Raw genomic sequence first — 64,515 nt, forward strand, 5'->3', positions numbered from 1 at the left:
GCCGGACGCCTGCCACTGTGCTCGCGGGCCGGACCCCTGCCACCGTCGCGGCCGTCGCGCGCTCTCTGCTGCTGCTCCACGTCGGTCCTAGTGCTCGCGTCCACCATTAGCGACGCCGACACCCCCTGCCTGCGCGCCTCCGCCCCTGCCTGCGCGCCCCTGTCACACGCCGATCAACAGCGACGTCAGCACCTCCGCCACACATCAGCAGCCGTCGCCTGTCCGCCTGCTCCGTCGCTCGCGTCAACCACCAGCGAGTCACTCCGCCTCTGCCTGCGCGCCGTCGACCAGCCGGTGCGACGCCGACCTGGCCCGTCGCTCGCGTCAACCACCAGCGAGTCGCTCCGCCTCTGCCTGTGCGCCGTTGACCAGTGGGCGCTGTTTCATTTTTTGTTTTTGTTGATTTTTCTGTGTTGCTTTGTACTGTAGCAGTGCAGTGGACTGTTCCTCTTTGTGATTTTTTGGCTGTTTGCTCCACGTGCCATCATGTCTCAAACACCTCCCTCTAGTCCAGGAGGCTCGAACGGAAATAAGAACAAAGATGTGGTTAACTCCAAACTGCCGTTGCCTGCTCTTCCTCCGTTAAGCTCCCAGGATGTGTCATCACTTGTCTCACCCGAGAAACTTGATGGCTCGAATTATATTGATTGGGCTCTCATTGTGCAAAATAAAATTAGAGGTCGAAAACGGTGGGGTTTTATCACAGGAACACGTGCAGCTCCAGAAGATGTGAATTCGGATGAGTTTGAAACATGGGAGGATGAGAATTGCATGGTCAAGTCTTGGCTTCTTGATGCTATGACCAAAGAAGTCCGTTCTCTCTTTATTCGATTACCGACGGCGAAGGACATCTGGGACGCGGCCAAACAGACTTATACAGTGAGCCAAGATGCTTCCAAAGCCTATCAACTCCATTGTGAGGTAATCTCTGTACGTCAAAATGGTGGATCTATTATTTCCTATTTTGGCAAGCTACAAAAACTTTGGCAGGATATTGATGCAATTGAACCTTGCATTATGGATTATGCGAGTGATGTTGAAAAATATACCACTATGATTAACTCTCAGAGATTATACATGTTTCTCGCTGGTTTGGATTCTCATCTAGATGGAGTTCGGGGTCGTATTCTTGCCATGTCTCCTCTGCCTAAATTACAGGCGGCCTATGCGATTGTGTGCTCCGAGGCTAATCGGCAAGAAGCTATGATGGGGGGTACTGATGGAGCGGTCGCTATGGCGGCCCGAAAATTCTCCAATAAAGATGCTAAGAAACCTGACCGGAAGTGTACTCACTGTGGGGGTACAACTCATATGGTCGAAAAATGCTTTAAGCTTCATGGCTATCCAGAGTGGCATCCGAAGGGAATGAAAGCTTCTTCTTCTTCTTCTAATCCGAAGGTTGATAACTCAAGCTCCAGGGTGAACTCTGTTAGTTCCTCCAGCTTCGTTGCCAAGTCAGGTATCTCTAACTCTGTTTTGAGTACTTCTGCTTGTACTAGTAATGGTGCATGGATAATTGATACAGGTGCTACGGATCATATGACTTCTGATCGTTATGTTTTTAGTCATTTTTCATCTGTCTGTCCTAAACCAGTTATTGTTAATGCTAATGGTGTGTCATCTCCTGTTCTAGGGGGCGGCACGGTCTCCTTCTCCTCTGTTTTATCTTTGCATAATGTGCTGTTTGTTCCTTCCCTAAATTGTAACCTTATTTCTGTTAGTCAACTCACCAAAACTCATAATTGTGTGGCCACATTCTTTCCTACTCATTGTGTTTTCCAGGACATTCATACTAAGGAGAAGATTGGCAGTGGTAGAAAGAGTGGTGGTTTGTACTATCTGGATAGTGGGGTTTCCGCTTCAGACAGTAGTGGCATTGTGCGTTTAGTTCGTGATGGGTCCTCAGAAAATAAGAAGAAGATCTGGTTGTGGCATCGCCGACTTGGTCATCCTTCCTTTAGTTATCTTAGACGTTTATTTCCCTCGTTATTTCTTGGTTTAAACATTTCCGATTTTAATTGTGAAGTTTGTGTGTTGGCCAAAAGCCATCGTTCCGTGTTTCCTTCTTGTGATAAACGTATGGATGTTCCTTTTGCTTTGGTACACTCGGATGTTTGGGGTCCTGCCCCATGTGGTACACATAAAGGAATGAAATGGTTTGTGACTTTTATTGATGATTGTACTCGAATGACTTGGGTTTATCTTCTGAAACATAAAAGTGATGTGTGTGCTGTTTTTCGCCTTTTCCATAAAATGGTTCTCACCCAGTTTGCCTGTCCTATTAAAGTTTTGCGTTCTGATAATGGCGGTGAGTTCGTTAATACTGAGTTGACTCAGTATTTTGCTTCTACGGGGATTCTTCATCAGACTTCCTGTGCTCATTCTCCACAACAGAATGGGGTTGCTGAACGCAAAAATCGGCATTTATTGGAAGTCACTCGGTCCCTTCTTCTGGGTGGTCACATGCCATCTTTACTCTGGGGTGATGCTTTGAGTTCGGCTGTCTATCTGATTAATCGGACCCCGTCTAGTGTTCTTGACTTTCGGCGACCGTTGGATGTTCTCTCGGATTTTGTCTCTTTACCAGGTATCCTTCATTTGGAACCCAGGATTTTTGGGTGTGTTGCTTTTGTCCATTTATATTCTCATCAGCGCTCTAAGCTCGCATCTCGGGCCTTGGAGTGTGTATTTGTTGGTTATGGTCCATCCCAGAAGGGGTATCGGTGCTATCATCCCTCTACTCAGCGCTTCTATGTCTCTATGGATGTCACTTTTCATGAACATCAACCTTTTTATTCTCCACGTCCACTGGATTCTACCCTTCAGGGGGAGGTTTCTAGTGAAGTGCAGAATCGAGATGATGTGTTGTTTTTTGATAAGTTTGGTTATGGGAGTAGTAGTGAGGAAGAGTCAGAACAGACTGCTGATCACCCAGTGTCTGAGGAGGATACTGAGGACGTAGAAATTACTGAAGATGATACTGAGGATATGGTAGGACAAGAACCTACAAATTCTGAGCCTGAAGAGTCACCACTCCATGATAGTACCGCCATCTCTCCTACTCCATTGAATCAATCTTCTTCATCCATTGAGGTAACAAACAATACTCTTGATTCACATTCTGGTTCAGATCTTGTTTCTAATGCTTCTAAATTTACACTCCCTCCTCGGTCTAACCGAGGACAACCACCAGCTAAATATGAGCTAGATCCAAATGCCAAAGTTAGGTACTCAATTAATAATCATGTGTCATCTGTTAGGCTGTCAAAGTCATATGAATCGTATGTTCTGCAATTATCTTCTGTTTCTATTCCTAGTAGATTGCAGGATGCTCTTGCAGATTCTAGATGGACCAAAGCTATGGCTGAAGAAATGGCGGCATTACAGAAGAATTCAACCTGGGAGTTGGTTTCTCTACCTAAGGGGAAGAAGACAGTTGGATGCAGATGGGTGTTTGCAGTCAAACACAAAGCTGATGGATCAGTTGAAAGGTATAAGGCAAGGTTGGTAGCAAAGGGGTATACACAGTCCTATGGCATAGACTACTTGGAGACGTTTGCTCCAGTGGCCAAGTTAAACACAGTACGGGTTCTGTTGTCTTTGGCTGCTAACAAAGACTGGCCACTTCTTCAGTTTGATGTAAAGAATGCTTTTCTCCATGGTGATTTGACTGAAGAAGTATACATGGATCCTCCTCCAGGTATACCAGAGTTTGATAATACAAGATTGGTGTGTAGACTGAAAAAGTCTTTATATGGTCTTAAACAATCTCCGAGAGCCTGGTTTGGGAGATTCACCCGTGCGATGAAGAACTATGGTTATCGGCAGAGTAATTTTGATCATACTTTGTTCCTAAAGAAAAGGGGGAAGAAGATTACTGCTCTTATTATTTACGTTGATGATATGGTTCTGACTGGAGATGATTATGAGGAAATCTCTAATTTGCAGAGGTACTTGTCTCAAGAGTTTGAAATGAAACAGCTGGGGGACTTGAAGTTCTTTCTTGGAATAGAAGTGGCTCGGTCTAAACATGGCATATTCCTATCTCAAAGGAAATATGTTTTAGACTTGTTGTCTGAAACTGGTATGCTTGGGTGTAAGCCAGCTGTCACTCCTATGGAGCAAAATCATAGACTTTTTGAGTGTTTGGGGGCTTTGCCTGCAGATAAGGGGCGATATCAGAGACTTGTTGGAAGATTGATATATTTGTCTCACACTAGACCTGACATTGCTTATGCGGTTAGTGTAGTAAGCCAGTTTATGCATGCCCCGTGCAAACCTCATATGGATGCTGTGGAGCGAATTTTACAGTATCTAAAATCTGCACCTGGTAAAGGGTTGTTGTTTGCTAATCATGGTCATGTAAATGTTGAAGGTTTTTCTGATGCAGACTGGGGAGGTTCAGCAGATGATAGAAGGTCTACCTCAGGCTATTTTACCTTTGTAGGAGGAAATTTGGTGACTTGGAGAAGTAAGAAGCAATCAGTTGTATCTAGGTCGAGTGCAGAGGCTGAATACAGAGGTATGGCACTTGGAGTAGTCGAACTTTTGTGGCTGAGACATTTATTGACTGATTTAGGATGTCCACCTACCAAACCTATGGACTTGTTTTGTGATAACAAATCTGCTATTGATATAGCACATAATCCTGTTCAGCATGATAGAACAAAACACATTGAGATTGATCGACACTTCATCAAAGAGAAACTTGAAGCGAAGATTATTAACTTTCCATTTGTGAAGTCCGAAGATCAGCTTGCAGATGTGTTGACCAAGGCTGTGGCAAATCGGGTGTTTTTGGACTCACTAGACAAGTTGGGCATGTGCGATATATATGCACCAACTTGAGGGGGAGTGTTGGTGTGAGTCAACACGTGTGATTAGTGTGTAATTATTAGAATTAATTAGGTGGTTTATTAATTCCTGTATTTTAGTTATAGGCCCATGTATATAAACCACTTTTAGTGGTCTTATTCAATTAATCAGAAAATATTGAAACCCTAAACCTAAGCCTCCTCTGAACAAAATCTGCAGAGGGATGTCTGTGTCAAAAAGTGTCTATTGGGTTTAATGTATATGGTTTTTGATCAAAAAATGTCTGTTGAGTTTAGTACGTGACTTTTGATCAAAAGGTGTTTAATGACCATTAATTAATATTGGCTGCAATTGACAATTCTTAATAAAAAGTGGTAACCCAAAAATCTAAAAAGATATTACACCACTTGGAAAAGGTACATCATCTCTATATAAAGAGAAGATTTCCTGCAGACTCATTACATCAGAAAGTTCTATTTCCTCTCTTGTATTTTGTGCTTTCATCTCCTTTGAGATTTCTAACAAACTATAGTTTAATTCTAGAAATATTATCTAGTAATTGTTATACTGCAGAAACAATTACTAAAAACCTTGAGTTTCTTGAAAACCTTTATTTGAGTGTTGGGTTGGTCTTCGGTTGCACAAAACGTATACCAACATTAGCATATTGCTAGGCTTCATTGTATCCTAGAGACTTATCCCCTTTGCACATTTGTTGTGGGAGCAAATAAAGTCTTAAGAAAAGCGTAAATTATTACGTGCTTGTGAAGCATTTTTTCCTCTCTATCCATTACATACATACACATTATTCCAACATAGTGGAAGTCCACCGACACATAGCAACAAGTCTACCTAATGATGAAAGGCATAATAATTAAAGTAGAATAGATTTCATAATTAAAGCAATACATATAATAAGTAAAGTACAACACCCTGTATTACATAATTAAAGCAAGTCACCCTGTATTTAATATATGTGTTGTGTATTTTTTTTCTTGCTCTCCACGAAGTTTAACATAGAGAAGTTAAAGAAGCTTGCTTCACAAATCGATAGAGAAGAGGCAGAGGTGTTGGAATTACAAAAGCTGAAAACAGTAAAAACCAAAGGAAGCAGAATTGATTAATTGCCACACTTTTCTGATGTATTGATATTTTCTTACAAAAGCATTACAGCTAGTCTAGTGGAAGTCCACCGACACATAGCGACGAGTCTACCTAATGATGAAAGGCATAATAACTCTTAGTCAAGAAATTTGTCAGACCTGCCGTAGAGGATGGATTTAGAAAAAGTGGGGTTGCAATAATATATAGAGGTTAGCAATAATATATGGTTCCTTACCTGTCAGAGTAGAAATGATATAATATAGGCATTTGATTATTAAAATATTTTTATTTTAAATAAATTATTTTATATATTAATTAATAATATGAGAGTATGATGAAAAAAAAAATAAGGAATTGAATTCTTCCAAAATAAAGAATCAAAATACTATCCCTTATCTAAGAATCCAATTTCTCCAAAATAAGGAATTGAATTCTTGATATCATGTGGGCTCCACTTGTGTTTTTATTCCCATATAGTTAATAAACATATGAGTCATCCATAATCAGAATCCAACTCCTTATTTTAAAGGAATTAGATTCTGATTACGGATTAGTGAACATGTCATTAGTATAGGCTTATGCAATGAAAATATGGGTGTGCCTTGCAAAGAAACTGAAAAAACAAGCACTTCTCATGGTCAAACAAGTTCTTAATGATACTGCAATTCTACTTTCATCATGGGTTGGGGAAGGAGACTGTTGCAATTGGACTGGAGTTGCGATAACTTCATCGGTCATGTTTGCTAGCTCAACATTTGCAATTGGATATACAGCTAGGAAAAAGTTTGCAAATAAATAGAGGTAATAACAAATACAAATTTAAGAGGAAAGAAAAGAAAGGAAGAAAATTACAATTGTGAATTATGTATCTAACCCGTTTTACAGAAATATTCAATTAAATTGGATCTAAAAGATTTTGACACACATGGATAAATTAGATATTTCATTCTTGTGTGATGCGGAGAATTTGACTTAAAATATAAGTGAAAAGATTATGAGCCTCAAAATTTGTGCCTCAAACTCCATGCCATTTGAAATTAAATATACCTTAATCATATGTGGCACAACTATTAATTTCTACACATCATTATATATTTGACACCTTATTAACATTTTTTTTGTGAAAAACCATCTTACAAATTCTATTAGATTTAAGCCTCTGCACCATCATTTTTTACTTTCTTTGTTTTCACGTTCTCATCATAATTTTTTTAGTTGAAATTGCTATGTCGATCTCACTATAAGATTCATGAGATCAAGCCATACACAGTATTCCCAAAATCCAACTTGTTCTTGATGCCTACCCACATAGCCAAACACAAATCAAATAGCTATATGTTGATATTGCCTTCCAGAACAAGTCTAGCATTCAAGTTGCAGCATATAATAATGATCAATTCTAATTAAATACAAATTATGAAAATAAACTAGTTCTGAAGGATATTGGACTAAAGACAGACTTAATATATGATATTTTAGAGTTCTACATTTGGGGCTGAATTTGTTTCCTTATAAAAAATAAGTAATAGATTTTTTAATTTGGGATTGTAATCCTTTTTTTTTATAAATTTATTAGAAAGGTTGAAAAACCTGTTCCTATTAATAAATAAAATCTAAATTAAGAAAGAAAAAGGGTGAAAAAGAGAGCAAGAGGGTCTGAGTTTTTCTTGTTTGAGTATCCAGAGGAAAGAGAATACAAGCTTTGATCATGGCGTCAGGAGATTTGGTAAGCAATTCCAACGGAGTATGTTTGTTTGTTTTGTTGATGTTTTTCTAAGTAGTTAGCTCTGAATGATGGGTTCGGCTATTGAACAACAATGATTTTGAGTATTAATTTACTTTGATAAAGCTGATGTGGCAAGTGGATTATGACATGTATTTAATAAAATTAATATTTAATGTCACACCTTTTATTAAGGCACCTTAACACTTTTCAAAATATAATTGGTTTTAAATTACATGGCTTTGAGGCACATTTGAGGCTCAAAATCACAAATTTTGAGGCACCCTAACATATATTACCCAAAAAAAAAAGTATGAATAAACAACCACCTTTGAAATTATCAGTCAAACGCCTTCTTCTTCTTTTGATTTATCCAATTTTATGAAATATTATTTAAAATCTTTTTATTTTGTAATTTAATTCAAGTTTTTTATAATGTTAAGAAAGGTTAAATTAGTCTTTTTCAAAATTTATGTAAAAAATTATTTGCCACATGTATTTAACAGTATTTAATATTTTAAATGACATGAAATAGAAAGAACAAGAAACTGGAGGACTAAATTTAGTAAATTAACATAGAGAAGTTAGAGAAGCTTGCTTCACAAATCGATAGAGAAGAGGCAGAGGTGTTGGAATTGAATCCTTATACCTGCAAGCTATCTAGAATTTCCAGCAATACACAAGGAAGCAGAATTGATTAATTGACACACTTTTCTGATGTATTGATATTTTCTTAGAAAAGCATTACAGCTAGTCTAGTGGAAGTCCACCGACACATAGCAACGAGTCTACCTAATGATGAAAGGCATAATAATTAAAGTAGAATAACTTTCATATAAATCATGTATTTAATGTGTCGTGTTTTTTTCTCTTCCTCTCCAGGAAGCTTTAACCTTGTCAAGGACTTTTTCAGACATTGATGGAGGTGGACTTAGAAAAAGTGGTACTCTTATTTTTTTTGGTTCTATTCTCTTGACGGACCTATAACTCTTAGTCAAGAAATTTGTCAGACGTGCCGTAGAGGATGGATTTAGAAAAAGTGGGGCTGCAATAATATATAGGGCCCTCCCTAGTATATATCTATATATAGGTTAGCACTGCTCTTGATGGTTCATTGCTCTTACGCATAACCTACTTTATACAATTTAAACTTTATGGGGAGAACCATGAGAGCTGTTTTACTTGTCCGGTTTCTAACTATTGCAACCATTACTTTTAGTATTGGTTTATGCAATGGAAGTCTGGGTGTGCCTTGCAAAGAAAGTGAAAAACAAGCACTTCTCATGTTCAAGCAAGATCTTAATGATACTAAAAATCGACTTTCATCATGGGTTGGTGAAGAAGACTGTTGCAATTGGACTGGAGTTGTCTGCGATAACTTCACCGGTCACATTCGCGAGCTCCACCTTAATACTTCTTATTCAAATTACTCTCCCTTGGTTGGTAAGATAAATCCTTCTCTTCTCAATTTAAAGCATCTCAGTTACTTGGACCTAAGCTACAATAATTTTGAAGGAACACAAATTCCTAGATTCTTTGGTTCTCTGAAAAGTTTAAGATATCTTAACCTCTCAGAAGCAGGGTTTGGTGGAAAAATTCCTCATCAACTAGGAAATCTCTCAAGTCTACGCGATCTGCGTCTTGATTACAATTATTTGGAGGTTGAAAACCTCCAATGGATTTCTGGTCTTTCTCACTTGGAACACCTGGACATGAGTTATGTAAATCTTAGCAAAGCATCTGATCATTGGTTGCAAGCAACAAACATGCTCCCCTCTTTGCTAGAGTTGCATATGCCCAAATGTGGACTTGATCACATTCCCCCTCTTCCTATCATTAATTTTACTTCACTTGTCGTCATCGATCTTTCTTCCAACAACTTTGCTTCTTTGATGCCCAGTTGGTTTTTTGGTCTTAGAAATCTAGTTTCTCTTGATCTCACTCGTAGTGGTTTCCATGGTCCAATTCCTATCACTGATTTTCCAATTGTAAATCTTTGTGAGTTGATGCATCTTGATCTGTCTGAAAACAATTTCAGCGGAAACTTCTCAGAAATCTTTGAAAGTTTGTCAATTTGTAGTTCAGGTCCTCAACTAGAGTCATTGTTATTAGGGTATAATAATCTTTCAGGTCCCATTCCAGCGTCCCTAGGAAATCTGTCATGCTTAGAAATATTTTACTTTTCTAACAATCAGTTTAGTGGAACTCTTCCAGAAACTATTGGTCAACTGGAAATGTTGTCGTATTTGGATATTTCTCATAATTCATTAGAAGGTGTAGTGTCTGAAGTTCATTTTAATAATCTTACAAGATTGGAGTACTTGATTGCAAATGGAAACTCATTGACCCTGAAAACTAGTGGAGATTGGCTTCCTCCTTTTCCACTTAGCCGGTTACATTTAGATAATTGGAATTTGGGGCATGAATTTCCTACCTGGCTTCGGAGACAAACAAAATTAAAGGTATTAAGTTTATCCAGTACAGGAATTTCAGATACCATTCCGACTTGGCTATGGAACTTACCTCTCTATCATCTGAATCTCTCACACAATCAATTGTATGGGGAGATTCAAAATAAAATAGATGCTCAATTTGGTTCAACGGTTGATCTAAGCTCTAACCAGTTCAACGGTTCCTTACCACTTGTTTCCTCTTTAGTAGAAGTCCTAGACCTTTCCAAATCATCATTTTCTGGATCAGTGTTCCACTTCTTTTGTGATCAGATGGATGGACCAAAACAACTACGACTCCTCCATCTTGAACACAATCTTCTCTCTGGAAAAATTCCTGATTGTTGGATGAATTGGCCAATTTTGGGAGCCGTAAATTTAGAAAACAATAGCTTCACTGGGAATATTCCAAGCTCCATGGGATATTTGCAATTCCTTAAATCATTGCACTTGCGCAATAATCACCTATCTGGACTATTACCACTATCCCTGCAGAACTGTACCCAATTGTCTGTTCTTGAGCTTGGTGGAAATGAACTTGTCGGAAACTTACCAACATGGATAGGGAAAAGCCTTTCAATTTTGATGGTTCTTGACTTTCGTTCAAATAAGCTTCAAGGTGACATTCCTTACGAACTCTGTGATCTCGGTTCTCTCCAAATCTTGGACCTTGCATATAACAATCTGTCAGGAATAATTCCAAAGTGTTTCCACAATTTCAGTGCCATGGCCACCTTGTCAAAAAAAGCCAACTATCCCATTCATTTTAATACGAGCACTGATTTTGGGGACCCTTACATGGAGAATGCGATCTTAGTGACAAAAGGCAGACAAGTGGAGTATGAAAAAATGTTGTATTTGGTTACAAGCATTGATCTTTCAAACAACAGCATAATTGGGGAGATCCCTGAGGAACTGACCAGCCTCATTGGCTTGCAAACTTTGAATTTATCAAATAATCTTTTGGCTGGAAGAATCCCTTCAAACATCAGTAACATGAGAAGTTTAGAATCTCTTGATTTGTCGATGAACCAACTTTCTGGTGAAATTCCTCAAAGCTTGGCAAGTTTGACATTTCTCAGTCATTTGAACTTGTCCTACAATAATTTGAAGGGTCACATTCCAGAAAGCACTCAGATTCAAAGCTTTGATCAGTTTAGTTTTATTGGCAATAACCTTTGCGGACCTCCGCTGAACCAGAATTGCAGTGCAAATAGGGTGATACCACCAGCAATTGGGGAACACAGAGGATATCATTTACTTGAAGACAAGTGGTTCTACCTCAGCTTGGGACTTGGATTCGCGTTCGGGTTTTGGAGTATACTTGGTTCGCTGCTAGTAAACATGCCATGGAGTGTTGGTCTTTCACGAATCCTTAATAACATAGTACGTAAACTTTATGGTGTAATTGTTGAATATATTTAGCTAGTTTTTGTGCTTCTACATATAGAGTGAGCTTGTTCTGTTTGGGCTTGTTAAAAGGAAATGTGCATTGTATTTTATTGTACCCAAGGTTACCCTTTTGTTATCATGTTTTTATTGTGTTAAAAGAAATAATATTTTAAAAATAAAGCTTTTTCACACTTTTTTCCGTCCCTTATGAAATTACAAGATTTGCCCCCTGAAATAACTTCAAGTCTCACTTTACTGATTTATGAAATTTTAAAATTTACTAATTTATAAATAACTCTTCATAGTGACAGGGAAGATCGAGGCATGCATTAATATAACTCTTCATAGTTGTATTTCTAGATTCAAAGTGAGACTTCTGTAAAATGATAAAAGCATCTCTTTATGTTATTATTGCTATGCTTGAGCAGATCACAAAATCCTTTAAGCTGAATTCGCATGAACGGAAGAAATTTTTCATGGCCTGAGAAGAAATGATAAAATTTCTACATTGATAACATGCTAATAATATGATTGGGAAAATTTGGTTTTATTCCACCATACTCCCAAGTATGTTTTCACAAATGGAAATCGAAGAAAAAAGAGAAACCAGCATTTTCCATTTGGCAAGAATCCAGACAACAAGCGAATACAATATTATTCTCTAACCATCCAACTCAAGACTAGATACTATAAAAAATTGTACAAAGCACAAATTTGTGTCCAAACTGATACCTAAGCTTGACATCCCTACTCTGAGGAGCAAATCTAACAACTTTCACTAAGGGTTGTGCGCCACCCATCCAAGGGTGTTAAGCAAATTGGGTAAAACTCTCAGGTCTATTTCAACGGAGCGAAAGCTAGCTTTTCAAAATCTGTCCTGGCGCTCTGAATGCCTTTATTGATATCATCCACAAGCAACTGCAACCTAGAAATCTCAAGATCTTTAGCCTCCATTTCTGACTTGATTGATGCATGCTTCTCCTGTAACTCAATTATTTTCTTAGCAATACAATCAGCCTCTTCTACAAATTTTGTTTTCTCATGAGTATGCTTCGCTATCTTACATTCAGCATCTTTTGACTCGCCCTGAAACCGTCCTTTCCTATCTTTAATAGACAACAATTCATTCACACGCCCACGTAGAACGGTAACATTGAATCCATACTTTTCCAAGTCTAGAAGACTCTCCAAAATGCTATCAAAAACATTTCTTGGGTCATCAAAATGCAGCGTGGATACCTTCTCCACCAAACTAGAGAATGTTACCATATTGCCAATAGCAAATCCCTCCCGATATTCCTCTTTACATTTACCCAAAGGACGAAAATGTGGCTTTTGTGGCATTATTCTGAAAACTTCTAAAGATTCAATTGTTTTCCAAACTGGTGAGCACTTCACAAAAGGCATACTTTGATTCACATCACGCACACAGTCACTGGCTGCATCAATTGCAGGAGATTCCCTAGCAAGCTCAACTTGGTCTTTTGTATCGCTATTTTGGTCAACGGTCCTATCAGGGTATGGCCCTATTAAAAAAAAACAGATATAGTCAAATTCTATCTAGGACAGAAAAATAAATAATATATAAAGTAGCTTACTTGATTCACCCACGCTTGCCGGACACTGCACCCCTCCAAACCACATGGATAGAGGTCGGTCATCATCATCTATATTGTCAGACGCTCCAACAAGGGTTGCAGCTTCACTTGTCATGCACCTTGTTCCATTGACTTCAGCTGTATGTCTTCTAGGAGCATCTTGTGAATCTACAAAAATTCCAGATATGGTTTCAGTTCCAGAAAACACAAGGTGGATAGAATAACAAGAAATACTCTCTTTGGCTCTAATTCTTTCTCTGAAGTTGATAGACAGCACAGAGAAAATGTTTCGCTTCACAACCTTGTTGAACAATCTAATTGTCTGCTAATGGTGACAATAGATAATTTTTTTTTTTTTTTTTTTTTTTTTTTTTTTTTTTTTTACGTTTGGTATTTCCAGTAATTTTTCCAAAAGTATAGTTTGCTTCATGTCCTTCCTGTCTTCCATGGATGTTTTTGATGTTGCTTCCGTAACACTTCTACAACATGCTCAGTTTATCCTTGTTGAGAGCAGCCTAATTGTGCTGCTTATATTATAACTTCTTCTAATCATTCACAGTGTTAAGAGGTTCCTTTGCTGATATGCTGAAAATGAATTTAAGTTGCACACTCTCAAACCTGTAGGATCAATCCCTTTGACCACACGCACAGCAACTTCATGAAGTGTCTGATCATTTATGACATTTTCCTCAGCAACATTTCCTGATCCATTCTGCTCCTTAACTACAATTCACAAAGCATGGTAATCTAATCTGAAAACTCATTGGTCAAAATAACAATTTGTGTTTTTTGGATAAGTTGGCTGATGTACAAATTTGCCGAAAATTTCAATTTGGTCCTCTCGTTCAATTTGAATAATGTCAACCAACCTTATATATTTCACCACTTGTACAGTAGTAAAAGGAGGATATGCTGGGTTCAACTCATAATAGAGTAGGCAGTTCAAAATCACACCTTGTAGAGTCCGTGCAGTTGGTATTTCTATAACGTTTAAAAAAACTAAAGCCAAAAACCCTTACATATTTCAACACACCAATGTTCCCTCCATCCACCACCATAACTTGACTGGATGGAAAAAAGCATGCACATCCCAATATGATCTCAAGTTCACATGGGATCACTTTTGCACCTAAATCATCCTTCCTCTAATTGATAAATACAGGATTAAACATATATTGTTCAAATTGTAACTATAGGAACCAAATTGAAAATTTTAAAAAGTATAGAGTTGGCATTGTTCAAATTAAAACTAAAGGGACCAAATTAAAACACATTGAAAAGTGTACTGTTGGGATTGTTCAAATTGAAACTTGACCAAACTAGAGGGGCTAAAATGTCCTTTGGCCGAATTCATAATAAATACTAATGATTTTAGTTTTAATGCATTATTACCTCCCTCTGAAGCTTGTCGGCTTATGGCCACTAACTTTCGAGGCCTGCCCCTCTTTCTTTTATGACTGCTTCCTCCAGCTTCTTGCTGCTTAAAGTCCTGCTCAAATAAAGACAAACATCCATAGCAATGCCATTGAGCTAAGAAACAAACAGAAGACAAAAGATAAAATTGTTACTGTCGATGTCTCACTCCATGATTATACCATGTCTGGAAAAAGAACCAGGCTACGGAGCAGGTTAGCCAAAATTGAATCACTGCCAAGTTCAGCTGACAAAACCTGGGTGTTAATAGCTTATTTTAGCTAATATCCAATGTTGTCATTGTTGATAGCTTAAATCCCTAATGCTTCATGTTCCTTCTCTTTCCACAATATTTGAATATAAGGGCCAAATACATAGATTAGATAAATTATGAAATAGAATTTTCACTTCTTCTGTAAAATAGTTTTTTTACTTTTAGTTTGTGATTTGACTCATCAATCAAGTTGTGTCGAGCTAAGGATGACCCACTCCCAACAGTCAACACCAATCTACTTTGCTTACAAGAAGTGACATAGCCAATCACTCCTCAAACCATCCAATTGAATTTACCAAAATAAGTTCCATTTTTTTTTTCTTAGAGAACAGAAAAGTTCTAGTTCTCTATGGCAGAATCCACCAAGCAGGTTGAATTTTAATTGCTCCAATACCATCCTATGAGTTTTATGGGGTCATTTTTTAGTATATTCCTACCATGCTCTTTTCTTGTGCTGGATCATTTGTATTCTTCTTCTGATCTCTCATTAGCTTCAGTAAATCTTCATTAGGAAGCTGACAAGGATTTTCAGCCGGTGAACCGTCCTTTCCCTTAGCTATTGACCCTAAGGTGAGAAGCACTTCAGCTTCGTTACTTATACCCTCCCTTTGAACAATTTTTCCAGCAGAATCAACACTTGCATAGCCTTCCTTACCTGCACATCATCAAAAACCAATTTTCTTTTGTATAAGAAACCTAACCAATGCAGGTCTATTATATATATTTTCATTTGGCAAGAGACAGTGCACATATATACCTGCTTCTTGGGTCAGTCGGATTCCAACTTGAGACTTTGTACGTCTTCCTTTACTTTTGATAGGATGTATCCATTGACTATCTACCTCACCATCTCTCTGTTGCTTAGTTTTCTACAATGATGAAAATGCTGATCAGGAACAATGGGTCACACAAAAACAAAACCAAAGTAGTGACTTGATCCTCATTGCCCATCAAGAAAGGGGAAATAGAACAACACACCATCGCAGAAGACGAAATACCATGTCTGGATGTCTCACTCCATGATTACAGGATTAAACAAACAGAAGACGAAAGATAAAATTGTTACTGTGGATGTCTCACTCCATGATTATACCATGTCTGGAAAAAGAACCAGGCTACGGAGCAGGTTAGCCAAAATTGAATCACTGCCAAGTTCAGCTGACAAAACCTGGGTGTTAATAAATTATTTTAGATAATATCCAGTGTTGTCATTGTTGATAGCTTAAATCCCTAATGCTTCATGTCCCTCCTCTTTCCACAATATTTGAATATAAGGGCCTAATACATAGATTAGATAAATTATTAAATAGAATTTTCACTTTTTCTGTAAAATAGTTTTTTTACTTTTAGTTTGTGATTTGACTCATCAATCAAGTTGTGTCAAGCTAAGGATGACCCAGTCCCAACAGTCAACACCAATCTACTTTGCTTACAAGAAGTGACATAGCCATTCACTCCTCAAACCATCCAATTGAATTTACCAAAATAAGTTCCATTTTTTTTTTCTTAGAGAACAGAAAAGTTATAGTTCTCTATCTCAGAATCCACCAAGTTGGTTGAATTTTAATTGCTCCAATACCATCCTATGAGTTTTATGGGGTCATTTTTGAGTATATTCCTACCATGCTCTTTTCTTGTGCTAGATCATTTGTATTCTTCTTCTGATCTCTCATTAGCTTCAGTAAATCTTCATTAGGAAGCTGACAAGGAATTTCAGCCGGTGAACCGTCCTTTCCCTTAGCTATTGACCCTGAGGTGAGAAGCACTTCAGCTTCGTTACTTATACCCTCCCTTTGAACAATTTTTCCAGCAGAATCAACACCAATTTTCTTTTGTATAAGAAACCTAACCAATGCAGGTCTATTGATGAGCATATATATTTTCATTTGGCAAGAGACAGTGCACATATATACCTGCTTCTTGGGTCAGTCGGATTCCAACTTGAGACTTTGTACGTCTTCCTTTACTTTTGATAGGATGTATCCATTGACTATCTGCCTCACCATCTCTCTGTTGCTTAGTTTTCTACAATGATGAAAATGCTGATCAGGAACAATGGGTCACACAAAACAAAACCAAAGAAGTAGTGACTTGATCCTCATTGCCCATCAAGAAAGGGGAAATAGAACAACACACCATGGCAGGCAGTTTACTATGGATCAATTTTTTCTCACTAAATACTTAAGAAGTTGACCCATATGAAACAGTATCAATCCCACCCAAAACCAAATAACCCCAGTTTCATAGTAGTATATAGGTCCACAAGTGTAGAAACTCAATAGCTACTTGCTGTTGTAACCAATCATTTTGGTCCTCTGACAAAAAAAAATTTAGGTGTACAAGATGTGTGTGTATGCTCGCATGTGTGTGACCGATTCATGAACCAACAAACACCACTATGTCATGAATGGCACATCACATCAAGGTCAGGGATCTCTCATGTCAATAACTCTTGAACAGAGATTGTAAATTTAGTAAAGACAAACAAATAAAGGTTAAGAGAAGACATTCAACTCACAATTTCCTTTTCCCCAAGCAAGCTCTGTGTTTTAAAAAGCTGATGGGTAACAACAGGTTTTCTTGAGCGTCTTGTTCCTTTAGCTCCTCTGGTCATTGTGGCTAATTCATGAAGCATTTCTTTATCACCTGGCTTGTTTTTTTTGATTGACGTGCTTCAAGAGATAATACAATCTCTGAAGCTTTGTCATCCTTTAACTTTTTCAACGGACGTAACTTTGTAGCACTACCATTGGGGGCTGGCAGATTGATCACCCTGATGCTTTGGGGATGACTTACTGCTCCATAAGATTCCTCCTTAAATTGTTTGATTCAGGATTTTCCCCTGCAGCACCTGAATTTTCTAGTTGAGTAGCCGCCTCAGGATGGTTGAAATTGTTTTCGGGAAGCAGCACACTCTCTAACCCTTGCGGAGAATCCGAAGCCATCAATACTTCCTGGAACAAACCCGCATTAGCTACCCATAAATAAATATAATCCCTAGGAGACACTAACTAAACTTGAACTCATGCAAGCAGCTAAGGTTTTTGCTTTGACATACTTCATGACCACCAAACACAAAATAACTTATTAACGTTCATTACATCTGTACTCCATAGTAGGCACCATTCCATATATAAAAAGTTGAAACCCTCTCGATTCCCTTTGTGTGGATTGATTTCTCCACACATAGTACAAAACAAACCTCACTATAGATTGAGATTCCGCGACCCCCTCCCCCCTTCTCTCTTCCACCCACAAAAGATTAAATAGAAAAGAGATTATACCTTGGATCCACCAACCCATTTGCCATCTTTCCATTCCACAAGGGGTCTTATTTCTGAGAAACTAAGTTCCTTACCCTTAATCTCATGCTTGAAAATGATAGTATACATCCTCTCAGCTAGAACATTGGAAATGACACCAGCCCGCCAACAAAAATCATAGAAAGCATCAACTTTGTTGTGCAATTCATAACTTCTATCCGTATAATGAGAAGGGGGAGGGCGGATATGTCGGAAATCTACAGTATCTTTCTGAACCCTAGCATCTGAGTTCTCATACTTCACCAGAAATGTATTATCCTTATTTTCTTTTACAACAATTGCAGGGAACCAAGCATCAAATAAATTTTCTTTGTCAAAATTAACTTCTACGTCTGATCCTGAGCTGAAAATAGATCCTGCCCTTTGCTTTCAATAGAAAAGCCAAATCAGTTGTATCACAAAAGGTTAACCACATAGCATACATTTTCAACTCTAACTTCATAGGCAAAATTCAAAAACACAAAAAGCCTATGCAATCCACACGCAACAGCATTTATTTGTTAAGAAAAGAAACCTAAAAAATAAACTGAATAGAATACGCAAGAGGCTAGAATAATTCTTAGGTTCTTTAAGGATTGCACACATAAGTTCTGTAGTAATTATATCAATGCAATAGTTTACATTCCGTAATGAAACAGTTGACATCTCATATAGCAATCGAATGTCAATTGGAAATCAAATGCCAATTGGAAATCAAACTCCAGTTCAGATTACTTACTGTGCGGAAGTGTCTTGAATTAGTGTAACCACCTCGATGTTACGGCCTCGACATGCAGTAATCAACCCAGCTGCTGTGGAACGCAAATCACAACTTCTGTGCACGTTCTTGTGTCTCCAAGGTAAGGGATTTGCTATGAAAGTCAGATCCCAAGATTTCCACGATCCCAAAGCTCCCAGACTCTTTTGGTGAATTGTCTAAGGTTGAGTTACTGAAGAGTATATGCACGAGTGTTTATGTATAAGTCTACCATCAGACTTTCTCTTTTTCTTGTGGTTTCCTAGAGAGAGTTATCATAAGTGTGGTGAGATTGGGTCTCTGTTTGAATTCAAATTCAAAGACCACAATCCTCATCTACCATCCTTATCTCTTAACTGAGATATGGGTTTTATCCAATAGTATCCACCCCAAGTGGGCGGATAATTATTGAAATTACATGACAATAATTTCAGATAATTGTAACAAGTTCAAACATACAACACTTGGAAGAACATGTGGTAATAAAACATCCAATGCAGCCATTCAGTTTCATAAAATATCAGATCCCACGTACAAAGAAATGCCATATGCCGTTCATAAAATCACTTAAACCCACATGTAACACACATGTACATAGATCAACACAACCCATCAATATCATATTACATTTCAATAACAAAATGCCGTGTCTAATTTATGAAATTAAGCCCAAGAATAATTCCCATCGGAGCTAACATCTGTAATTCATAGAAAATGTACATCCCTTACATGCATTAGTACAATCTCAAAAATCATAAAAACATAATGATACCGGAATCACCAAAACCCCACATCACCGTATCACCATCAACATGAATTAGCCCATTAAATTTATGAAAAAAAAAAAAAAAAAACCCAGATAAGGACCAAGCTAGAATACCTGCTTTTTGGGCCGAACCCACTGGCCATCAACCCAATTTTGATGACAAAACCTGGGTGTTAATAGCTTATTTTAGATAATATCCAATGTTGTCATTGTTGATAGCTTAAATCCCTAATGCTTCATGTTCCTTCTCTTTCCACAATATTTGAATATAAGGGCCTAATACATAGATTAGATAAATTATGAAATAGAATTTTCACTTCTTCTGTAAAATAGTTTTTTTACTTTTAGTTTGTGATTTGACTCATCAATCAAGTTGTGTCGAGCTAAGGATGACCCACTCCCAACAGTCAACACCAATCTACTTTGCTTACAAGAATTGACATAGCCAATCACTCCTCAAACCATCCAATTGAATTTACCAAAATAAGTTCCATTTTGTTTTGGCCTTAGAGAACAGAAAAGTTCTAGTTCTCTATGGCACAATCCACCAAGCAGGTTGAATTTTAATTGCTCCAATACTGTTGAGCTCATTTTAATATATAATTTTTATCCTGAAAACCTTACATTTTTGTCTATATCTTTTAGCATTTTTAGTACTTTACTTCTTATTTTTATTATTTAGTTATTTATTAGGTTCTATTAGTTTTTTTTTTTTTCCAGATTTTATTAGATTTTATTTATTTTCTTATTTTTATTTGTCCTTACTAATTAAATTATTTTTGTAGGATTCAATTGAGCTCAGCCCAAAGAACATAAAAGAAAGAAGGAGAACAAGCCGGCCCAAATTGGAAGAAAAAGAATGAAGATTAAAGCCCAAGGTCCGGCCCATTCCTTCAGGAAGCCAAACAGTCACAACGCCTCACCCAAAAGCTTTCCGCCTTACTCTTCACTTTGATTAATATTGGTTCCAGCCAATACAGCGTCGCCACGTGGCCAGCCCATTTCTTTCTTTCCTTCCGCCCAGCACACAGCCTCCCTTCATTTTGATTAATCAAACCCATCACCCAATTAGATGGCGACACGTGGGCAGGTTTCCCCTTCTCTCCCTTCCGCATACCATTTCTTTCATTCCTCACCCATGCAAGCCGAGCCACTATCCAGCCGCAAGCCACCTCCTTCTCTCTCTCTCACATTTTCCCACGCAGCCGCAAGTCCAAGCTCCGAGCCAGCCTCCAAGCCACTAAACCCTCTTTCACGCCCAGCAGAATTGCTTGATTAATCAAGCATTCAGCCATCCAATTGTTGACACGTGGCACCTCTTGCAGCTGTAAACAGCCTTTCTCCAGCTCTTTCCTTCCGCCTCTTTCCTTTCACAAATATCCCTTCTCAGCCAATCAGCATGTGACATGTGGCAGAAATCCCAGATATTTCCAGCCTTGCACCTAGGGATGGCAACGGGGCGGGTTCGGGGCGGGTTTGCCAATACCATACCCGCCCCGCCGGGTAATCGGGTCTCCATCGGGGGTATTCGGGGCCCCTATTATTTTCAAAAAAATAATTTTTTTTATTAATAACATATCAAATTAATATAAATATATAATATAATAGATGAAATACATTAAAATTCATCATATTATATTACAATAATACTAAATCATAAAGAGAACACTATTAAATTTTAAAGATATGCAATAAAAATTAAGAAAATAAATTAAAATATAATTATGTAATATAATATTTTTATTAAACGGGTATACGGGGCGGGGCGGGGCTGGGGATGGTATTACCATACCCGCTTAATCGGGGCGGGTCCCCACGGGGATTTTCGGGGGCGGGGAATTTTGCCATCCCTAGTTGCACCAACCTTTGGGCTGATTTTTCCTCATCACTAGCCCTAGTATTTGCCTATTTAAAGGAACATTCAGCCCCCTCTTTACATCTTTTACTCTATAATTTAATTTTTTGCCTTTTCTAGTATTCTCTTAGGATTTCTCTCTCAAGCCATTTGGCTATGATGTTTGAGAGAGAATAGAAATGTAATTTTCTTACATTTTAATTAATGAAATTTTAATATTATTTCACTCTTCTCTCTTCTCTAATCCTTTATTTACTTTATGCCTTTTATTTTATGTTGTTCTTTATTTTATGGTTAACTTTAATATTATGTCTCTCTTTTCTCTTCTTCTAATCTTTTATTTACTTTATGTCTTTTATTTTATGTAGTTATTTACTTTATTGTTAGTAGTGTTATTTATTTTATTGTTCTTTATATTACATGCTCATTTATTTCTTTTTTTATTTTTATTTAAGATATAAACTCATGGGTGGTCACTAAACCTCTTTACCAAGGTAAGGGGAAGCACCACCATGAACATTATTAAGTGAGGTCTTTATGTTAAATTTTCCCTTATTTAAGATTCTACAAGCTTTAGATTTTGATATTAAAATGAGAAAGAGATCTTCTTTCACCTATAATGTCATATATTATGGGTAGTTAGATCTTCTTTTCACATTTTAGCTTTATGGTTAATTTCTTTAAGCACAAACTTTTTTGAACTCTAGTTGTTCCTTAGTTTTGGTTTACTTGAGTTGCTTAAAGTTTGTATTTTCTAAGCAATATAAAGATCTACCATATAAATCTTCAACTTTTGTGCTTAATTCAAGTGACTCTTGGGTGCCCTTCTTTTTGGGGAAATTACTAAAAATCTCATTTAATATGTTCATAAGTGGTGTGGAACCCTAACCTTGGTTCTTATACCATTGTTTAGCTTCTAAAATCAAAAAGTTGTTATTTTCTTTTCTAGATTTAATATTTAAATTCTTGCACCTTTATTTACCTTATTCTCTTTTCATCTACTTTAGTTGCTTTTTAATTTAGTTGCATTTTATTTTAAGTGCCTCACAAACCAACAAAATTTCCAAACTAGGTTAGTTTTAAATTAACTTAAGTTTAAACTTAGTGTATCGTTTTTCATTACTCCTTGAGGTTCGACCTCGTTAATATACTACTAGACTAGTATATTTGCGAGTAAATAAAATTTTACAACAAATACCATCCTATGACTTTTATGGGGTCATTTTTGAGTATATTCCTACCATGCTCTTTTCTTGTGCTGGATCATTTGTATTCTTCTTCTGATCTCTCATTAGCTTCAGTAAATCTTCATTAGGAAGCTAACAAGGAATTTCAGCCGGTGAACCGTCCTTTCCCTTAGCTATTGACCCTAAGGTGAGAAGCACTTCAGCTTCGTTACTTATACCCTCCCTTTGAACAATTTTTCCAGCAGAATCAACACTTGCATAGCCTTCCTTACCTGCACATCATCAAAAACCAAATTTCTTTTCTATAAGAAACCTAACCAATGCAGGTCTATTGATGAGCATATATATTTTCATTTGGCAAGAGATAGTGCACATATATACCTGCTTCTTGGGTCAGTCGAATTCCAACTTGAGACTTTGTACGTCTTCCTTTACTTTTTGATAGGATGTATCCATTGACTATCTACCACACTATCTCTCTGTTTCTTAGTTTTCTACACATATAATGATGAAAATGCTGATTAGGAACAATCGATCACAGAAAAACAAAATCAAAGAAATAGTGACTAGATCCTCATTGCCCATCAAGAAAGGGGAAATAGAACAACACACCATGGCATGCAGTTTATTATATTTATGAGTCCGTGAATTATAAGGTACTAACAAAGCAAAATATTAACCAAAAACACTCAATCTATTTCTATTAACTTGCGGACACTTTCCTCCAACCCAAAACATAACATGTGGACACCTTCCAAAAGACTAGCATCAATGCATCACAACCAAAATAACTACACAAACAGCCCAAAACCGATCTCCTTCTTTTCTTGGCCAAATCAATATCTTTCTTCAACTTTACCAAACTGACAATTGTTCATCTTCACTCTCAAGCATCCTTTTGCTACTGCTACAGCAACAACCAAAAAAAGGGGTTCAACCTCTACAGTTTCATCTATAGTAACTGCAACTGCAAGTTTGCAACTCTAATAAACTGCAGTTTCACTTGCAACTAGTAACTGCAACTGCAAGTCTGCAACTATTAAACTGCAGTTTCACTTGTCGTTCGTAACTGCAACTGCAAATCTGCAACTCCAATAAACTACAGTTTCAGTTCATTTGTAGTTCCAAAAATTGCAGTTTCACATTTTCACATGCAGTTTTGAAACTAAACTTAAAAAAAAAAATCAAGAACCTGCTACTGATAAGAAATTAAGAACGAGCTATGATCATGCCCAATCCTCCATCCAACTGCAAATCCCTTGCCCATAAGCTCTTGGAGGTGGAGAGCCAAGGCAACCAGGTTCGGGCTCTCAAAATCGCCTGCGCGGTCAACTCGGAAATTGACACCGCCATTGAGGCCTTGAATGCGCAGAAGCTCCAGAATGCTTCGATCAAGCTCGGGAAGCACGTCGACGTGGACAGACCAGAGGAGAAGCCGAAGTGGTCAGAGAAGATCCAGAAGGCTTTGATCGGAGCAGATCCATTGCTTCCTGGTCGACGCTGAGAATTTCAAGGCCGTTGACGGCAGCACTGCTCGTGGTGGTGGTGTTCGTCCTAGAGGTGCTTGCTCTATAAAGAAGAATAAGAAGATGATGAAGAGGAAAGAGAAAAGAGACATAGCGGGGGGAGAGAGAGAAGAGGAAAGTGATGAGAGAAGAAAGAGAGAGACAAAAAAGAAATAAAATGGCAATTGACCAGATTTCAAAATAAGCCAGCTAGCTGCAACTTACCTTGTTGTTAAATAAAATTAATTTGTGCACACTTAACACCCACTAGGCAAGCAACCCACTCAGCTGGAGTCAACGGAATGACATGCAGTCCAACTAACCTGACTGTTAATAAAACTAACCTGATTGTTATATATTAATAATTATGGTATTAGAAGTTAAAAATCATAACAAAGATGTAGTATAGAGTAATTCTTTCTTATATATATAGCACCCCACTACTATGATTTGCGAACTTTCCCCAATGTGAGGCCAAGCAGGTTCTTGAGAGGCTTTACAAGAAGTGGGAGAACACGATGAGAACAAAAACAGAAAATGAAGTTCTCACCTCTGGATCTTCGGAAACTGTGGATTCTACTTGAGTAGCAAAGGTGCAATGAGAACTGGTCTATATTCTTTATCATATTAAGTTAAGCATTTTTACATCTCTCAGCAGCTCAGTTGTCCCAGTAGTTGGGGAAAAGGCTTGTTTGTACCATCTTCTTGAGTATTAGTTTTCCATAGTCTAATTTTGTATCGTATCCACTATTTTTATTTGATCTTGGATGTGCTCTCGCTGGTATTCAAAGATTTATTAGTAGTTTTAACATTTGATAAAAAGAGCTATCCAGGTTTATACTTTACTTTGTATCATTGAAAGTGTCTTGCTACCGGCCATTAGTATTATTGGCCAAAAAAAAAATGTAATTGTTTGTTTATTTTTGGTAAATGAATTAGTAAATTAAAAAAAAAAAAAAAAAAAAGCTCAATTACAAAAATCTCCCATGAACTATGGGGACTATTTCAAACGGGCACAAAATATTTCAAGCACGTTCACCAATTAACAAAAGGCTTATTCGCCTCCTGAAACTAACTTTTTTTCTCACTTTGCTCCCTTAAAGTTAATTCTTCTCACTTTGGTTCTCGAACTTTACAAATGACTCATTTAGTCAACTCCATCCATTAGTCCGTTAAAAAAGTTGACGTTGCGCCTATGTGGATGGCCATTTTGGTAATTTACTAGACTAAAGAGGTGAGTGGGATTGACAACTCGCCAAATGGGCACACGTCAGAAAGAAGAAAAAAAACAAAGTAATAAAAAATTAAAAACAAAACTAAAAGAATAAAAAAAAATAAAAGGGGGGAAGGAGCAAACCCCCCACCCCGAGCCTCCATCCCCACCCTAACCCAACCCCACTTCACTGCCCCCATCTCTTTTTCTCGATCTCTCTCTCTCTCTCTCTCTCTCTCTCTCTCTCTCTCTCTCACTTTCTGCTGGAAGCCATTGAAGCCACCGTGAGCTTTTATGCAGGAAATTTGAAGCCAGGTAGAGAGAGACAGAAAGAGAGAGGGGTAGCCGGCGCGTGAAGGGAATGAGTTTGGCTGGCGGAGAAGGTGGAGGAACATATGGTGGAGGCGCGGATGAGGGTTTAGATGGGGAGAGCTTGGTGGGTGATTGAGGTTATGGTTTTAGGGAATTTGCAGAGAATGAGAGAGAGAGAGAGGGGGAGAGAGGGGAGAGAGAGAGAGAGAGAGAGAGAGAGAGAGAGAGAGAGAGAGAGAGAGAGAGAGAGAGAGATGGGAGGAGGGGTCGCCGGAGATATTGTCGTTGGGGTTGGCTAGTGGGGAGAGTGGTGGCTACATTGGTTGTGGGTGGCCGGGGAAGGGATTTTGGGTTTTTTTTTTTTTTTTTTTAATGTGTTTGTTTAGTTTTTTGTTTAATTGAATTTTTTTGTGATTTTTTTTTTGTTTAGTTTACAAATAATTTTTTATTACTTTTTTTGTCCATATGAGATCTTACATAACTAAAAAAGGATCCCACATGTGCCACATCAGCTCTTTAACAACAAAATGGATGGAGTTGGACGGAAATAGTCTAATAAAAGTCATTTGTAAAGTTCGGGGGCAAATTGGGAAAATTTAACTTTAAGGGGGCAAAATGAGAAAAAACGTTAGTTTCAGGAGGCAAATTCATGAATAATCTATAACAAAAACCATCAGAAAACGCATTTCATCAAGGGTTCCATGGGTTGTTAAGTGCCAACGTGTTGACGTAGTTTTTTAGATGATGTGGTGAATTTTTCCCGCCCAAAACTTGACACCTGGATCTCCATGTGTCAAATTTTGGGTGGGCTATTTACGTGTTTAGGGTTCCATGTGTCAAATTTTGGGTGGGAAAAATCTGCCACATCATCTAAAAAATCAAATCAACTTGTTCATGTTGGTATTTAATAGCACCAATGACGGAACCATTGACAGAATGCATTTTTTCATGGTTTTTGATAATTGGTGGACTTATTTGAAATATTTTGTAGTTTGTGGACCTGTTTGAAATAGTCCCCATAGTTCATGAGAGTTTTTTGTAATTGAGCCATTAAAAAAAGGCCAGAAACCCAAAAGAACATAACAGTGTACATAATACAAGGCCACAAGCCCTAACAATATGTTTTCACGTAGCTACAAGAAGGCCCCGCTTGGTATTGCTTTTTCAGACTTAAAATCACTTGTTTTGACAATTTTTGACCCAAGGCCTGTTTGGTTAAGAAATGAAAATCAGCTTTTTTTCAAAATTCCAGCCCATTGGTAGATATTTTAAAAAGATGCCCAAGGGATGCAGACCAAGAAAAAGTAAAAAGATCGAGACAGCAGACCAATTAATCAGGCCAAAAATGTTTACGCAACTAATTATGAATAAACAACCATGGCAAAAGAAAAAAGTATGAATAAACAACCACCTATTAGCCTTTTGAAATTGCCTGTCAAACGCCAACTTCTTTCTTTTGATTTACCAAATTTTAGGAAACATTATTTAAAAGTTTTTTATTTTGAAATTTAATTCAAGTTTTTTATAATTTTAAGAGAAGTTAAATGAGTTTTTTTAAAAGCTTATGTAAAAAATTATTTGTGACATGTATTTAACAGTATTTAATATTTTAAATGACATGTCATTACCATTAGGGGCACCCTAACACTCCCATTTTTTAAATTACAAATGGTTAAAGGCAGATGCAGTAAAATAGCTAGCTTGCCCAAAACTTTACTGACAACAACAGGGGAGGGAAGATAATTAAGCTTTCAAATTTCGAAGCATGGGATTCCTCCCTACTTTCTACCTATACGATTTTGAGAAAGGGAAAGAAGAAGAAACTGAAGGACTAAATTAACATAGAGAGGTACAGTGTCTGCTGACTATAAATCAAAGCATGGCTCGGGTACAGAATTGTCTGTGATGAAATTCACCGATGAGCGGTGGAAAAATGTGACATGGGATCTGAATATGTTTTCCGAAGATGGCAAGTTGGAGTGGGATGGTATCATTCTAGCAGGTTCTCCAATTGGTCTCTGTGATTTATAACAAATTAAAAGTTGTGTTTCTATACAATTTTCATGTGTTTTATGTGGGATTCGAGTATAGGAGTAATATATTGTTCTATGCTTGCGTCCAATTCAAATTTTTTCATACATTCATGAAACTATTGTTTATTTTATATGTATTGGCATTGCAGAAGCAAAGAGGAGGAAGTTTCTTGGACTTCATCCAGAAGCAGCTACCAATTAAGGAGGACCCAGTACTTTTTAGAAAAAGTGATACTCCTATTTTTGTTACTATTCTAGTCAAGAAATTTTTCAGACCTGCCGTAGAGGATGGATTTAGAAAAAGTGGGGCTGCAATAATATATAGGCCCTCCCTAGTATATATATTATATAGGCTAGCATTGCTCTTGATATATGGTTCATTGCTCAGACACATCACCTACTTTATACAATTTAAATTATTGCAACCATTACTTTTATGACATGTTTACTAATGTGAAGATATAATGGAAAAAAAAAATAAGAAATTAAATTCGTCCAAGATAAGGAATGAGAATATTATCCCCCACCCAAGAATTCAATTTCTCCAAAATAAGGAACTGAATTTCTGACATCATGTGGGCCTCATTAATGAAAACCTCTATGATTTACTGAGGGGTTGAAGGTATGTTGAGGCTCAAATGAATAGGTGACACCCAATAAGTAGTGACAATAACATTTGTAGATAATTTGGAACCTTTTTTTGTAAGTTGCCGAAGAGGGTGGGTTTAAAAAAAGTGAGGCTGCAATAAGCAATGGCTCTTGGCAAGACTATCCAAATGCAACAAGTAGCACTTCCAAGCAAACTGCAAAGAAAACTTAAATTTTCCTTGCAAATAGAAAATTGTACTACTTGACTATCTGTATCATTGACCCCAAATTTTCCACTCAAATTTTCTTTCTGGCCCCAGTCCCACAGCCACTTGATTGAACATGTTGTGTTGTGATATGATAAGTCACCCTGTATTTAATGTGTTGTGTTTTCTCTAGCTCTCCACCAAACTTTAACCCTGTCAAGGACTTCTCCAGACATTGATATATGGAGGTGGACTTAGAAAAAGTGATACTCTTATTTTTGTTACTATTCTAGTCAAGAAATTTTTCAGACTTGCCGTAGAGGATGGATTTAGAAAAAGTGGGCCTGCAATAATATATACGGCCCTCCCTAGTATATATAGGGTAGCACTGCTCTTGATATAGGGTAGCACTGCTCATACGCATCACCTACTTTATACAATTTAAACTATTGCAGCAATTACTTTTATGGCATGTTGACTAATCCGTAATTGGGTTTGGAGGAATTGAATTGAGAAGGAATATATTGCATTGAGGAGGAATTGGATTTCCATTGAAACTATTTACTAACCTATCTAGAATCAGAGCATGAATGATATCATGTGGGCATTTGATTACTAAAATGTTCTTATTCTAAATAAATTATTTTATATGCTAATTAATAATGTGAGGGTATAATGAGAAAAAAAAAAATAAGAAATTGAATTCCTCCAAGATAAGGAGTCAGAATACTATCACTCACCCAAGAATCCAATTCCTCCAAAACAAGAAATTGAATTCCTGATATCTTGTGGGCCCCACTTGTGTTTTTATTCCCCTATGATTAGTAAACACATGAGTCGTCTTTAATCAGAATCCAACTCCTCGAATCTAACTCCTTATTTTGGAGGAATTTGATTGCGATTACAGATTAGTAAACATGTCATTAGTATTGACTTATGCAATGGAAATATGGGTGTGCCTTGTAAAGAAACTGAAAAACAAGCACTTCGATCTCATGTTCAAACAAGTTCTTAATGATACTGCAATTCTACTTTCATCATGGGTTGGGGAAGGAGATTGTTGGAATTGGACTGGAGTTGTCTGGATAATTTCACCGGTCACATTTGCTAGCTCGACATTTGCAATTGGACATACAGCCAGGAAAAAAGTTTGCAAATAAATAGAGGTAATAACAAATACAAATTTAAGAGGAAAGGAAAGAAAGGAAGAAGATTACAATTGTCAGTTATGTATCTAACCTGCTTTACAGAAATATTCAATTAAATTGGATCTAAAAGATTTTGACACACATGGATAAATTGGATATTCAATTCTTGTGTGATGTGGAGAATTTGACTTAAAATATAAGAGAAAAGATTATGAGTCTCAATTTATGCCTCAAACTCCATGTCATTTTAAATTAAATATACCTTAATCATATGTGGCACAACTATTTCTATACATCATTATATATTTGACACATCATATTAACATCTTTTTTGTGAAAGACCATTTTACAAATTGCAACGGCACCTGCTCCATCTCTCGCCATTCTAATTCGATCATGTTCAAAGTTCATGATTTCTAAAATCAAATTTTTATCACAATTTTTGGATTAAAGTTCTCATCGCAAGTTTTAGATTTAAGCCTCTGCACCATCATTTTTTACTTTCTTTGTTTTCACGTTCTCATCATAATTTTTTTTAGTTGAAATTGCTATGTCGATCTCACTATAAGATTCATGAGATCAAGCCATACACAATATTGCCAAAATCCAACTTGTTCTTGATGCCTACCCACATAGCCAAACACAAATCAAATAGCTAATAATGATCAATTCTAATAAATACAAATTATGAAAATAAACTAGTTCTGAAGGATAAGGGACTAAAGACAGAGTTAATATATGAAATTTTAGAGTTCTACATTTGGGGCTGAATTTGTTTTCTTATAAAAAATAAGTAATAGGTTTGGGTTGTAATCTTTTTTTATAAATTTATTAGAAAGGTTGAAAAACCCGTTCCCATTAAATTTATTAGAATTGATTAATTGCCACACTTTTCTGATGTATTGATATTTTCTTACAAACGCATTACAGCTAGTCTACCGACACATAGCAACGAGTCTACCTAATGATGAAAGGCATAATAATTAAAGTAGAATAACTTTCATATAAATCCTGTATTTAATGTGTCGTGTTTTTTCCTCTTGCTTTCCACGAAGCTTTTACTTTGTCAAGGACTTTTTCGGACATTGATGGAGGCAGACTTAGAAAAACTGATACTCTTATTTTTGTTGGTTCTATTCTCTTGACTCTTAGTCAAGAAATTTGTCGGACCTGCCGTAGAGGATGGATTTAGAAAAAGTGGGGCTGCAATAATATATAGGGCCCTCCCTAGTATATATCTATATATAGGTTAGCACTGCTCTTGTTGGTTCATTGCTCTTACGCATAACCTACTTTATACAATTTAAACTTTATGGGGAGAACCATGAGAGCTGTTTTAGTTGTTAGGTTTCTGACTATTGCAACCATTACTTTTAGTATTGGCTTATGCAATGGAAATCTGGGTGTGCCTTGCAACGAAAGTGAAAAACAAGCACTTCTCATGCTCAAGCAAGATCTTGATGATACTAATAATCGACTTTCATCATGGGTTGGTGAAGAAGACTGTTGCAATTGGACTGGAGTTGTCTGCGATAACTTCACCGGTCACATTCGCGAGTTCCACCTTAATAGTTCTTTTTCAAATTACTCTCCCTTGGGTGGTAAGATAAATCCTTCTCTTCTCAATTTAAAGCACCTCAGCTACTTGGACCTAAGCAATAATTATTTTGAAGGAATAAAAATTCCTAGATTCTTTGGTTCTCTGAAAAGTTTAAGATATCTTAACCTCTCAGAAGCAGGGTTTGGTGGAACAATTCCTCATCAACTAGGAAATCTCTCAAGTCTACGCGATCTGCGTCTTGATGACAATGATTTGGAGGTTGAAAACCTCCAATGGATTTCTGGTCTTTCTCACTTGGAACACTTGGACATGAGTGGTGTAAATCTTAGCAAAGCATTTGATCATTGGTTGCAAGTAACAAACATGCTCCCCTCTTTGGTAGAGTTGCATATGTACGAGTGTGGACTTCATCACATTCCCCCTCTTCCTATCATTAATTTTACTTCACTTGTCGTCATCGATCTTTCTTTCAACAACTTTGCTTCTTTGATGCCCAGTTGGTTTTTTGGTCTTAGAAATCTAGTTTCTCTTGATCTCGTTGAATGTGGTTTCCATGGTCCAATTCCTATAACTGATTTTCCAGTTGTAAATCTTTGTGAGTTGATGCATCTTAATCTGTCAGTGAACAATTTCAGCGGAAACGTATCAGAAATCTTTGAAAGTTTGTCTACTTGTAATTCAGTTCCTCAAATAAAGTCATTGTCATTAGATTTTAATAATCTTTCAGGTCATCTAACAGAGCAGGTAGGATATTTGAAAAATTTAACCTTCCTTGATCTTTCTGGTAATTCAATATCAGGTCCCATTCCAGCGTCCCTAGGAAATCTGTCATGCTTAGAAGAATTATTCATTTCTAACAATCAGTTTAATGGAGCTCTTCCAGAAACTATTGGTCAACTAGAAATGTTGTCGTTTTTAGGTATTCCTGGTAATTCATTAGAAGGTTTAGTGTCTGAAGTTCTTTTTACTAATCTTACGAGATTGAAGTCCTTGATTGCAAATGGAAACTCATTGAAAACTAGTGGAGATTGGCTTCCTCCTTTTCCACTTAGCCACTTACTTTTAGATAATTGGCATTTGGGGCATGAATTTCCTACCTGGCTTCGGAGACAAACAAAATTAGAGATATTAAGTTTATCCAGTACAGGAATTTCAGATACTATTCCGACTTGGCTGTGGAACTTATCTTCCCATTTACGTCATCTGAATCTCTCACACAATCAATTGTATGGGGAGATTCAAAATAAAATAGTTGCTCAAACGATTGATCTAAGCTCTAACCAATTCAACGGTTCCTTACCTCTTGTTTCCTCTTCAGTAGAAATCCTAGACCTTTCCAAATCATCATTTTCTGGATCAGTGTTCCACTTCTTTTGTGATCAGATGGATGGACCAAAGAACCTAAAAATCCTCTATCTTGGACATAATCTTCTCTCTGGAAAAATTCCTGATTGTTGGATGAATTGGACAAACTTGAGAGCCATAAATTTAGAAAACAACAACTTCACTGGGAATATTCCAAGCTCCATGGGATATTTGCAATTCCTCGAATCATTGCACTTGCAGAATAATCACCTATCTGGAAAATTACCACTATCCCTGCAAAACTGTACCCAATTGTTTATTCTTGAGCTTGGTGGGAATGAACTTGTCGGGAACTTACCAACATGGATAGGGAAAAGCCTTTCAAATTTGATGGTTCTTGACTTTCATTCGAATAAGCTTCAAGGTGGCATTCCTTACGAACTCTGTGATCTCAATTCTCTCCAAATCTTGGACCTTGCATATAACAATCTGTCAGGAATAATTCCAAAGTGCTTCCTCAATTTCAGTGCCATGGCCACCTTGTCAAAATCCAACTATCCCCTTAGTATTGGTGTGAACTGTTCTGTTTCGAACTGTTACTTGGACAATGCAATCGTAGTGACAAAAGGCAGAGAAGTGGAGTATGAAAAAACGCTGTATTTGGTTACAAGCATTGATCTTTCAAACAACATCATAATTGGGGAGATCCCTGAGGAACTGACCACCCTCATTGGCTTGCAGACTTTGAATTTATCAAATAATCTTTTGGCTGGAAGAATCCCCTCAAACATCAGTAACATGAGAAGTTTAGAATCTCTTGATTTGTCGATGAACCAACTTTCTGGTGAAATTCCTCAAAGCTTGGCGAGTTTGACATTTCTCAGTCACTTGAACTTGTCCTACAATAATTTGAAGGGTCACATTCCAGAAGGCACTCAGATTCAAAGCTTTGATCAGTTTAGTTTTATTGGCAATAAGCTTTGCGGACCTCCACTAAACCAGAATTGCAGTGCAAATAGGAAGATACCACCAACAATTGGGGAACACAGAGGATATCATTTACTTGAAGACAAGTGGTTCTACCTCAGCTTGGGACTTGGATTCGCGTTTGGGTTTTGGAGTATACTTGGTTCGCTGCTAGTAAACATGCCATGGAGCGTTGGTCTTTCACGAATCCTTAATAACATAGTACGTAAACTTTATGGTGTAATTGTTGAATATATTTAGCTAGTTTTGGTGCTTCTGCATATTGAGTGAGTTTGTTGTGTTTGGGCTTGCTAAAAGGAAATGTGCATTGTATTTTATTGTACCCAAGGTTACCCTTTTGTTGTCATGTTTTTATTGTGTTAAAAGAAATAATATTTGGAATATAAAGCTTTTTCACAGTTTTTTCAGTCCCTTATGAAATTGTAAGATTTACTAATTTATAAATAAGTAGTGCTCTTCATAGTGACGGGGAAGATCAAGGCATTAATATAACTTGAATTACAGTTAAAAACTAACAAATTTTTTTGTTCCATTAAAGATTTTTATCTTTATTTTTTTAAAAGTTATAGAGATCTACATCTCAAGTAGTGCTCGCTTTTAATACTGTAAAAAAAGGACTAAAAGTCTTTAAATGATACAAAATCTGACTATTTTTTTCAAATTTTCTTATTTAAAGATTTATTCATACTTGAGTAGATGAAATGATATTTCTCTTTTATAATTGGTGAGTTTGGGGCGGAATCCAATAAAACAAAAACACAACTAATTATATCAGGAGACCTCAAACTCAAGACCCTGATACAATCATTTCAAACAGTATTATAGGTGAGATTGACCAGAGTCATGACTTTAGATTAATATATGTATAAAATTCGATCCCTTTGATGTAAAAGAAAAATGATTATAATTGTAAATGAATTGGAGATAATATGTAATTCTGAATTAATTTTGAATTAATTTTAGATTGACAATAAAAAAAGAGTAAATTACGCGTTTGGTCCACTTATTATTCCATAAATTCTGTTTTGGTCCACAATTTTTTTTAAGTTCCATACTGGTCCACAAATTGCTTAAAGTGTTCCATTTTGGTCCAAACCGAGCAAACTGGACAATTTTGCCCCTCAGTTTTGTACCAAGGAGTTGACTTTGTGGGACAAAATTGTCCATTTTGGACCGAAATGGAACACATCAGACAATTCGTGGACCAATATGCAACTTAAAAAAATTTGTGGACCAAAATGAGATTTATGAAATAATAAGTGGACCAAACGCATAATTTTCTCTAAAAAAATTTAGTGTTACAGCAACATGAACCCAATATACAAACACAACAAGAGAGGCATAGACCAATAAAACCGAATATGACGGTATGGATAAAAGCATACATAACAAATGGTTCGTTAATGTGGACTAAAACTGGTAGTTCTATAGCATTACTCTATATTATATATTATGTTAATTCTAATTAGAATTTTATATCTTTTACTGCTTGAATTATGAGAAATTTTATTTAATAACCCTTTTAAATACCTCTTTAACTTTTTTGACCCCCTAGCCCCAAAACTAACAATAATGACCCTTTTGCATTTTTTCAGACCAAAATACCCCTTTATATATGAAAATGTCACCACAATCCACCATGTGTCGACCAAAAATTCAATAGGTTGCTGGACCTTCTTGCAGCAGCCAAACCCTCCTCCACCTTCTTCCTGCAGCAGCCATGGAGAGCGACGACCAACGACCCATCATCTCCTCTCTCTATCTATCTATCTCTCTTCCTCTCCCAACCCAAATCTGAAAACAAAAACAAAAATTTCGAAAACCCAGGTCTGGGTGTTTTCTCTAAATGGGTTGGGAGGGAAAGGAAGAGAGAGACAAAGAGACAGAGAAAGAGAGACAGAGATGAGAGGGTCAGTGGAGGAGGTGGAGGATGGTGGTGGGCACCGGCCAGCGACCCATCATCTTCTCTCTCTATCTCTCTCCCCTTCTCTTCTAACCCAAATCTAAAAAAAAAAAAAAAGATTCAAAACCCAAAAGAGGAGAAAATATGGTCGAATTTGTGGTCAAAAATTCCACAAAAGTAATTTGTGGTCGCCATGTGGCCATGTGGCGACCGCAAATTTGACCATGTGTCGACCAGATTTGAAAATTTTTGCATCTTCTTTTTCTCTATTGCTGGGTTTTGATGGGTCTGATCTCTTAAAGAATCAACCATTTTCGGGGTTTTTTTTTGTGGGTTTTGATGGGCAACAAGGGGGAGGAAAGGGTGTATTGCAGGGCAACGTGAGTTTTTTTCATTGGATTTTGCTTGGTTTGTTGGGTTTGGTGCCGCATCTACTTGGTTTACTGTAGCGGCAGAGGATGGGGGCGTCGGTGGCTGGGGCTGCGAGGGACGCGACGGCAAAGGAGGCAGTGGTTGGTTGGGGAGGGAGGGAGGGAGGGGCAGTGATTGACTTGAGAAGAGAAAGGAGAAAAAAAAAAAAAAAAAAAAAAACTACAGCAAAAAAAAGGGTTTTTTATGGATGGTATTTGTTATCCTGAAAAAATGTCACGGCATAGATATGGATGGCCATGAATCAATAGAGCTTTTTGTCTTTTAGGTGCTTTCGGGCATGCCACTATTCTCTGTCGAGAGGCCGTAATAGAAAATATTAATAAAAATAAAATACTGTGCCGAAAATAAATATGTCTTCAAACAAACGATTATGCGACAAGTAAAGGAACGAGAACTTGTCGAGGTTCGTTTCTTGCTTGTGAAAATTAAAGGACTTTAGTAGGATGAACAATCTAAGAAAAATCAAGAACGATGACAATTGATTGAGAACTTAACCAAATACTAGAATTATTGTGAAATCAATACTAAGAAAGTCGTTCTTAGCAGAGCTACAAAACAAAAGAAAATTGACTAATAAAATCCTAAGAACTGAGAAAACTGGTTGCTTGGAGAACTTGAGGAATTTAGTTGCTTGATTGTTGATATTTGATTATTGTATTGAGATTTGGTGTAGAGCTTTTTCCTTCTTGAAGAGATGTATTTATAGGAAGATGACAACCTAGTGCCGAGCAATCCTTGTGTGAGTAGAAATCGGCTTCCTTGGCCATCAAGTCTTTAGAATCTTTTCCTTATTGCACCATATCTCTCTTGATTTTCCTTCAATCCCAAGTAAATTGCACAATTAATATCTAGGAAAATCCACCAAAATATCAATAAAATTCATAGAATAATTAATGATAATTATCCTATTTTCCTGCTATTTTCAACAATTTCGTCAATGATAGGTGCTAAATTTGGATGTAAACAGTATTATGGATATTTCAAGTTAAAAAGGGTCATTATTGTTAATTTTGGGGCTAGAGGGTAAAAAAAGTTTAAAGAGTATTTAAAAGGGTTATTGAATAAAATTTCTCCAAATGTTTTCATGTAACTACAAGAAATGCCCTAAACATATTCATGTGTATTCAAGAAAAAAGGAGTGTATCACCAAAATGTTATAATTGGAATAATAAATTGTTCAATTAACATAGTGAATGTGGATTTCTCTTGAAAATATGAGATAAGATACTTGTATTGTATGCAATAACCTTTGTGGACCTCCACTCAAAGAGAACTGTAGTACAAATGGGGTTTACTTCAATACAACTGGTTTTATATGAGCTTTTGGGACTGAGATTCTTGTCCGAGTTTTGGAGTGTACTTGGTTCGTTGCTATTAAACATGCCAGGGATCATTTGTTTTTCACTATTACTAAACAATATAGTACATAAAATTTATGGTGTAATTGTTGAATGTTTACGTAACTTTTTTTTGGTCAATAGAATTTTCATTCAAAGAGAGCCACAAAGGCAGCCAGAGACAAACAACAAAGAACCAAATAAGCAAAGCTACAGAGACAGCAACAAAGAAACAAACAAGTAACGCTACAGGCCTAGGAGTCAACGAACAAAAGAGGGATTGAGTCACCCAACAAGAAAACACGAAGATGACACAGAGACCCCCCTCCGGTCCCGCGCCTTCAGTTGGGAGACCACCCAAGGTTCAGTTAAAACAAGGAGGGCAGGGGAGGCCATCTCTGGAGAGAACACCGACCAGGGAGGATGGGGGTCGAATGACCCAGTTGTCCGGGCACATCCTCCTTCTAGCAAGAGCGGCAATATGGTCTGCCGCAGAGTTGGAACTCCTAGGGGCCCAAGACCAGGAACAAGGGAAGCTAGACAAGCAGTTTTTGATGGCTGTGAGAAGCGGATAAATCCTCCATCTTCCTCTCGGGATTTTGCCATTGATACTTTGGATGAGCTCTTTGTTGTCAGATTCAAATAAGACTTGGGTGAATCCATTGTTCACCGCCAACTGGGCTGCTTCGAGGGCCGCCGAAGCTTCGACTTCGAGAGCAGAGTTGGCCATGAAAGAACGCGAGGACCCATCAATAATGTTGCCCAGATGATCCCGAGCTATTACTGCACTTCCTCCCCAGGATGAGATAGGATCCCATGAGCCATCAAGGTTTATCTTAATAATTCCCGGAGTTGGTGGAGTCCATGAAACAGAGGTGCTGCTATTTTGCTCTTGGGCATCCAAATTAAGAGGAGGGGTCCTTTTGGAAGAAGCTTCCTGGAATTCCATTGCTGCCCCCTCCGCTGAATTAGCGACCACAACTGGAGATAGAGGGGATCCCTCAAACACATAGGAACATCTAGCTTTCCAGATACCCCAGCACAGAAAGGAAGCCAGCGAGAGGCCCGAGTCGCGATCGTCATGGGGAAAATCTGCATTGTTAGAAAAAGTAGAGAGCCAATTTGCCATAGAAGAGAAAGTCATAAGGTCATACTTGAGAGCCAGCTTACTCACAAACCAGACCCCTCTTGACCAGGGGCAAAGGAATAAGACATGTTCTACAGTTTCTGGGTATGTTTCACAAATCGGGCATAATTGGGAATTCATAAGCCTTCTCTTGAAAAGAGAGTAGAACGTGGGTAGAGCATTGTGGAGGCATTTCCAGAGGAAAATTCTGATCTTGGGGAGGGTCTTAATCTTCCATAGAAGTTTCCAAATAGAATTGTCAACTCGAGCAGAGGGGCCCGGTCTAACAGGGAGGTAGCGGAAAGAGTTCAACCGAGAAAACTTATACCCCGAGCGAACCGAGTAGACCCCTGAAGGGGTAGCCTCCCAAATGAGTCTATCATCAGCATCTTCATCCCCAAGCAGGATAGACTGAATGGCACCAAGGGAGATCTCATTCACCACTCCCTGTAAAGGCCGAAGATCCCAGGATCTTGTTGACCAATCAATAAGGGAAGAAACATTAGTTGGAGCATGAGGAGGGATAGAAACTGAGCACGATAAAGGACCCCCTGGGAACCAACGATCTTCCCAAATGTTTATTTGTGATCCATTTCCCACTTGCCACAGAGCACCTTCAAGCAATAAATCTCTACCCACCAACATACTGCTCCAGGCCCAGGAGGCTCTAGCTCCTTTCGTTGCTTTAATAAAGTCACCATGAGGGAAATAAAGTCCCTTTAACACCTGGGCCCACAACGCATTGGGCTGTTGGATGAGCCTCCATGACTGTTTGGCAAGCAGAGCCTTGTTGAAGTCCAGCAAATTACGAAACCCAAGCCCCCCATGGTCTTTAGCCAGGCACAAAAAGTCCCAAGATTTCCAATGAATCTTGAATTCATCTTCCTGTTGCCCCCACCAGAAATTGGAGATACAGGAGTCAATCTCATCGCACAACCCTTTGGGGAATAAGAAACAATGCATAGGATAATTGGGGATTGCATAGGCTATTGATTTGATCAAAACTTCTCTGCCTGCTTGGGATAGCACCTTTTGTTTCCACCCATGGATACGGGCCAGGATCTTTTCTCTGACAAAAGCCAGGGCAAGTTTTTTGGAGCGACCCCAAATTGTTGGAAGCCCAAGGTATAGGCCTGGGTTCTCTGTATGCCCCACGTTCAGAAGAGAGCATAGGACATTCCTTAAAAACGAAGGTGTGTTTGGGGAAAAGAATAAGTTGGACTTCTGAAAATTGACTTGTTGCCCCGAGGCTTTGCAATATAGATCAAGAATTTCTTTTAATCTCACACAATTTGGGACCGAAGCCTTTAGGAAGAAGAGGGAGTCATCCGCAAAGAAGAGGTGGGATAGAGTTGGACCAAATCGGCTGAGATTAATCCCAAGAAGACGATTTGCAGCAATTTCATTGGAGATATAGCAAGATAGGACTTCCGAGACCAAGAGGAATAAATAAGGAGATAAAGGGTCCCCTTGACGGAGGCCTCTGCTCGGGTCGAAGGAGGAGCCAACTTTCCCATTGAAAATGACTGAGAAAGAAACAGTCCTTACGCATTCCATGATCAAATTTACCCATCTGCAATCAAACCCCATGCGGAGCATTACAAGCTCAAGGAAATCCCATTCCACCCGGTCGTACGCCTTATTCATGTCAAGTTTGAGGCCTAGTTCAAAATTCCCCCCACACTTCTTGAGTTTCAGGTGGTGAAACACCTCATGAGCAATCAAAATGTTGTCTTGGATTTGCCTCCCAAGCACAAAGGCACATTGGTGAGGGGATATGATTTCTGGTAAAAGGCATTTGAGTCTATTGGCTAAAACTTTGGCCAAGATTTTGTAAGAAAAGTTGCATAGACTTATGGGCCGAAATTGAGACACACTTTCGGGGTTAGGGACCTTTGGAATGAGGACAATGTTTGTTTGGTTTAACTGAGAAATAATAGGGCCCCCATTGAAGAAATCGATCGTTGCCCCCGTAACAATTTCCTTGATGATAGGCCAAGATTGTTGGTAGAACACGCCTTGGAACCCATCTGGACCAGCGGACTTGAAAGGACCCATTTGGGTTACTGCATCATGAATTTCATCTGGATTGAGGGGCTTTAGGAGATCGGCATTCATCTGAGCATTGACCACTGGTTGAATACAATGAAGAGCAGGGTCCATATCTCTAGAACCGCTGGATGTAAAAATTGATTTAAAGTGCCCTTCAAACTCGTTCCTTATAGAGTTTTCTCGATCAAGCCAGCAACCCGAAGCAGCCTTAATCTTCAAAACTTTGTTCCTTTGTCTATGTTGGAGCGTAGTGAGGTGAAAGAACTTGGAGTTTGAGTCACCCTCTTGGAGCCAGGTAACACGGGAACGTTGTTTCCAAAAAGCCTCTTCCCTGCCCCATAACGTTGAGATTTCCTTTTGGAGGAAGGAGCAACGATCGTTCATCAAAGGATTATCTTGAATTTCCTGTAGTTCAGACAGGTGGCAATCAATCAACAATTTTGAGTTCCCAAACTTCAGTTTACTCCAAGGAACAAGCTCTTTTTTGCAAGACTTCAGCTTTTGAACCCACTGCCAAGCTATGGACCCCGAAAAATTTTTTGCCCATCCCTTCTCTATTACACGACAGCACTCCTCGTCCTTCAACCAGAAGGATTCAAAGCGAAAAGGACGAGGTCCTTTCTTCACCTGGGGCTCGGTATGAAAGATTAGGGGGGCGTGATCGGACCCAATAATTGGGCCATGCAAAACAGAGGATTCAGGCCAAGCCTCAACCCACGCCATATTGACCAGTACCCTGTCGAGGCGGCAGCAAATCAATCCCCACTCGGGCCAAAAGCGCTTCCAGGTGAATTTCGGGCCCTTAAAACCAATATCTATAAGCTCATTATTGGAGATGAAGTCACGTAGGAACCTCCTCTTACCGAAATCCCACTGTCGCCCCCCAACTTTTTCCTGGGGACTAATGGTTTCATTCATATCTCCAATGCAGCACCATGGCCCATTAAAGGAGGATCCCATCAAGTTCAAGGAGTCCCAGAACTGAAGTTTTTCAGCGTCACGACAAGGTCCATATATCCACGATACTCGGGCTGCTTCCCCGCCGAGGGGGATAATAATAGAGTCAATCAAGTGTTTCTCTGATGAAAGAATTTCCACAGTGAGAGAAGACTTCCACCAGAGGGCTAAGCCACCACCTCTACCGCTCGTGTCAACATACCAACTTTTATCAAACTTACAACTCCTACGAAGCTTTTCCAATCTACTCCCTTTTGTCCAAGTTTCAGACAGAAAGAGAATAGAGGGGTGATATTTCCGGATGAGATTCCGGAGAGCTTGAACTGTCGAGTCTTGCCCCAACCCTCGGCAGTTCCAAGCGATGGCGATCATGACGACCCCGTGGCTGATTTTGGCCAGCCACCACAGCCCTTTCCATCATCGGTGTTGAATGTGTTTCGGTTGTCATGAGGTGAGGACACATTCACTTGCTTCTTTGCGAGGGTGTTGTCCAGCTTTATTGGGACCTCCACCAACTCGTCAGCTTCACCCTGAGAGGGAGTCCAAAAAACTCCAGAATTCTTCCTACCACCACTGCTTCGGCCTCGGCCTCGGCCTCGACCTCGACCACGTCCACGGGGTTGGGGGGGAAGACCAAGATTCTTTTGTGTTGGGGGTTTGGAGTCGGTGAGGGGGGTGAAGTCGGTCTTTGCCTGGTTTCGAGAAAAACAAAAACTGCGAGGAGGGGGAGGGGGTTGTGGGGTAGTGGCGGGAAAAGAGGGGGGGGGTTCATTTTTGGCTTTTTTTGTGTTGGAGGCAAAAGGTGTGGAGGCATCTTGTAGAGGGGTCTGGCGTTTTCTGTTGACAGCACTACTAGTTGGAAAAGGGATCTCCACCCCAGTGGGAGAGGAGCTTGGACTCGAAATTTTTGTGAGTATAAGGGTAGAGGAGGTGTGATTGGGCTCTGTGGCAGGTGACTCCAACAGCAGAGGGCCATTAAACAGGGGAGAGACCGCTGCAAAGTCCTCTAACACAGAGGGGGTGACGATTAAGGGGGAGGGGAAGGGAGTAGGAAAAATGGAACTTAATGGGATGTAGTCAAAGGGTGGAGGCAGATTATCAGAGTAGTTCAAGGTAAAGAAAGGAGGAGGGTTGGTTTTCTCAGGGGGGTTTGAGGCTACCGAAGGTTTTTGTTTAGTTTCGTGGGTAGAGTTGGCCGTCCAGGGGGTAGAGTTGGCCGTCACTTGGAAGGAGTTTGTGGGGGTTAAGGTTTGTGTCACGTGCCCCGAGGAGTTGTCAGCCGTTGACTTAGCAAAATGGATTGAGGAGTTGTCCCACTCGATCACTTCATGGGACCTAGGGATTTGATGAGAGGAGGTGGCGACAGGAAGGGTATAGCTAGGTCCAGCTTGATGACTTTTTGAAAAAGATTGAAATTTGAAATGTGTAGCAGAGAGGTTTGTAACCCCTTGGGATGATAATACTTGGCAGTGCACGCCACTACCTTCCAAATTTGCGCTGCACAGACTGCTGCGGCTCTGCTCCACAGTGCAGTCTGTCACACCAACGTTGTTTGACTGCATGTGACCCAAAGGAGCCGTTGTGCTCGGCCCGGCGATGCTGAGTGGCTCCATTATGTCGCCTGGGCGACGCCGGTTTGGTGGTTCACGCCTTTTGGGTTGTTGTGCAGACCCATACCCCCGTCGTGGCCGGCGGCGAACTGCTGGAACTGAGAGCCACTCACCATAAGCAACTCCTTGGGGGAGAGGGGTTGGTTCGAATGAGCAGCCTGAGCTATGGCCCAGCCTCCCACATCTAAAACAAAACTTTGCTAGATTCTCGTAATTAAACTCCACCCAAGAAGCACAACCAATTTCACTCCTTGGTAAACTGAAGCCCGGAGGTAAGGGTAGTCTGCTGTCCATGAGGATCTGTGCACGGACAAAACTGCAAGCTCCATCTTCACTCAGGAGAGGGTCCTCAACACTTAGGACTTTCCCGACATGGTTTGCTATCAACCTGATATTACCCACGGATTGTTTATTCGGGGGGATTCCCCGCATTTGTACCCAGAAGCTAATGAGGTGGGTGGGGATTTCCTCCAGTGCCAGAGTGGAGGGCCATGGTTGCACATGGAAGTTGAACCCCATCACCTTCCAGGGAGACCCGTTGAGAAGTTTTTGGGTGGTTGTTTCGTCTTCCGCAGTGACAGTGAAGACGGGATCGTCTTTGTCGTCCCTGGTGGCTAGGCGGAACTGACCGCATGAGGAGAGGGCGTTCCGTATCAGCCCTTTTGCCACTCCTTTGTTTGGCATCCGAGATGCAAAGAGGGTACCAACCAGTCGAAACCCACAAGTTATATCATCAAGATCCAGAGATTCGTTCAGCTGGATTACTAGTTGCTGGGCACTTCTATCTTCTTCCATTAGGACTTTGAGATTTCTGAGGTGAGAGGGTGAGAGAGATCAGGAAGACTGAGACTAGCTCAGGGGTGGATAACCACAGGACAGTAAGCTCTCACAGGGAGAGAGAACGCTGAGACATAGCTCAGGAACATTGAATGTTTACGTTTACGTAACTAATTATGAATAAACAACCATGGCAAAAGAAAAAAGTATGAATAAACACCACCTATTAGCCTATTGAAATTGCTAGTCAAACGCCAACTTCTTTCTTTTGATTTACCCAATTTTAGGAAATTTTTTTTATTTTGTAAGTTAATTCAAGTTTTTTATAATTTTAAGAAAAGTTAAATGAGTTTTTTTAAAAGCTTATGTAAAAAATTATTTGTGACATGTATTTAACAGTATTTAATATTTTAAATGACATGTCATTACCATTAGGGCCGGGCACCCTAACACTCCCATTTTTAAAATTACAAATGGTTAAAGGCAGATGCAGTAAAATAGCTAGCTTGCCCAAAACTTTACTGACAACAACAGGGGAGGGAAGATAATTAAGCTTTCAAATTTCGAAGCATGGGATTCCTCCCTACTTTCTACATATACGATTTTGAGAAAGGGAAAGAAGAAGAAACTGAAGGACTAAATTAACATAGAGAGGTACAGTGTCTGCTGACTATAAATCAAAGCATGGCTCGGGTACAGAATTGTCTGTGATGAAATTCACCGATGAGCGGTGGAAAAATGTGACATGGGATCTGAATATGTTTTCCGAAGATGGCAAGTTGGAGTGGGATGGTATCATTCTAGCAGGTTCTCCAATTGGTCTCTGTGATTTATAACAAATTAAAAGTTGTGTTTCTATACAATTTTCATGTGTGTTATGTGGGATTCGAGTATAGGAGTAATATATTGTTCTATGCTTGCGTCCAATTCAAATTTTTTCATACATTCATGAAACTATTGTTTATTTTATATGTATTGGCATTGCAGAAGCAAAGAGGAGGAAGTTTCTTGAACTTCATCCAGAAGCAGCTACCAATTAAGGAGGACCCAGTACTTTTTAGAAGCTCCATCATACCTTGGTGGGCATGGATAAGGAGATCACATCTCCCAGAGGCTGAGACACTCAAAGGTTGGGTTCAAAACCTCCATCACTTCAAGCACTTTCCCTTCTTCTTTCTTTGAATTATGCATCTATATAGGACCATATTTTTAGACTACGTTAGTGAACCACATTATGTGATAAGACTGATCGATATGATAATTAGTGTTGTGTCGATTACCAACTAGTCAATGGTGTAACAAGTGGTTCGATAATTCGGACCAAAAATGTATTCATCTAGCATTAGTCTGCATTAAACATCATCTTAATTTTAATTAGAATTGTAAATCTTTTACTGCTTGAATTATCTTATATGCATGACAGGGCTGTTTGTGACAGTCATTGTTATAATACTCTTTAGGCGAACCCAAGATTCTGAGCACCTTAAGAAGCTAGCTGATGGCAAGCTTCTTGGCATCATCGTCCAAACGCAACAAGTGGCACTGCCAAGCAAAACTGGAAACAGATCGAATTTTAGTTTACCTTTCAACAGAAAATTGTACTATTTTACTATCAGTACAATCAGTGACCCCAAGTCGTATTGTGATAAAATAAGTCACCCTGCATTAGATGTTTTATGTTCTTTTTTCTTACTCTTGACGAAGCTTTAACTCAGAAATTAAGAACTTTGTCTGCCATTGATGGAGATGGACATAGAAAAAGTGATGCTCTTATTTATTTGTCATTTCTCTTGACGAACCTATAACATTGTCAAGAAATTTGTCTGCCCTGCCGTAGAGGATGGGTTTAGAAAAAGTGAGGCTGCAATAAGCAATGGCTCTTGGCAAGATTATCCAAATGCAACAAGTGGCACTTCCAAGCAAACTGCAAAGAAAACTTAAATTTTCCTTGCAAATAGAAAATTGTACTACTTGACTATCTGTATCATTGACCCCAAATTTTCCACTCAAATTTTCTTTCTGGCCCCAGTCCCACAGCCACTTGATTGAACATGTTGTGTTGTGATATGATAAAAGTCACCCTGTATTTAATGTGTTGTGTATTTTTCTCTTGCTCTCCACCAAACTTTAACCTTGTCAAGGACTTTTCCAGACATTGATATATGGAGGTGGACTTAGAAAAAGTGATACTCTTATTTTTGTTACTATTCTAGCTAGTCAAGAAATTTTTCAGACCTGCCGTAGAGGATGGATTTAGAAAAAGTGGGGCTGCAATAATATATAGGGCCCTCCCTAGTACATATAGGCTAGCACTGCTCTTGATATATGGTTCATTGCTCATACACATCACCTTCTTTATACAATTTAAACTATTGCAATCATTACTTTTATGGCATGTTTACTAATGTGAGGGTATAATGGGAAAAAAAAATAAGGAATTGAATTCATCCAAAATAAGGAATGAGAATACTATCCCCCACCCAAGAATCCAATTCCTCCAAAATAAGGAATTGAATTTCTAATATCATGTGGGCCCCACTTGTGTTTTTATTCCCATATGATTAGTAAACACATGAGCCATCCATAATTGGAATCTCACTCCTTATTTTGGAGGAATTGGATTCCGATTACGGATTAGTGAGCATGTCATTAATATTGGCTTATGCAATAGAAATCTGGGTGTGCCTTGCAAAGAAACTGAAAAGCAAGCACTTCTCATGGTCAAACAAGTTCTTAATGATTCTGCAATTCTACTTTCATCATGGGTTGGAGAAGGAGACTGTTGCAATTGGACTGGACTTGTCTGCGATAACTTCACCGGTCACATTCACTAGCTCAACATTTGCAATTGGACATACAGTTAGGAAAAAGTTTGCAAATAAATAGAGGTAATAACAAATACAAATTTAAGAGGAAAGGAAAGAAAGAAAGAAGATTACAATTGTCAGTTATGTATCTAACCCGCTTTACAGAAATATTCAATTAAATTGGATCTAAAAGATTTTAACACTAATGGATAAATTGGAACTGTAACAAAAGGATATTTCATTCTAACCCGTTTTTAATACTGTAACAAAAGGACTAAAAGTCTTTAAATGATACAAAATGACTATTTTTTTCAAATTTTCTGATTTAAAGATTTATTCATACTTGAGTGGATGAAATGATATTTCTCTTTTATACTTGGTGAGTTTGGGGCGGAATCCAATAAAACAAAAACACAACTAATTATATCAGGAGGCCTCAAACTCAAGACCCTGGTACAATCATTTCAAACAGTATTATAGGTGAGATTGACCAGAGTCATGACTTTAGATTAATATATGTATAAAATTTGATCCCTTTGATGTAAAAGAAAAATGATTATAATTGTAAATGAATTGGAGATAATATGTAATTTTGAATTAATTTTAGATCGGCAATAAAAAAAATTAGTGTTAGAGCAACATGAACTCCCAATATACAAACACAACAAGAGAGGCATAGACCAATAAAACCGAGTATGACGGTATGGATACATAACAAATGGTTCGTTAATGTGGACTAAAACTGGTTGTCCTATAGCATTACTCTGTATTATATATTATGTTAATTCTTATTAGAATTGTATATCTTTTACTGCTTGAATTATGAGAAATTTTATTCAATAACCCTTTTAAATACCTCTTAAACTTTTTTGACCCCTTAGCCCCAAAACTAACAATAATGACTTTTACATTTTTTCAGACCAAAATACCCCTTTATATATGAAAATGTCACCACAGTCCACCATGTGTCAACTTCGACAGGTTGCTAGACCTTCTTGTAGCAGCCAAACCCTCCTCCACCTTCTTCCTGCAGCAGCCATGGAGAGCGACCTCCCTCACCGGCCAACGACCCATCATCTCTTCTCTCTATCTATCTATCTCCCGTCCTCTCCCAACCCAAATCTGAAAACAAACAAAAAAATTTGAAAACCCAGATCTGGGTGTTTTCTCTAAATAAGTTGGGAGGGAAGGGGAGAGAGAGAGAGAGAGAGAGAGAGAGAGAGAGAGAGAGAGACACTCAAAGGTTGGGTTCCAAACCTCCATCACTTCAAGCACTTTCCCTTCTTATTTCTTTGAATTATGCATCTATATAGGACCATATTTTTAGACTACGTTAATGAACCACATTATGTGATAAGACTGATCGATATGATAATTAGTGTTGTGTCGATTACCAACTAGTCAATGGTGTAACAAGTGGTTCGATAATTCGGACCAAAAATGTATTCATCTAGCATTAGTCTGCATTAAACATCATCTTAATTTTAATTAGAATTGTAAATCTTTTCCTACTTGAATTATCTTATATGCATGACAGGGCTGTTTGTGACAATCATTGTTATAATACTCTTTAGGCGAACCCAAGATTCTGAGCACCTTAAGAAGCTAGCTGATGGCAAGCTTCTTGGCAAGATCATCCAAACACAACAAGTGGCACTTCCAAGCAAAACTGGAAACAGAATTTAAATTTACCTTTCAACAGAAAATTGTACTATTTTACTATCAGTATCAGTGACCCCAAGTTGTATTGTGATAAGATAAAAACTTTGACTCAGAAATTAAGAACTTTGTCTGCCATTGATGGAGATGGACATAGAAAAAGTGATGCTCTTATTTATTTGTCTTTTCTCTTGATGAACCTATAACATTGTCAAGAAATTTGTCTGCCCTGCCGTAGGGGATGGGTTTAGAAAAAGTGAGGCTGCAAGCAATGGCTCTTGGCAAGATTATCCAAATACAACAAGTGCCACTTCCAAGCAAACTGGAAAGAAAACTTAAATTGGCCTTGCAAATAGAAAATTGCCCTACTTGACTATCTGTATCATTGACCCCAAATTTTCCACTCAAATTTTCTTTCTGGTCCCAGTCCCACAGCCACTTGATTGAACATGTTGTGTTGTGATATGATAAAAGTCACCCTGTATTTAATGTGTTGTGTTTTTTTCTCTTGCTCTCCACCAAACTTTAACCTTGTCAAGGACTTTTCCAGACATTGATATATGGAGGTGGACTTAGAAAAAGTGATACTCTTATTTTTGTTTCTATTCTACTCAAGAAATTTTTCAAACCTGCCGTAGAGGATGGATTTAGAAAAACTGGGCCTGCAATAATAAATGGGCCCTCCCTAGTATATATAGGGTAGCACTGCTCTTGATATATGGTTCATTGCTCATACGCATCACCTACTTTATATAATTTAAACTATTGCAACCATTACTTTTATGGCATGTTTACTAATGTGACGTATAATGGAAAAAAAAAAAGAGAGAATTGAATTCCTCTAAAATAATGACTGGAGTTGTTTGGATAACTTCACGGGTCACGTTCGCTAGCTCGACATTTGCAATTGGACATACAACCAGGAAAAAGTTTGCAAATAAATAGAGGTAATAACAAATACAAATTTAAGAGGAAAGGAAAGAAAGGAAGAAGATTACAATTGTCAGTTATGTATCTAATCCGCTTTACAGAAATATTCAATTAAATTGGATATAATTTGACACACATAGATAAATTGGATATTTCATTCTTGTGTGATATAGAGAATTTAACTTAAAATATAAGAGAAAAGATTATGAGCCTCAAAATTTGTGCCTCAAACTCCATGTCATTTGAAATTAAATATACCTTAATCATATGTGGCACAACTATTTCTACACATTTTATTAACAGCTTTTTTGTGAAAGACCATCTTACAAATTCCAAATCCAACTATTTTTTTTTTTTTGTTTTCAATAAATTTATTATCCCCATGTTTCTTCTTTGCAAGTTGCAACGGCACCTGCTCCTTCTCTCGTTCTAATTCGATCATGTTCAAAGTTCATGATTTCTAAAATCAAATTTTTATCACAATTTTTGGATTAAAGTTCTCATCGCAAGATTTAGATTTAAGCCTCTGCACCATCATTTTTTTCACGTTCGTTTTACTTTCTTTGTTTTCACGTTCTCATCATAATTTTTTTTAGTTGAAATTTCTATGTCGATCTCACTATAAGATTCATGAGATCAAGCCATACAGAATATTGCCAAAATCCAACTTGTTCTTGATGCCTACCCACATAGCCAAACTCAAATCAAATAGCTATATGTTGATATTGCCTTCCAGAACAAGTCTAGCATTCAAGTTGCAGCATATAATAATGATCAATTCTAATTAAATACAAATTATGAAATAAACTAGTTCTGAAGGATATTGGACTAAAGACAGACTTAATATATGAAATTTTAGAGTTCTACATTTGGGGCTGAATTTGTTTCCTTGTAAAAAATAAGTAATAGATTTTTTAATTTGGGATTGTAATCTTTTTTTTATAAAGTTATTAGAAAGGTTGAAAAACCTGTTCCTATTAATAAATAAAATCTAAATTAAGAAAGAAAAAGGGTGAAAAAGAGAGCAAGAGGGTCTGAGTTTTTCTTGATTGAGTATCCAGAGGAAAGAGAACACAAGCTTTGATCATGGCGTCAAGAGATTTGGTAAGCAATTCCAACGGAGTTTGTTTGTTTGTTTTGTTGATGTTTTTCTAAGTAGTTAGCTCTGAATGATGGGTTCGGCTATTGAACAACAATGATTTTGAGTATTAATTTACATTGATAAAGCTTAATAGCTTATGTGGCAAGTGGATTATGACATGTATTTAATAAAATTAAATATTTAAGTTAATATAAAATTTCACGTCATTGAGGCACTCTAGCCCAAATTTTCCACTCAAATTTTCTTTCTGGCCCCAGTCCCACAGCCACTTCATCGAACATGTTGTGTTGTGATATGATAAAAGTCACCCTGTATTTAATGTGTTGTATTTTTTTCTCTTGCTCTCCACCAAGGTTTAACCTTGTCAAGGACTTTTCCAGACATTGATGGAGGTGGACTTAGAAAAAGTGATACTTTTATTTTTGTTTCTATTCTCTTGACGGACCTATAACTTAGTCAAGCAATTTGTCCGACCTGCCATAGAGGATGGATTTAAAAAAAGTGGGGCTAATAATATATAGGGCCCTTCCTAGTATGTATATATATAGGTTAGCACTGCTCTTGATGGTTCATTGCTGATACGCATAACCAACTTTATACAATTTAAACTTTATGGGGAGAACCATGAGAGCTGTTTTACTTGTCAGGTTTCTGACTATTGCAACCATTACTTTTAGTATTGGCTTATGCAATGGAAATCTGGGTGTGCCTTGCAACGAAAGTGAAAAACAAGCACTTCTCATGTTCAAGCAAGATCTTAATGATACTGCAAATCAACTTTCATCATGGGTTGGTGAAGAAGACTGTTGCAATTGGACTGGAGTTGTCTGCGATAACTTCACCGGTCACATTCGTGAGCTCGACCTTCATTCTTCTGGGTTGGGTGGTAAGATAAATCCTTCTCTTCTCAATTTAAAGCATCTCAGTTACTTGGACCTAAGCTACAATGATTTTGTAGGAATACAAATTCCTAGATTCTTTGGTTCTCTGAAAAGTTTAAGATATCTTAACCTCTCAGAAGCAGAGTTTGGTGGAACAATTCCTCATCAACTGGGAAATCTCTCAAGTCTACGCGATCTGCGTCTTGATTCCAATCATTTGGTGGTTGAAAACCTCCAATGGATTTCTGGTCTTTCTCACTTGGAACACTTGGACATGAGTGATTTAAATCTTAGCAAAGCATCTGATCATTGGTTGCAAGTAACAAACATGCTCCCCTCTTTGGTAGAGTTGGATATGTTCGGCTGTGGACTTCTTCACATTCCCCCTCTTCCTATCATTAATTTTACTTCACTTGCCGTCATCCAGCTTTCTTTCAACAACTTTGCTTCTTTGATGCCCAGTTGGTTTTTTGGTCTTAGAAATCTAGTTTCTCTTGATCTCTTTAATAGTAGTTTCCATGGTCCAATTCCTATCACTGATTTTCCAGTTGTAAATCTTTGTGAGTTGATGCATCTTGATCTGACTGAAAACAATTTAAGCGGAAACGTATCAGAAATCTTTGAAAGTTTGTCAATTTGTAGTTCAGGTCCTCAAATAGAGTCATTGTCATTAGGGTATAATAATCTTTCAGGTCATCTAACAGAGCATGTAGGAAATTTGAAAAATTTAACCGCCCTTTATCTTTCTGGTAATTCAATATCAGGTCCCATTCCAGTCTCCCTAGGAAATCTGTCATGCTTAGAAAGAATTCATCTTTCTAACAATCAGTTTAGTGGAACTCTTCCAGAAACTATTGGTCAACTGGAAATGTTGTCGTATTTGGATATTTCTCATAATTCATTAGAAGGTGTAGTGTCTGAAGTTCATTTTAATAATCTTACAAGATTGGAGTACTTGTTTGCAAATAGAAACTCATTGACTCTGAAAACTAGTGGAGATTGGCTTCCTCCATTTCAACTTCTATACTTACATTTAGATAATTGGCATTTGGGGCATGAATTTCCTACCTGGCTTCGGAGACAAACAAAATTAGAGATATTAAGTTTATCCAGTACAGGAATTTCAGATACCATTCCGACTTGGCTATGGAACTTATCTTCCCATTTACTTATTCTGAATCTCTCACACAATCAATTGTATGGGGAGATTCAAAATAAAATAGTTGCTCAAGTAATTGACCTAGGCTCTAACCAGTTCAACGGTTCCTTACCTCTCGTTTCCTCTTCAGTAAAAATCCTAGACCTTTCCAAATCATCATTTTCTGGATCAGTGTTCCACTTCTTTTGTGATCAGATGGATGGACCAAAACAACTACAACTCCTCCATCTTGGACACAATCTTCTCTCTGGAAAAATTCCTGATTGTTGGATGAATTGGACATACTTGAGAGTCGTAAATATAGAAAACAACAGCTTCACTGGGAATATTCCAAGCTCCATGGGATATTTGCAATTCCTTGAATCATTGCACTTGCGCAATAATCACCTATCTGGAAAGTTACCACTATCCCTGCATAACTGTACCCAATTGTCTGTTCTTGAGCTTGGTGGGAATGAACTTGTCGGGAACTTACCAACATGGATAGGGAAAAGCCTTTCAGATTTGATAGTTCTTGACTTTCGTTCAAATAAGCTTCAAGGTGACATTCCCTATGAACTCTGTGATCTCGGTTATCTCCAAATCTTGGACCTTGCATATAACAATTTGTCAGGAATAATTCCAAAGTGCTTCCACAATTTCAGTGCCATGGCCACCTTGTCAAAATCCAACAATCCCATTTATTCTATTGAGAACGGTCCCCAAAGCGACCGTTACATGGAGAATGCGATCTTAGTGACAAAAGGCAGAGAAGTGGAGTATGACAAAACGCTGTATTTAGTTACAAGCATTGATCTTTCAAACAACATCATAATTGGGGAGATCCCTGAGGAACTGACCAGCCTCATTGGCTTGCAAACTTTGAATTTATCAAATAATCTTTTGGCTGGAAGAATCCCTTCAAACATCAGTAACATGAGAAGTTTAGAATCCCTTGATTTGTCGATGAACCAACTTTCTGGTGAAATTCCTCAAAGCTTGGTGAGTTTGACATTTCTCAGTCACTTGAACTTGTCCTACAACAATTTGACGGGTCACATTCCAGAAAGCACTCAGATTCAGAGCTTTGATCAGTTTAGTTTTATTGGCAATAAGCTTTGCGGACCTCCACTGAACCAGAATTGCAGTGCAAATAGGGTGATACCACCAACAATTGGGAAACACAGAGGATATCATTTACTTGAAGACAAGTGGTTCTACCTCAGCTTGGGACTTGGATTCGCGTTCGGGTTTATACATTTCTATAATTTATAAACATTTATAAATTTATAAACCCTAAATCCTTTCTATACCCTAAACCCTATGATTAATAATTTATATGTTTTTTTATTTATATAATACAATTATATAATATAATTAATATAATTATTTCAATTGAACCATAAATATATCATATATGACTACGTACATACTATATAACTATATACTAAATTCTAAACCCTATATCATATATCTCAAACCCTAAACCCTAAAGTCTATTGTGTGTTTTAAAAATTTTAAATCATATACCTTATATCTTATACCCTAAGACTATAATTCATACTTTCATAGTTGGTATATAAGTATATAACTATAAAAATGTTTAGGATATGGTATAATAGTAGGGTTTATGATATTTTTAATTAATTTTTATATAAAAATGTATTATATAAATTAAAAAACATATAACTTATAAATTATATGTTTTATATAAATTATAAAAAAATATTATATAAATTATATAGAAATGTATTATATATATAAATGTATTTAAAGTAAAAACTTCAAACCCCAAACCCCAAAACACCAAACCCCCAAAATCAGAAATTAATTCTCATTTTTCTCTCTCTCAAATCTCAATTTCTTAAAAATAATTTCTCATTTCTCATTTCTCCCTCCTCTCCCTCGATGCTCTCTTCTCTCTTATCCGTCTTCACTCACGCCAAGCATTGACTGGCGAAATTGTCGTCGTCCGGCCTTGGGTGGCGACAGGACCACCCCAGAAATCTTCCCCTTGTCTCCTCTCTCTTCCCCTATCCTCCGATCACCCAGAAGATTCTAAAAACCCAAAACCCAGTCAAGTCCGGTCGTCTTCTCCAACGAACTCTGCTATTCCGGCGTCGTCATGACTCTTGGTTAGTACCTAGAGCCTCTTCTAGTTGGCTTGAGTCTTTCGGTGTATTTGGGTTGTTCGTCCGACCACCATAGGTGGCAGATCGAAGCTTAAAAGGTCGCTAGTTTCCCTGCCAGTTTTCCGACGAACCCAGCGGCAACTCAACACGATTCTGGTATGTTCTTGATCCTCTCATTGGACCACCTCTCAACCCACCACCATGTCGGTCAATGCCCGTTCCGAGCCGAGCCAACCTAGAATGCCGGTCCAACCGAGTGCCGGTTTACCGACATTCCGGTACCGGTCTCGGTAACCAAAATGGCCAACTGAAAGGGGTCCGGTCGGTACACGGTTTGGGGTTCTCGATTCGGTAACCGTACCCAACCCACCCCTATATATATATATATACAGGCTCCTTCTATTGAGTTATACCTTAACTTATTTATGTTGAGGTATACACTATTAGGGTCCACACGAGTCGTTTTGTGTGTTGATCTGAATCGTTCATTTTTTACATCTCCATTGATAGATCATCTTTGCAAAAAATTAGCCACATCGGAAATCATTTGTCTATCTAACTTTGATCAAATAAATAGATGAACCAAATATTTTCGATGAAACCGTCCATTTGTTTTATCAAAGTTAGATAGGCAAATGATTTTCGATTTGACTAATTTTTTGCAAGAATGATCTATCAATGAAGATGTAAAAAATGAACAGTTCAGATCGACACAAAACTACTCGTGTGGGCCCCAACAAGGTCATACCTCAACATAAATAAGTTGAGGTATACCTCAATAGAAGGAGCCTGTATATATATATATATATATATATGCAAGAATGCTCTAAAATTAACTGGTTAGCAAGTTAATACAAAGTTAACCACCCTGTTGAATCCACCGCACAATGTAATCTCAAAATCCAAAATGTCCATTTTTTAGACCCTACTTCAAATATCATCTCTATAAAAAATCTCAAAAATCGGAAGTCATTTAGTCATTTGATTATAATAACAACTATTTATATGCTTTTATCGAAAACAATAATCGTCTATTTATTTGATCACAATTAGATGACTAAATGATTTCTGATTTAGTTAATTTTTTGTAATTATGATATTTGAAGTAGAGCCTAAATAATTGACGGTTTGGATTATAAGATTAGCTATATGGTGGGCCTAAAATCATGGTTAGCTTTATATTAACTTGCTAGCTTTAGATCACTCGATCATATATATATATATATATATATATGATATATAGGCTCTTTCTTTTGAGGTATATCTCAACTTATTTATGTTGAGGTATACCCTATTAGGGCCCAAACGAGTCATTTTGTGTCGATCCGAACTGTTCATTTTTTACATCTCCATTGATAAATCATCATCCTTGCAAAAAATTAGGTAAATCGGAAATTATTTGCCTATCTAACTTTGATCAAATAAATGGACAAACCAAATATTTTCGATGAAACCGTCCATTTGTTTTATCAAAGTTAGATAGGCAAATGATTTCCAATTTGATTAATTTTTTGCAAAGATGATCTATCAATGAAGATGATCCTTGCGAATGGTTCAGATCAACACAAAACGACTCGTGTGGGCCCCAACAAAGTCATACCTCAACATAAATAAATTGAGGTATGCCTAAATAGAAAGTGCCTGTATATATATCTATATACACACATATATATATATATACACACATATACATATATATATATACACATATACATATACATATACAATCTTGTTCAAGTAAAGATCCTTACTTTAAGAAAAGTAAGAACATAATTTCTCGGTATCACCAGGCAGTGTAGTTCCATAATTGGAACTATTCATGTTTTAAGTCCCTCCTCAAGGGTTACCCTTGTAAATTAAGCGAAATCGGTAATTGTTTGGTCATGTAAACTGTGCAAACAAATACAATCTGTCAGATAAAATTTAAATGATGTTTGCAATAATAAACTGGCTAATCAGTTTCCGATTTGGCAGATTTTTTCCAAGAGTGATCTTTGAATGATGTTCTAAAATACGAACGGTTCCGATCATTAAATTGTCAGTCCAAAAATAATATTCTTACTTTTCTTAAATATGTGCCTGTTTATGTGTATGTTTGCATGTATGTTTATAATTTTGGTTGAAATGCTTACTGAAAACTTGAACTTGTCTTCTACCCCCATTACCAGGAAGAACTGTGGGCTCAACATCTAAAAGTGGTGAAAAAATGGGATAAAATTAGTATAAGGGTTCAATTTAGTCCAATATAACTAAAAAAAGTGTTGCACATTGTTTATAGGCTTAACATTATGAGTATAATCCTGGGAATGTCTTTTTAGACATATATTGATGTACACTAGCATGTAAAACAGAGAGAGGCATACAATCTATGTCTGTTCAAACTTCAAGGTATGTTTACTTATCCGTAATCATAATGAGAATAATGAGAGTGATTCTCATTCATGTGTTTACTTACAATTGGGAGTTATTTACATTCTGATTCCCTTGTTTACTAAACATATTGGAATGGAAAAGACTGTGGGGCCCATATAAAATAAGGAATTAAATTCCTTATCTTGAAGCAATTGAATTCCATAGGGGATCCAGATTAGAGAAGGAATGGGTATAGATTTTTCATGCCAAAACTACCCTCACTTTTTTTTAAAATACAAAATTGCCCTCAACCAAATAAAACCCCAAATGTTTTATTTATATTGTGCATCCTCTCTCACATTTTTTTTTTGTCCAGTTGATGGGATATATTGTGCATCAAATGTTTTATTTATTATTTTTTTAAAAATTGGGTAAGAAAAGTATTGTTGTCCATTTAACACTACATCAATATTTCCAAAGTATTCTGAATTACGACAAAAAAAAAAGTATGAAAAATAATTTATTTTTGCAAAATATTTGAGGTAAAATTTATTTTTAGGCATTTTAAAAATTGTGAGTACCATAAAACATATTTAATTTTGTATAAGGGCATTTTAGTAATCAAACTAGTTTTGATTCTGATTCATGCAAATAAGTAAACACGTGTATGAAATCATGTTGTTTCTTATTCCAAACACGTTAATAAGAATGTCTGACTCCAATTTCTGTTGTGTGTTATTATGGCTCTTGTCTGTAGGCTTGAATCTGTGTCTTCCTCTTTATCTTCCACCACTTTCAGAAAACCCAACTCCATAAACCCACAATCCATTTGTTATTATGGCTCTTGTCTATAGGTGGTCGGAGCCATTGCTTCTGAGCCTTGCTGCTACCGCCATTTTTACAAAAGCAAGGGATGGAAGACTGGGTTTTATAAAATCAAGAATTAATACCTACAAAAAACCAAAGGAAGCCACAGATAAATAGAGGAGAAGAGAGACAGGGAAAAGGACAGGGAGAGAGAGAGAGGGAGAAAAGGAAAGAGGAAAAGAGATAGGGAATTTGATCCAGCATGTTACAAAATTAGATTCTCTGGATGATGTTTTTCATCCATGTGTTTAGTTTTCCTTTTAATTATTTTTTTTTGTTTTGTTTTGTTCTAGTTATTAAATTATGAATTTTAGTGACTCAAACCGAATTTGACTAATATCAACGGAAAGGTAAAAAATGCTCATTCATTTCACGCACATGCAGGTCACGTACTGATTTTTAAACGGTAGTTAAGATTAATTTGAAGGAAAGTCCTTGATTGAAACATAGGTGAAAGTGGAGTCCTTAAATGGAACAAATTGAATGTCACATCCTGATATGAAAATAGGTGTAAAAGTCAAGTCCTTTTGCTATAATTATCCCTTTCTAAAACTATCTCACACCTATTGGCGCGTGACCTTTTAGGTTCCAAATTGAATCCAGCAGTGGATTGAGACACTTTTCCAAAATAACCTAATCTGGGTAAAATTACCATTTTACCCTTAGGTCTCCACAGTCAAGATTGATGCCTAACAGAGTGTCATGACTATTCAGATTAACCGGAAGTCTTCGATTACAATATAGTACAGTCTCTCTATCATTCTATGTTCCTGAATCATGTTCAGATATGGCATTTCATCAACCCTAGCATGATCCTTGAGGTCCAACACTTATGTATAGATTTTATTCGATCATGGAAGTTTGTTTCCATGATCTAGTACTCTGGCCAAAGATTTTTGAATCTAGACATATGTTGCCTTTTAAAACATCTCCTATTACCAGGAGTGATAGATTCTTTGTTGAACACACATGTCCCCATACGTTAGTGACTACGCCCAATCTGTACATTTAACTAAACTCTAGAAGCTAGCCTAGCTAGCTATATGATACAGTCAAAGCATAGCGACCGAACGCACAGGACAACCATGGTGTCTCAAGTCCAGAGACTAGTTGTATTGTCAAGACTTAATGATTTCCTGTTGACGAGTGTGTAATTAATACTCCATGACAGGTATTCGTTACTTTGGTCACGTTCAGTGAACCATATACTGGCACCCATGATCTTCTCTTAGTGTCTCTACACCAATAATCTGAGACCAATTATCCTAGACGTTATGCAGAGCTAGATCATGTTAGTTTTACCGGATTTGATAATATTGTCCAGATATCAATCCTGCAACCAGGTGCATTTTAGACTTCAAGTACTAAAGAATATAAGTCTCACGTACTATCCTAACTTCTTTAGGATATTATTCCTTTAACTTGAAATTATGGACTTCTTTTATGCATACACACATATATATATATATTAAGATACAATATGTATATGAAGGATGAAACATAAAACACAAGTTTGCCCGTGATGTTAGAAATATACACAATACATTTATTCAAAAGATTTACATTATGGCATATTCCAACAAACATGGATATAAAATCCTAATCTTGGCAAAACTAGGAGTCTTAATCCCCTTAGAATTGAGAAAAATTGCCAAAACTGATGACTTAGGCAAACTCAATGTGGCAGGACCAATCCCACTTATTATAGTATTGATCCTACAAATTCATGCGCTTCTTCAAACTTACGTTGGGATCAATCCCACTCCATAAGGATTGATCCTTCCCTCTAGTTAAGCCTCCTTGTGTCTCTTCTATGCCCAACCTCCAAACTTCAACCAAGGATAACAATATCGGAAATTCCTTAAATATCGGTACTCAAATTTACGGATATATCGATTTCGGTAGATATCGATGTAAAGAAAGTTGAGTTAGATTTTGTTCTTTTGTTGGTTTATTGTTGATTAATTAGGATTAGTGGATGAGTTTTGATCTAATTAGGGCTGGATTTGGGTTGATTTCATCTTATTCTTCTTTTCCTTCCCAAATTTTGAATTTTTTTATACAATTTTGCCGATATATATCAATATGCTACTGATATTACCGATATTTTGTGGATATATACAGATATATTTCGATATTTTGTCGACATATACCGATATCGGAGAAATATCGGTTACAGCCTATTTAAATATCGGTGGATGAAATTAAAAATATCTCGACAGATATATTGATCGACAATATCGTGGATGTTTTCATCCATGACTTCAACCCAAACCTCCACGGAAGCTCCCATGGACCCAAAAAATCCTCAATTCCGAGCCAAAACACAACACACCCCTTGAATTTTGATGCATTTTATTTCAAACAAATGTATTTCTAAAATTTACGGGCATAGAATAAAGCATCCATAATAAAGACGCTTATTGTCTGCTCTTGATTCAACACACTTCCATAAGATTTCAGAGTAGTTAGTTGTATTTCTAGATTCAAAGTGAGATTTCTGTAAAATGATAAAAGCATCTCTGTATGTTATTATTGCAATGCTTGAGCAGATCACAAAATCCTTTAGGCTGAAATCGGATGAGCTCGATGGGCCTTCAGTGGAATTTGAATAAATAAAAAAAGAAAAATGAACGGAAGAAATATTTTCATGGCTTGAGAAGAAGAAATGATTAAAATTTCTACATTGATAACATGCTAATGATATGATTGGGAAAATTTGGTTTTATTCCCCCATACTCCCAAGTATGTTTTCACAAATGAATATCAAGAAAAAAGAGAAACCAGCTTTTTCCATTTGGCAAGAGAATCCAGACAAGTGAATACAATATTATTCTCTAACTATCCAACTCAAGACAACAAGCGATCGACTACAATAAAAATTGTACAAAGCACAAATTTGTGTCCACAAGCAACTAGCTGCAACCTAGAAATTAATCTCAAGATCTTTAGCCTCCATTTCTGACTTGATTGATGCATGCTTCTCCTGTAACTCAATTATTTTCTTAGCAATACAATCAGCCTCTTCTACAAGTTTTGTTTTCTCATGAGTATATATGCTTCGCTATCTTACATTCAACATCTTTTGACTCGCCCTGAAACCGTCCTTTCCTATCTTTAATAGACAACAATTCATTCACACGCCCAAAATGCTATCAAAAACATTTTTTGGGTCATCAAAATGCAGCGTGGATACCTTCTCCACCAAACTAGAGAATGTTACCATATTGCCAATAGCAAATCCCTCCCGATATTCCTCTTTACATTTACCCAAAGGACGAAAATGTGGCTTTTGTGGCATTATTCTGAAAACTTCTAAAGATTCAATTGTTTTCCAAACTGGTGAGCACTTCACAAAAGGCATACATGGATGTTTTTCAAGTTGCTTCCGTAACACTTCTACAACATGCTCGATCAGTTTATCCTTGTTGGGAGCAGCCGAATTGTGCTGCTTATATTGTAACTTCTTCTAATCATTCATATTACGTACGTGTTAAGAGGTTCCTTTGCTGATATGCTGAAAATGAATTTAAGTTGCACACTCTCAAACCCTTTGACCACACGCACAACAACTTCATGAAGTGTCTGATCATTTATGACATTTTCCTCAGCAACATTTCCTCATCCATTTTGCTCCTTAACTACAATTCACAAAGCATGGTAATCTATATGAAAACTCATTTGTCAAAATAACAATTTCTGTTTTTTGGATAAGTTGGCTGATGTACAAATTTGCTGAAAATTTCAATTTGGTCCTCTCGTTCAATTTGAATAATGTTAACCAACCTTATATATTTCACCGCTTGTGCACAGTAGTAGAAGGAGGATATACTGGGTTCAACTCATAATAGAGTAGGCAGTTCAAAATCACACCTTGTAGAGTTCGTGCGGTTGGTGTTTCTATCACGTTTAAAAAAACAAATATCTTTCAACACACCAATGTTCCCTCCATCCACCACCACAACTTGACCGGATGGAAAAAAGCATGCACATGCCTCCCAATATGATCTCAAGTTCACATGGGATCACTTTTGCCTCCCAATCAACCTTCCTCTAATTGATAAATACAGGATTAAACGTATATTGTTCAAATTGTAACTATAGGAACCAAATTGAAAATTTTAAAAAGTACATGCGTGGTTGACTATCTGTATCAGTGACCCCAAATTTTCCACTCAAATTTTTTTTCTGGCCCCAGTCCCACACCCACTTGATTTAACATGTTGTGTTGTGATAAGATAAAACTCACCCTGTATTTAATGTGTTCGGTTCTTTTCACTTGCTCTCCATGAAGCTTTAATCTAGTCACGGACATTTCCAGACATTGATTGGAGTCTTTGGAATAATAAATTGTTCAATTAGCGATAGTGAATGTGGATTTCTCTTGAAAATATGAGATCAGATACTTGTGAAGTGTTACAATTATCTGAAATTATTGTCATGTAATTTCAATAATTATCCGCCCACTTGGGGTGGATATTATCTTGTCTCAGCTGATTGGATAAAACCCATATCTCAGTTAAGATATAAGGATGGCAGATGAGGATTGTGGTCTTTGAATTTGAATTCAAACAGAGACCCAATCTCACCACACTTCTGATAACTCTCTCTAGGAAACCACAAGGAAAAGAAAAAAAAAAAAGTCTGATGGTAGACTTATACATAAACACTCGTGCATATACTCTTCAGTAACTCAACCTTAGACAATTCACCAAAAGAGTCTGGGAGCTTTGGGATCGTGGAAATCTTGGGATCTGACTTTCATAGCAAATCCCTTACCTTGGAGACACAAGAACGTGCAAAGAAGTTGTGGTTTGCGTTTCCACAGCAGCTGGGTAGATTACTGCACGTCGAGGCCGTAACATCGAGGTGGTTACACTAATTCAAGACACTTCCGCACAGTAAGTAATCTGAACTGTAGTTTGATTTCCAATTGACATTCGACTGCGGTAGTAATTGCCATATGATATGTCAACTGTGACATTACGGAATGTAAATTACTGCATTGATATAAATAATTATTACAGGAAGAATTGAATTGTATGCACTAACCTTTGTGGACCTCCACTAAAAGAGAATTTTAGTACAAATGGGGTGATACCACCAACAGTTGAACAACATATAGAGGAAATGGTTTTTCACTATTCCTAAACAATACTACAGAACATTTATGGTGTAATTGTTGAATGTTTACGTTAATTACATCACAACTTGATTGCTTTGGTTGGTAGTTCTATGACCTATTTTACTTCTACCGATTTTAACTGATTCTTTAAAGTAACTTTAAAAAACAACTGATCCTTTAAATTACAAATGGTTAACGGCAGATACAGTAAAATAGCTAGCTTGCCCATAACTTCACTGACAAAAACAGGGGAGAGAAGATAAACCGTCAAATTTCGAAGCATGGAATTTGTCCCTACTTTCTATCTATATGACCATTTTTCAGAAAGGGAAAGAACAAGAAACTGAAGGACTAAATTAACAAGAATTTAGAGAAGTTAGGGAAGCTTGCTTCACAAATCCATAGACAAGAGGCAGAGGGTGCTGTGTCTGCTAACTAAAAATCAAAGCATGGCTTAGATAGAGAATTGTCTGTGATGAAGCTCCATCATAACATGGTGGGCATGGATAAGGAGATCTCATCTCCCAAAGGTTGTGCTTCTCAATTATTGGGTTCCAAACCTTCATCACTTCAAGAACTTGCCCTTCTAATTTGTTTGAATTATGCATGTAGGACCATATTTTTAGACTACATTAGCGAACCACATATGTGACAGACTGTTATGATAAGTGTTGTGTCGATTACCAACTAGTCAATGGTGTAACAAGTGGTTTGATAATGTGGACTAAAAATGTAGTCATCTAGCATTACTCTGCATTATATATCATCTCAATTCTAAATCATTTACTGCACGAATTATCTTATAGGTCGAGCGGCAATGGTTAGGTTCTTCAGGCGAACCCAAGATTTTGAGCCAGGGACGAAGCCAGGATTTGAAAATGAGATGGGCCAAGATTTCTTTAGTGATATTGAAATTTCGGCAAAATCTTATTTGTTTGTTTTCGTATTTCCTATCTTTGTACACTTGTTAAAAAATTTAAATCATTCGAATTTATGAGATTTTTAAAAAAGCTTAGCGGTAGGGAGGGACGTAGTGAGACTAGAGTGACTGAGTGAGAGACTCAATTTAGAGAAGAGAGGCGAGACTGAAAAGGAGAGGAAATAAGTTAGAAATTGACAATTGATTGTACGGGAAACAAGACTGTTGCAATTGGACTCGAGTTGTTTGTGATAACTTCACTGGTCACATCTGCGAGCTCAACATTTGCAATTGGACATGTTGCCAGGAAATAGTTTGCAAATAAATAGGGGTAATAACAAATACAAATTTAAGGGGAAAGGAAAAAAAAAGAAAGAATATTATAATCGTCAGTTATGTATCTAACCCGCTTTACAGAAATATTCAATTAAATTGGATCTAAAAGATTGTGACACACATGGATAAATTGAGTATTTCATTCCTTGTGATGTGGAGAATTTGACTTCAAATATAAGGAAAAAAATTATAGGCCTCAAAATTTGTGCCCCAAACTCCATGTTATTTGAAATTAAATATATCTTAATCATATGTGGCACAACTATTTCTACACATCATTATATATTTGAAAAAGGGTGAAAAAGAGAGCAAGAGGGTTTGAGTTTTTCTTGTTTGAGTCTCCAGAGGAAAGAGAACACAAGCTTTGATCATGGCGTCAGGAGATTAATTGATTAACTACCACACTTATATCTGCAAGCATTTTAGAATTTTCAGCAACACACAAAAGCTGAAAACAGTAAAGACCAAAGGAAGCATAATTGATTAATGGGATTAATACTATTTTGCTCCTCAGACTATTGCACTTGTATCAATTTGCTCCCTAGACTTCTAATTTGGAAAATTAAGGACTCTGACTTT

General features: G+C 37.5%; 3 protein-coding genes, 1 long non-coding RNA gene and 1 pseudogene across 5 annotated transcripts; 4 read left to right on the forward strand and 1 right to left on the reverse strand.

The window, feature by feature from the left end:
* Positions 1 to 8,425: 8,425 nt before the first annotated feature.
* Positions 8,426 to 11,679, forward strand: LOC147283137 (receptor-like protein EIX2). The gene has a single exon (XM_086249162.1). The coding sequence runs from the start codon at positions 8,797 to 8,799 to the stop codon at positions 11,515 to 11,517; it is 2,721 nt and encodes a 906-aa protein (XP_086105288.1). The 5' UTR covers positions 8,426 to 8,796; the 3' UTR covers positions 11,518 to 11,679.
* A 387-nt stretch (positions 11,680 to 12,066) lies between these two features.
* On the reverse strand, positions 12,067 to 21,113 carry LOC147283138 (DUF724 domain-containing protein 7-like; annotated as a pseudogene).
* Positions 21,114 to 30,930: 9,817 nt separating this feature from the next.
* On the forward strand, positions 30,931 to 33,901 carry LOC147283139 (receptor-like protein EIX2). The gene has a single exon (XM_086246714.1). The coding sequence runs from the start codon at positions 30,954 to 30,956 to the stop codon at positions 33,732 to 33,734; it is 2,781 nt and encodes a 926-aa protein (XP_086102840.1). The 5' UTR covers positions 30,931 to 30,953; the 3' UTR covers positions 33,735 to 33,901.
* A 10,407-nt stretch (positions 33,902 to 44,308) lies between these two features.
* LOC147283140 (uncharacterized) lies at positions 44,309 to 45,380 on the forward strand. Of its 2 annotated transcripts, none has more exons than XR_015123061.1 (3): positions 44,309 to 44,495; positions 44,676 to 44,817; positions 45,112 to 45,380. It is a non-coding gene; the product is annotated as an uncharacterized LOC147283140 (long non-coding RNA). The 2 variants fall into 2 exon arrangements; XR_015123060.1 differs by having other exon boundaries at positions 45,149 to 45,380.
* A 5,381-nt stretch (positions 45,381 to 50,761) lies between these two features.
* On the forward strand, positions 50,762 to 53,480 carry LOC147283141 (receptor-like protein EIX1). Its single transcript, XM_086248367.1, has one exon. It carries the CDS (start codon positions 50,799 to 50,801, stop codon positions 53,478 to 53,480), a length of 2,682 nt encoding a protein of 893 aa, XP_086104493.1. The 5' UTR covers positions 50,762 to 50,798.
* The last annotated feature ends 11,035 nt before the right edge of the window (positions 53,481 to 64,515 follow it).

This window comes from Dryas octopetala, chromosome 6 (assembly GCF_963921425.1).
Source record: "Dryas octopetala chromosome 6, drDryOcto1.1, whole genome shotgun sequence".
NCBI lineage: Eukaryota > Viridiplantae > Streptophyta > Magnoliopsida > Rosales > Rosaceae > Dryas > Dryas octopetala.

What these genes read in the sequence shown, in the direction of transcription:
- LOC147283137 (XM_086249162.1), top strand. Translation starts at nt 8,797, where the DNA reads ATGGGGAGAACCATGAGAGCTGTTTTACTTGTCCGGTTTCTAACTATT.
- LOC147283139 (XM_086246714.1), top strand. Translation starts at nt 30,954, where the DNA reads ATGGGGAGAACCATGAGAGCTGTTTTAGTTGTTAGGTTTCTGACTATT.
- LOC147283141 (XM_086248367.1), top strand. Translation starts at nt 50,799, where the DNA reads ATGGGGAGAACCATGAGAGCTGTTTTACTTGTCAGGTTTCTGACTATT.